We start from the raw sequence: 68,069 nt of genomic DNA on the forward strand, positions 1-68,069 counted from the left end.
GAGCACACATAGAGCTCAGGATAGAGATCTTTTAGAGAAATATCACAAATCCACCTATCATGCCAAAAATGAATACGAGTGCCTTCCCCCACTACAAAAGATAGATGCTTAGAAAAGCTCTCCCACCCTTCATGAATGCTTCTCCATAGGTCACACCCATGAGTCCTCTTGCAGACTTTAGTGCATCACCCCCCTTGAACCTCGCCATATTTAGAAGAGATAACTCTCCGCCAGAGATAAGTAACTTCATGACCAAATCTCCACAACCATTTCCCTAATAGAGCTTGATTAAAAGCAACCACACTTCTTATCCCCAATCCACCCATCTCAATGGGTGAGCATACCCTTTCTCAAGCCACCAAAAGGTACTTGAAACTCCCCTCAAAAGACCCCCACAGAAAATTCCTCTGAATACTTTCCAATCTAGCAGCCACAGCCTTAGGAATAGTAAAGAGAGATAAAAAGTATGTTGGGAGACTAGAGAGGGTACTCTTAATTAGCATGAGTCTACCACCCTTAGATAGATAGAGACGCTTCCACCCAAATAATTTCTTCTTCATTTTCTCCAAAATAGGATTCTAGATTGAAGCTGTCTTAAAAGAAGTTTTAACGGCATCCCCAAATATTTCATAGGCAACCTGCCCACTCTACATTGCAGGATATTAGCCAATGCATCTAGATTATTCACCTCCCCAACAGGGACAATTTCACTTTTCCCAACATCGACCTTCAAGCCAGTAAAAGCCTGGAAACAAGACAACACCAACCTAATGGACATCAACTGTTCCCTAGAGGCATCACAAAATAAGATAGTATCATCAACAAATAGCAAATGGGAGATACGCACACCAACAGTGTTCACAGCTCCCACATGAAAACCCTGAATAAGATTACACTCCTCAGTCTTCTTCAAGAGCCTACTTAAGACCTCCATTATCAAAAGAAACAAAAGCGGGGATAGGGGATCCCCTTGTCTCAACCCCCACGAGAGCTTCCAAAAAAATCTTCAGGGGATCCATTAACCAAGACTGAAAAACGGACCAATGTAACACAAGTCTTAATCCACCCCCTCCATTTCAGCCTAAAACTCATACGACCCAGCAAATAAAACAAGGCCTCCCAGTTCACATGATCATAAGCTTTTTCAATATCAAGCTTGCAAACCACACCCGGTATTCTACTCTTCAACCTGTTGTCCAGGCACTCATTTGCAATAAGCACTGAATCCAGAATTTGCCTTCCGCCAACAAACGAATTTTGAAACTCAGAGATAAGGTTATCCAAAACCACCGTTATAAACATATCGATTCAAAATCAATCAATAGATATGTTATAACTTAAAGCATAATTTCATAAATATTAGATAAATGTAAGTTTCCTTCATGGTTTTATGCTAAAGTCATGTGATCCAGCAGAATGCGAATTTGCTTCCTTCTCATATAATTTCAATCCTCACAATATATAACAACCCAAGGAAAATAGGGGGAAAATATTCCAATCGACACTAGGGGTGTACAAAAAAGTCACTCTAACAGCACGACAACACTTTACTCATGAATAAGTTCGAGTTTTTTCGACAAGAAGGTAAACAAAGTTTGAATATGTAATCTAACTTACTAATAAACTCAAGCTTAACTCATTTTCAAAGGAGGCAAGAGAATGCACAAAGGTTACGTAGTTCGGCCTAATGGCCTACGTCCACAAAAGAAGCCCTTGACAACTACATCTTCACTATAATCTCAATTCTATAATTACAATGGACTTTAAGCCAGAACTATATAGGGATTATGAGCTTGGGTTAGATATATATGGGCTTACAATATAATTGGGCCTCTTGGGCCTACACATAAACCTAATACCTCTAACAAAAATATTATTCAATGCATCACTTTAAACTTTTAATGAGCCAGACTCATTTACAGCCCTACTATTGTGTTGATCGTTTCTTCTTAAATAAAATAAAAAAACTCTTTCTCCATTTCTCTTAAGGGTCTGTTCCTCTATTTCTCTTAAGGGTCCGTTTGGTTGGAGGAGTGGAAAAGTGAGAAGATAGAAAATAGTAAGAGGATGGAAAAGTTGGAAAATAGAAAATATTTTAATTTCCCTCATTTTTGTTTGGTTGAGAGTGAAAAAGTGGAGGGATGAAAAAAGTGAATTTGTATAAATTTACTCATATACCATTATTAAAAAATGATGTCCAATTAAAAAAAAAAAAGTGACAAACAACCAAAAAAAAAAAAAGCAATCACCTAAATTTATTATAAAAAAAAAATCATGTCTAGAAAAAATAATCACATACTAACAAAAAAAAAAAAAAAACACAAAAGAAAGCAAAAAAGAAGAAGAAAAAGAGCAGCATACACTAGACGAAGCCTGCCCACTAAATCAAAAGGAAAAACGAAAAAACAAAAAGAGGTACTGTCCAGGAAAAAAGAAAAAAAAAAAGAAGAAGAAGAAGAAAAAGAGGCAACATCCAGGAGGAAGGGAAAAAAAGAATAAAAAAAGTGAAGAGAAGCAACATACGGATAAAATTCATGTGCTAGTGCGCATGGATATTTTAGCCCATTAAGTAGCTCCATTTTCACTCTTTAGTTTTCTTCACATTTTGAGGTGAAAACTATTTGGCGGGCCTGGGGAGAAAACACCTGAGCCCTACTATTTATTTTCTTTCCTTCCCACCCAACCAAACACACTCCAAAAAAGTTCTTATTCTTATTATCTTTTCAAAGTTTTTCATCCGTCCTATTTCACCTCCAAACAAACACACCCTAAATCTTAACAACCACAATAGTTTTTTTATTATTTTTTATTTGATAATCTCCACCAATATGTTCTATTCTCTTTTCCATTTTGCTTTTTTTGGGTAAATATATTTTCAAATAAATTAGCAGTGTGCACTTGCGAAGCCTTTGCCACGTGCTAACGTCCTTTCCAAATTGAGCCAATGGTTTTTGTTTGCTAAATTAGTTAATGAATATTCTAAGGATTTTGATTCATAAAAACTTTTTATCGAAAAATAAAAAAATAACTAACTTTTTTTTACAACTTTTTATATTTTTAAATAGTGTTAAAATAGTGTTGAAATAAAGCCTGGACCTGTTAATATATATATATATATACACACACACAAGAAAAATAAGAAGATACAGCAACAAGCCAGCAAGAGATGAAGTTACCGATGGTGAGGGATTGAGATCCGGTCCATGCAATTACACGATTTCCTTCACAATTTTTTTTACATTTTTAACTTTTTTAACTTTAACTTTTTTCTCCCACTCAAAAAAAAAAAAAAAACTTTAACTTTTTTCTTATTTTTAATATTTTTTATTTTGTTGAGATTGAAAAATTGTTTTTTCTGACTTTCAACCTCAGCCAGATATTGCATCAGCCATATTGTACCTGATCTCTTTTTTTTGTTGTTGAGAAAGTGATCTCAATCCATTGGGTGATCGTTTTCTTTCCGTTTCCAGGTCTATTTCAAGGGTCCACTACATATACAAATTTCACAAGACTGTTTACAAGTAAATCGGTTTAGCTAAATCAGATACTCCTAGAATGAAACAAATTACCAAACATACATACTTGCATGTAGTTTCCAATTATAAACGTAGTTTACAACATTTTTACAATAAAAATTATTTAAATTAAAAACAAAAACAACTAATCACTTATAATTAATTAAAGAAATAGTGTGACGTAATATGTAGCACTTCATTTTTTTTTGTTTATAGCATAAAAGACAAAAGATACTACCTTCACGATATTTTAACAACTAATTTCCTATCATTTGATGCTAAATACAGTAGAGAGAGAGAAAGAGAAAGAAAAAAAAAACACCTGTTCGATGAGGTTTCGCCGGGTGAGGAAGTCGAAGGCGGAGACGAGTGCGTAGGCGCCGGCGAGTATGGCGGCGGCTGCTCCAGCGTCGCGCAAGATGGAATATGCTGTGGAGGCGGTGGAGGCGGCGCGTGGGGTGCACGGGGAAGAGTACGGCGCACGACGGAGGATATGGAGAGGTGGGGTTGGAAGAGGAGGCGGTTTGGGAGTGAGTGAAGCAGAGGAGACAGGGAGGTTTGTGGGGCGGCGTAAGAGATTGAAATTTAATCGGAAAGAGAGAGAGGGTCTGGTGGAAACTAAGAGACTCATGATTTAGAGAGAGAGAGAGTGAAAATTCAATGGAGTTGAAAGTGAGTGAGGTTGTTTGATAAAACTGTGAGCTGTTTTTGTTGGTGTTGGGTACCGATGGTCATTACTCTCAGATGCTCTGTTTGTCAGATTGAACAGACATCGAAGTGAGTGAATTATATCACTCACAAGTCTTATATCTTGGGTAAATTATATCAATGTTCTTTAGGCTTAAAAAATGAGTAAAGGTTTAATACTGATTACTTTTTTCCTATTAATAATCGTTCACTATATTAATGATTTGTAAAAGAATTTATAAAATAGTTTAATACTCATATATTTTCTTTTACAAATTACCCTCTTTTTTCACTCCTTCCAAATTAAAGTACTAAATAATTTAGATTCCAATATATATATATATGCTTGTGTCTCAAGTTTTGTTTTTGTTTGGTTAGGAGAGTAGGAAATGTTGAGGGGTGAAAATATAGAGGAACAAAAGTGGATTTAGATTTCTCTCATATATATGTTTGGTGAATAGGATGAAAATGTTGAGAAATAGATTTTTTTTTTTTTAGAAGAAAAATGAAAAGATAAAAAATTTAATTCTTATAAATTTACTTTCATACTCTTTTTTGATAAAAAAAAAATTAACAATAAGTTTGAAAAAAAAAAAAAACCTGAAATTTGGAAATGTGGAGGGAAGAAAGGGGTACATGAATAATTTACCATCCAAACCCTTCTCCACCCCCTAATTTCTCCCCAGTTTAAAGGGACATGATTTTGGTGGGTCTGAGGATAAAATACTCGAACTAACCATTTTTCTCTCTTATTTTCCTCTCTTAACCAAACATTTCCCCTACCACTTCCCCATTTTTTATCCCTCAATTTTTACTCCAATCAAATGCATTGTAAGGGTGAGAGTGTCATTCATCAACAAATCTTAAGAAAAAGAGGATGCCATGTTGTTCATAGTATGGATAAGAATCTTTAATGAGACGTTATATACTTAATTGTCACATTTATACAAACCTCAAGGAATGAGTATCATTTTATAAATCGTCTGGAGGAGTTTAAGTTTATAAAACCTCAAAGGAGAGTGGTGTAATTTATCCTTAAAATTAATATGAGATTGATATTTAGAGCATTCACATAAGTTTATCTATTATTTGATGTGTTATAGTGCTTGTAAACTAATTTTTCTTTTTCCTATTTTTACTACCATTTTGGGACCAAATTACTTGTAATGTCTTAATCAATGATCCCAATAATATGACTTAGAGCATTTGCAGCAATGGAGCTAAATAGCTATATAGTTTAGTTTAAGTTTTGTATATATATAATTTGGAGTTAAAATAAAATATTATTGTTACGCTATCATGATGATTGAAAAATTGTATTAGTAAAAAAAAAAAAATGTATAAGTATAATTTGGGCGGTGGTGGAAGAGTCGGCAACGGTGGCAGCCGCGGTGGTGGAAGAATCGGTGGTGGTGGTAGTGGTGGCGGTGGCTGCAGCGGTAGTAGTGGTGGTAGCGATTGCGGTGGCGGTGGTGGAAGAGTTAGTGGCAGTGGCAGTTGCGATGGTGGAAGAATCGGCGGTGGCGGCGGTGACGGTGGTGGCAGCGGTAGTGGTGGCGGTAGTGATTGCGGTGGCAGTGGAAGAGTCGATGGTAGCGGTTGCGGGTAGTTGTGATGGTTGTTTATTGTAATGGATATATTATTTTATTGTAGTGGATATATTATTTTATTATGATGTTTATATTATTTTATTGTGTTGAAAGCTAAAATAGATCCACTGCTGCAGCATGTTTTGTAAAGTGAATAGGTAAAATAGATAAAGTAACTTTTTGTGGAGCTAAAAAGCTAAATTTTTAGCTCCACTGCTGTGGATGCTCTTAGGTGGCCTAATTAGAAGTCGCCACTTCAATTGAAAATATAACTAAGATCCACCTTAACCAAATAACCCAAACTCTCTCTCTCTCTCTCTCTCTCGCTTTCAACTTGACTTAATCTTTAGTCCTTCCGCGAAGCCCATGTCACTAGTTTGGATCGAAAGTGAAGTGGACCATTTTCTTCTAGATTTACAACTCTTCTCGGTTTATTTCACTGTAAAATATTTCATAGAAGATATTTTCAGCATTTTATTGTTTTTGTTTGTGTAAAATTTGGTTAAACTTAAAATTTTTTTACAAAAAAACAAATAGTGGCTCTCTCCCTCCATTTGGTGGTTGGATCACCAATCCGGTGGCTAGTGTTGATGGTTCGGTCTGGTAATTATTGCTAATTATACAATTACCGAAGCTGCCAGTCCGGTCACCAAACCTCTAGCACCAATGGCTGAGCCATTGATTTTGGTGGGAAAATTTTATATATCATAATAAACATCAAAATAGCCAAATCATCAACTGTCCTAGCACAAAAATTTTTTGTTATTCCAAAAGTAATAAGGGTAAAAACTAAAAAGAAGAAGAAAAGAAAAGTGTAGGGCCGTGAAGATTTGAAGAGGACCGCTAATGTGACATGGCAAAGAAAGCTAGAGAACAATGAATGAAGAGTGAAGTTGAAAGAGTGCACAAGTCATGGCTCAATAATTCCAAACAAAAATGGTACTTTCTTTATTTGAGCTTTCTCTTTCGATTTTTTAGAGAGTTTTAACTTATGGGGTCTGTTCCTGACGGGAATTGAACCTCAAATCTCTTATTCAACTATCAAAATTTTTACCAGTTGAGCTAATTGGAACCCACAACTTTCTCTCTTTGAAAATAACCAAATATATATATATATACACACACACATACACAATTAAATTATATATTTGAATAAAAAATGTTATATTACTTTAAATCTTTGGTATACTTACATATTTATATTTAAATTGAATATTTAAATCTTTAATTTCTATATAATATATAATTCTTAAAATGAATGGTAAATTCTATCTTTGATAAAAAAAAAGAAAAAGAAATGAATGGTAAATTACAAAGTACACCCCTGAAGATTGGAGTTGCTTCGGTTTTATATCTTAAAGCTTGAGAAATTTGATTTTGCACCATAAAATTTGATTTTGTTAGCAAAATCTCACTCTTAGTTAGTTTAGGCTGTTAAGTGATATGTTGGCATGTTGACATTTTTTTTTTTTTTTTTGTGTGGGCCAAGTCAACCCTACAAAACGAAGCATTTTCACTTAAAACAAAGAGAAGAGCTGGTTGGCAGCTCCCAAAATTGTATCATTCCACCAAACTGAAAACATAAAACGTAGCAGAAACTTACGACACTGTTTCACAGCAATTCAATTCCCATATCAAAACCCCACGAATTTGCTTTCAAACCTTTACCTGCATATGAACCCATTGTAAATCCATCTAGCTCCTCGGCTCGTGAACCCATCCAGCTCCTTGGCTTGTGAATCCAACCCTCAGACCAATTCATACAATTTCTTTTACGATTCAATGTACATTACAACTCTAATTAAATTCAAGCACATGATTGTTTCGAGTTATTTGACCAATAAATATATATATATATATATATATATATATATATATATGTGTGGCATAAACAATGTTACCTTTTTTTTTTTTTTTTTGCTGTAAAAACAATGTTATCTTTTACTTATATAATAAGGATAATTAAATAATTAAATTTATGTTCCAATGTATTTAAATTTTATTAGAAAACATAATAAACTGCACCTCTACTAAATTGTAAAAGTAGTAACTTTTATCCTTATCCGAAAAAAAAAAAAAAAAAAAAAAAAGCGATCCAACAGGAGCAAGCTATGTTCAATGAAGAAGACTAGTTTGTTTAGGTCACCGTTTTCATCACACACTCTCTCTCAGTGGAGACCAAATGAGACAACCTCTTCCACAACCACCGAGTCTCCGATGGAGGAACAACCATCTTCCGCACAACATCGTACTCAACATCCTAGCAAAGCTACCAGTGAAATCAATTTAAGATTCAGGTTCGTTTGTAAATCTTGGAACTCCTCAATTATCACTCCCTATTTCATCTCTACCCACCTTAGTAATATCAACAACAACAACAAAGGTAATGATAATGGTTATGTCATACACATAGGGTCGAATCCTTCTTCTTCGTCTTCTACTAGATGAGTCTGTACTGTGGCTTTGGATCGCACGTTCGAAAGGGTTTCTGAGTTTGAAATTTCCTTTGATTTACATCCTTGGTTTAACGGTTTACTGGGTTCATGCAATGGCTTATTGTGTTTTGTTGATTCCGATGGTGTTTTATATGTGTGTAAACCCATCATTAGAAAATTCAAGAAGTTGCTTCATACTTGTCTAGGAAACTTAGACTATGTTACACTCGGATTTGCTTGTCATTCTGAGAATAATGACTACGAGGTTGTGAAGATTTCAAATACTCCTTCGTTTGCACTGGAGATTGAGGTGTACTCTTTTAAGTTCGGATTCATGGAGAAGAGTTAAATTCTTGTTGAGAGACTTCAATGTAGGGTTCTATCCCATTGATTAGTGGAGCTTTGCATTGGATGGCACATATCACTGAAGGAGAAGAGGATCACAGAAGTGACTTGATTATGGCATTTGATGTCAATAGTGAGAATTTCAGTAAGCTAGCACTGCCTGATGGTTGTATCAAGGCAAACATTAGTGTGTGGTTTCTTGCATCGTTCAAAGGGAAACTAGCTTTCATTACATTTGAAAGAGTTAATGAACAACCTGGATTTCAAGGCCTATACTCCATATGGGTGACGAAGGATTATGGTGTGGTTGAGTCTTGGAATAAACTCTTTGTTGTACCATTTGAAAGAGTAGCTTATTGCCTTGCCTTTACTGAGTATGGTTCACTTGTGGTTTTCGACATTAAGGAACAAGTAGAAAGGCTTAGACTTAAGCATGCGTTAGTTGACACTGAAAGTCTACAAGAGAAGGATCTTGATATCCAAGATCCTTCATTTGTAGTTACTTTTATGGAGAGCCTTATCTTACTTGATGGAGCAAATGTTGCATCTTTCTAAGCAGATGGTGGCATGCATATAAGAAGTGAAGTCATTAGTGGTATGGACAAAGTGAAACCCATGTCATTCCTTTTCTTCTAGTTTAGTATTAGGCATGATAGTATTGCTAAAAACTTCATTTTTATCCCTGCTTTACATTAACTTTTTGTGGCTCTATTACATATCAGTGTTTTATATTTGTATGTGGATGGTTGTTGTGCACATACCCAAGTCTAGCAATGTTAACAAAAAAACAATACTTGGCCTACAAGATCCTTTGTTGCTAGTGTATTCCTCTGGTAGTGTGACAAAGACCCAGATTACAGCTCTCATGAGTTCAAATTAAAAGAAGAAATGAAAAAAAGAACAGACAAATAAATGAAGCTCTAAAACTGAGAATGTTGAAAAGGAGTAGCCAAGTGCTTATCTAGTGCAACTGTTACCATTCCAATATTATGTCCTTATTTCCTTTGTACCAGGTACACGGTCTTTGATGGTTTTTATATTACGTTAACCTTAATATTGATGAGAAGAAGCTAATTTATATGACAAAGAATCTATTCCAAGATATGTGATCTTGCTATATCATCTTAACTCTTGCCTTTGAGAGCTGTATCTTGGTAAGGAATGTTATTGTCAGTTGATGTGGATCAAGATGTTTAGGTGCTTAAATGTTGCGTTGTTGTTAGTACTATTGTTTTCTTTATGATAAAAAAACATGTTGTGGTTTATAATAACTAACTGGAGACTCACGCGATGCGTAGGAATATAAATATTACGTAATTTAATGTAATATATAAAAAGTAATCATTTTTTCAAGTATTGTCTATTTAAAAAAAGAAAAAGATTTTTACAAGTATTTTTTTTAATCTTCTATCTCTACAAATATATCATTTTATTATTATTATTTTTTAAAGTTTGATTAATTATTTTTTAAGGTGAACCATATTCTTCTAACTTCTATTGTAGTGTATTATATTTGCTTAATATACATCTAAACTTTATAAGTTTCAAATTTATTATTCAAATTTCTCATCTCTAATGGATTAAGGAAATTATCATAATAATCAAAACTCATTACAAAATTACAATGTTATCTTAGCCAAAATTAAAATGAAGCTAAAGGAATAAATAATAGGCTTTATAATAATTTATTACTCAAACAATTGGTAGGCATATTCAAATTCCTGTTTCCAAAAAAACTAAGTATTAACCCAAACTAAAATTCAACCAAAGCTATAAAAGAGAAAGAGAGAAGGCTTTCTTATGGGATATTAAAAAAAAAAAACACAATATCAAAACACATATTAAAAAAAAAACCATCAACCTTTATTATAGTTATAAGAAAGAACAAAAATTCACCGAAATAAAGTAGGAGAGAGAGAGAGAGAGAGAGAGAGAGAGAGAGAGAGAGAGAGTGTGTGTGTGTGTATACTCACAATTTTGTGTGGAAAAAATATGGATTGAATGAGAAAATGATATCAAATTTATACAAAATAAAATGAGTTGAAGAAGAGTCAAAATATAAAAAAGAAGAAGGAAATATAACGGTAAAGTAGTGGGAAGATAAAGAGGTAAAAAGGAAAGGGAAAAATTGGAAAAAGTTTAATAGTAGGTGTGGGGGGTAAAAAGACCCTGATGGAGATGTGGGCCTTTGGGCCATGCTAGTGAAGGCCGACCTGCTCTTGGGTTTAGAACTTGTTAATACTACGGGTCGACCCATACGCCGAGGATCCAGCCGAGGGCGAATTTCCCTTCGGACGGACACCGGAGAACCCGGGACTTCATGATAAAGGTTAGGGAATGACACGGTCAAGACCAATGGTTAAAGGGGGTAAACCCTTGAATGTCCTAGAAGCACCGATGTTAGAGAAATACCGAAGATAAAGGTTGTCACCTCCACATTAAAGACCCTGCACCTACCACCCTGGCCGCATTAATGGGGAAGTGACACCTGAACAGTGGAAGGGAAACTTTTGGTTACTATTCAAAGGCACTGAGAAAAGAAATATCTAGGCTAAGGGGGGGTGGGGGCAACACGTGTACAAAGTATCAAAAAGAAGAGTATTTAAGGAGCAACCTAGAACAGAAATATGGGGATCCCTTCTTTGTAATCTAAAAAAGAAAAAGAAAAAAAAGAAAGAGATAATATAAGAACTGTTATCGGCTTACGTCCGAGCAGGTTGATTTACAGTATTCCTTGTTGTTTTTAAGTGCTTACAATCTTTGGCTTGTCATTTAATCCTCAAACACTTCTAACCTGGGTTTCAAGCCCACACTCTACAAATTATATTGTTTAAGGCTCATTGGGCCTGAGCCCGTAACTGTTCTTGGGGCCATGTGTAATTGTACACTTACAATTGGCGCCGTCTGTGGGGAATCTAGTCTAGAAGAGGCAGGGATACTATGGCAGGCTTAGGTGCTCACCATGCAGAGTCACAGGGATCACAGCCGGAAGATCATTTCGAACGTCTTGAACATCGAAGGGATCGTGAGGGGAGTGTCCATACAGAATATCCAGGTGCTAGCCATATTCAGGAGGGGGGTAGCACCACCCACGACGAGGGTTCTAAATCCATGCAGAAGGAAATCAACCGTTTAAAGAGAAAGCTACGCCGCGCCAAGCGTAGGTTTTCACCGTCCTCAACTAATTCTTCCTCAGAGGAGGATGGGGGAGCTGGCTACAGCTCAAGGTCGCGCTCTCCCACCAGTGCAACATCCTCCGGTGAGGAGGACGACCAGCCAACTCGCAGACGTAAGAAGCCTCATTTTAGGGGCTTAGGCAACGATGCTATGAGTAGGGCGTTGCACTAGCTCTCCAAATCTCCATTTGCACGGAGGATTGAGAAAGGAAGGCTTCCCAGAAGGTTTACCCAGCCCACTTTCACCATCTATAATGGCCGGACTGATCCGGTGGAGCATGTGAGTCACTTTAACTAGAGGATGGCGGTGCACTCTCACAACGAGACCCTGATGTGTAAAGTTTTCCCCTCTATCCTGGGACCTGTTGCTATGAGGTGGTTCAACGGCCTTAAGTCGGGGTCTATAAGTTCGTTTGGGGAGCTTACTAGGGCATTCGCTTCACGGTTCATTACGTGTAGCAGAGTACCTCGGCCATTGGATTCGCTGTTATCCATGACCATGAGGGAAGGGGAGACGTTGAAAGCATACTTCGATCGTTACTGGGAGATGTTTAATGAAATAGATGGCGACTTTGATGAGGTGGCGCTTCATACCTTTAAGGTAGGCCTCCCTATTGATCACGACCTGAGAAAGTCTTTGACTAAAAAGCCTGTTCGCAGTGTACGTCGCCTCATGGACCGTATTGACGAGTATAAGAGAGTGGAGGAAGACCAACAGCAAGGAAAGGGACAGGAGAAGGTTATCCCGCAGGAGAGAAGGGATTTCAGGTCGGACAGATACCACAATAACAGGCCGAGGAGAGATTACGTTGGACAGTCCGCCTCGGCAGCACCTCAGGCCGTGAACACTGTATTCCGGGAACCAGTACATCAGCTGCTGGAGAAAGTTCGTAAGGAACCCTTCTTTAAATGGCCTAATAAGATGGCAGGAGACCCTGCGAAGAGGAATCATAACCTCTTTTGCCAGTACCACCGGGATGTGGGCCACACTACCGAGAACTGTCGGACCCTGTGGAACCATCTGGAGCAGCTCGTCAGTGAGGGAAAGTTAAAGCAGCACTTGTGTCAGCCCACTGGGCAGGTCAGTCAAGTTGGCTCAAACAACCAGAGGAACAATACATCTCGGCCAGCATTGGGAACAATTAATGTTATCTTCGTTGCACCTGGTAGGACCGGCTCAGGTCCCACTAGGGTGATGGCGGTTTCCCATCCTCAGGCCGAGGGTGTGGGTCGCAGGCCAAAGAGATTGAAGGGCACTTTGCCCGTCTTAGATTTCTCCGAGGAGGATAAGGTAGGGACTATCCAGTCCCATGACGATGCTCTTGTGGTCACCCTCAGAATAGGGAACTATGATGTGAAAAGGGTGATGATAGATCAGGGCAGCGGTGCAGATATCATGTACCCTGATCTATTTAAGGGGTTAAGGTTAAAGTTGGAAGACCTTACTCCTTATGATTCGCCGCTTATAAGCTTTGAAGGGAGAGCCGTTGTGCCGAAGGGACAGATCCGTTTGCCCGTTCAATCCGGCTCAGAAACGGTTGAAGTGGACTTCATCGTGGTTGATGCGTACTCTCCATATACAGCCATCCTTGCCAGGCCTTGGCTGTATGCGCTTGGAGCCGTCTCCTCTACCTTACATGTTAAAGTTAAATTCCCCTCGGGGGAATGTGTTGAGAAAATCCTCGGCAGCCAATCGGTAGCCAGGCAGTGCATATCGGCTGCAGTACTGCATCAGACAGAAGCCGAGTCTTCGGCTTTGATCACCAAAGACTTATAGCAGTTAACGGCTCCTGATTCATCTGGAATGGTGACAGGAGATGAGACACATTGCAAGGAGTTAGAGAAGTTTCCAGTAGCCGATGACCCAGAGAGATTCTTCCAAGTCGGTGTACTTTTGCCACACTAAGAGAAGATGGAATTGTTAGAATTCTTGAAGGACAATGTTGATGTTTTTGCGTGGGATCCTTATGAAGCTCCAGGCGTGGATCCGGGCTTCATTTGTCATCACTTAAATGTCAACCCGGCTATTATTCCGAGAAGGCAGCCACCTCGGCGCTCTTCCAGAGAACATTCCGAGACTGTGAAGGAAGAGGTGCTTAAACTCAAGAAGGCTGGGGCTATCAAAGAAGTTTTCTACCCCGAGTGGTTGGCCCATACAGTTGTCGTTAAAAAGAAAAATGGAACGTGGAGGGTATGTGTGGACTTTACTGATCTGAACAAGGCCTGTCCTAAAGATTCGTTCCCAATGCCACGTATTGATCAACTAGTGGATGCCACTGTCAGACATCCTCGGATGAGTTTTTTGGACGCCTTCCAGGGTTATCACTAGATTCCCTTGGCATTAGAGGATCAGGAGAAGACTGCCTTCATTACACCGACGGAGAATTATCATTATAAGGTCATGCCATTCGGCTTGAAGAATGCTGGGGCTACCTATCAAAGGATGATGACCAGAATGTTCGAACAGCAAATGGGGAAAACCATCGAAGTATATGTTGACGATATAGTGGTGAAAAGTAAAACAATACCCTCACACGTGAAAGATTTGGCCGACACTTTTCAGATACTGAGAAAGTACAAGTTGCACCTCAACGCCTCAAAGTGTTCTTTCGGCGTGGGGTCTGGAAAGTTCTTGGGATACATGATTACTCATAGAGGCATAGAGGTAAACCCGGTGCAGGTCAAGGCTATTCAGGACTTGCAGCCTCCTCGCAACCCAAAAGAAATTCAAAAGTTAACGGGAATGATTGCCGCCTTGAATAGGTTCATATCTCGGTCAGCTGACCGGTGTCGTCCTTTCTTCCAACTGTTGAATAAATGGAAAGGGTTTCAATGGACCGAGGACTGCGAGTTAGCTTTTCAACAGCTCAAGCAATATCTTTCTCGGCCACCCATTTTGTCTTATCCGGAGGCACATGAGATTTTGTTTGCTTATCTGGCAGTGGCCGTCCACGCGGTCAGCCTGGTCCTGATAAGAGATGATAACGGGGTGCAAAGACCGGTATATTACGTTAGTAAGTCTTTGGGTGATGCCGAGGTGCGCTATCAACCCTTAGAGAAAGCGCTCCTGGCCGTGGTTCATGCCACGCGAAAGCTTCTCCATTATTTTCAGTCCCACACGGTGGTTGTTCTGACCCAATTGCCCCTTAAGGCAGTGCTGCGTAGCGCCGATTACTCAGGAAGGATAGCAAAGTGGGGGACCATCCTGGGGGCTTTTGATGTTAAATACAAGCCTCGCACCTCGGTGAAGGGCCAGGTCCTCGCTGACTTGGTGGCGGAATTTGCCGAGCCATTACTGGAAGAAACTCTAAAAGAAGCACACATGGATGAAAAATCAGTTGGTGTGATTACAGCTGCAATGCCTCCGATTTGGAAAGTATATGTGGATGGGGCGGCTAATCAGAGAGGATCTGGTGTTGGACTTGTTCTAACGTCCCCTGAGGGAATTGTCTTCGAAAAATCTTTGAAATTGGCGTTCTCGGCTACTAACAATGAGGCCGAATACGAAGCGGTCTTGGTAGGCATGAAAATGGTGCACAGAATGGGTGGAAAGGAAATCCATATCTTCTCGGACTCTCAACTGGTGGTCGGCCAGGTCACGGAAACCATGGAGGCCAGAGATCCAAGGATGCAGGAATATTCGGCCCAGATCAAGCGCCAGCAAACTGAATTTGACTCCTTCGCCTTAACCCATATCTCTCGGAGCGGAAACACCCATGCAGACTCCTTAGCCACGCTGGCAACGTCCTCGGCTCAAGGTTTACCTAGGGTTATCCTCGTTGAGGATTTACTAGAACCTTCTCTTGTCATTACTAACGCGCCTCGCATCCATCTAATAAGGCCTGGACCTAGTTGGATCGACCCGGTCATATCTTTTCTTAGGAATGATGTCCTTCCTGAGGACAAATCTGAAGCAGATAAGATACGCCGAAAGGCGCCACGTTTCTGGCTGTCTGAGGACCAGAAACTATACAAACGATCCTTTTCAGGACCGTACTTGTTGTGTGTACACCCTGATTCAACAGAAGGGCTTCTAGAAGAATTGCATGAAGGGATTTGTGGCAGCCACACTGGGGGAAGATCCTTAGCCCACAGAGCTCTGACTCAGGGTTATTGGTGGCCCAATATGCAAAGAGAGGCCCAAGACTATGCTAGGAAATGTGATTAGTGTCAGAGGTTTGCTCCTAATATTCATCAACCTGGAGGAGTTCTTAACCCCCTTTCCAGTCCTTGGCCCTTCGCACAGTGGGGACTAGACATAGTTGGGCCATTTCCGAGGGCAACAGGTAATAAAAGATGGCTTCTCGTGGGAACAGACTATTTCACTAAATGGGTTGAGGCCGAGCCCTTAGCAAATATTAGAGATGTTGACTCCAAGAAGTTTGTCTGGAAAAACATCGTTGCTAGATTCGGTATACCACACACACTCATCTCAGACAATGGCATTCAGTTCGACAGTAAGGCTTTTAGGAAGTATTATGGTGACATGGGTATCATAAATAGATATTCCACCCCAGCTTATCCTCGAGGAAATGGGTAAGCTGAGGCCGTTAACAAAGTCATTGTCAGTGGGCTGAAGAAAAGGTTGGATGATGCGAAAGGCAGATGGGTAGAAGAGCTCCCTCATGTTCTGTGGACGTATCGGACCACACCGCGCAGGTCCACTGGAGAAACGCCATTCTCTATGACCTATAGAGCCGAGGCGGTGATACCTCTGGAATCTGGTTTTCCCACCCTAAAGACGAGCTCTTTTAATCCAGAGAATAACGCGGGACTCCTAGAGAAAGGCCTAGATTTGCTTGAGGAACGGCGCGAGGCAGCAATGGTCCAAATGGCTTATTATCAACAGAAGCTAAAACGGGGATATGACGCCCACGTGAGGCTAAGGCCACTTGCACCTGGAGATCTCGTACTAAGAAAAGTTGTGGGCACCTCTAAGAACCCAGCTTGGGGTAAGCTAGGACCCAACTGGGAAGGCCCCTATCGCATTGTTTCAGTAGCAGGCATAGGGTCATATCGGCTAGCTGACCTAGATGAAAGAATTGTACCACGCCCATGGAATGTAAATAATCTTAGAAGATATTATTATTAATAAAGTGTGCTTTTGCCAGTGAACATTTTAAAGTTATGAGTACCTCTGACGGATGCAGTTACTGTTCTTAAGAATCAAACAGAAACTTGGTTAAGTGCAGTCTTCGGACCACAAACCTTGTGGAAATTGATGTCTTGTCATTTGTTAAACAGAACCTTAGTTATGCCGGGTCTTCGGACCTCCTACTTTGGGGAAATTAACATTTGAAGTTACTGTTCTCAATAATCAAACAGAAACTTGGTTAAGTACAGTCTTCAAACCACAAACCTTGTGGAAATTGATGTCTTGTCATTTGTTAAACAGAACCTTAGTTATGCCGGGTCTTCGGACCTCCTACTTTGGGAAAATTAACATTTGAAGTTACTGTTCTTAAGAATCAAACAGAAACTTGGTTAAGTGCAGTCTTCGGACCACAAACCTTGTGGAAATTGATGTCTTGTCATTTGTTAAACAGAACCTTAGTTATGCCGGGTCTTCGGACCTCCTACTTTGGGGAAATTAACATTTGAAGTTACTGTTCTCAATAATCAAACAGAAACTTGGTTAAGTGCAGTCTTCGAACCACAAACCTTGTGGAAATTGATGTCTTGTCATTTGTTAAAAAGAACCTTAGTTATGCCGGGTCTTCGGACCTCCTACTTTGGGGAAATTAACATTTGAAGTTACTGTTCTTAAGAATCAAACAGAAACTTGGTTAAGTGCAGTCTTCGGACCACAAACCTTGTGGAAATTGATGTCTTGTCATTTGTTAAACAGAACCTTAGTTATGCCGGGTCTTCGGACCTCCTACTTTGGGGAAATTAACATTTGAAGTTACTGTTCTTAAGAATCAAACAGAAACTTGGTTAAGTGCAGTCTTCGAACCACAAACCTTGTGGAAATTGATGTCTTGTCATTTGTTAAACAGAACCTTAGTTATGCCGGGTCTTCGGACCTCCTACTTTGGGGAAATTAACATTTGAAGTTACTGTTCTTAAGAATCAAACAGAAACTTGGTTAAGTGCAGTCTTCGGACCACAAACCTTGTGGAAATTGATGTCTTGTCATTTGTTAAACAGAACCTTAGTTATGCCGGGTCCTTGAACCTCCTACTTTGGACAAATTGACATTTAAACTTATTGATCTTAAGAACCAATGGGAAATTATTTAAGTCTTGTTCTCGGACTGCAAACTTGATTAAAGTTAATTTCTTATTGCGTTTGGAAATTAGCGCCTTACTGATTGTTAGATCGGATCTTAAGTTCTATATCTTTAAGCGTTAAGCAAATTTATATAAGGAATGATCCTCGGATCTTACATCCTACTAAAAACAATGCTACACATTATAAGATTTTAATCGTTGCATGAGGTCTCTCTTTTTTTAACCAAGGCATTGTTCAAACATATTAGCCATATCACTTTTTATTAAGTTTTTAATAACCCGCGAGTGTCTGCTTGGAGGTTATGATTGTGCAGAATTCGAAGTTAGACTTGTTTGCCCTGCCCCTTTTTGACCATGTACTAATGGCAATTTTTATGACGAATGTAAAAAGAATAAAGTAAAATGGGTGCGACATAAATAAGAATCAAACAAAATAGTTCTTCATTAATCACTTAAATGTACATTACATATTTAATCCAGATTTAGAAAAAGAAAAGTCCTAAAGCTAGGTCCTAAGCTTTTGGAGGGGGGTCTTGCTGAGAGGTGCTGGTGGCCTCGGTCTTTCTCAACTCCAGCTCAAAAGGAGTCATGACCTGCTTCCCTTTGTCTACTGTCTTTGTTGGAAGGACGTTGGGTTCCACTTTCTGGCTCAAGTCCTTCTTTTCATCCCCTCCTCCTTCCTTCTCTTTGTTGGAACCTGAAGGTTCTGTAGGATCTGGAATTAGCTGTGGGACCATCGAAGGCAGAGCAGGGAGATTTGACTCAGGGGTAGGATTAGCAGCAGGAGCCTCTTCAATCTCCTGTATCTCCAGGGGAAGCCAAACGTTCTCGGACTTCCTCAGATCCGAAGATAGAGGAACTCCAGTTACGTTTAGGGCTTCCCCCCAGACTTTCTGACAGTACTCCCGGCACAAAGCCGCGAAGGCCTCTGTCAGCTGCTCCTCGGTGGTTGCTACCCCTTCCTCGTAGCTCGTCTGCTTGGCAGCCTATAAAGAGCGTTGGAATGAGCTGGCTTCTTCCTTCATCTGCGCAAGTTCCCTTTCCAAATCTGAGCGTTCCCTTTGGGCTCGGGAGAGCTCATCATCTTTTTCGCAAAGGAGCTTGCGCTGCCCTTCTATCTGGGTCTTCATGGTCTTCAGATTCGACTCCACCCCATTCTTTTCTCTCTTCAGATCAGCCACCTCCGAGACAAGCTTCTCGTTCTCAGCGAGGGCTGTGCCCAAGGACTTCTCAGTCTCCATCCTAATCTCCATCTCGGTTCTGGCCTTCTTCCGAGTGTCTTCTATGAACTTCTCGGCTACAAAAACCTCCTGAATGGCCTGTAACAAAGTATGATGGAATCAGGAATACTAAAAAAACTTATGAGTATTCTTAAAAATGGAATCTTCCTAAAAGGATTAAACTTACCAGCGCTAGGTCCCTTTTTAAAGAAAGGAATAGTTGTGGCTGGCTCATTTTTTCCAAGGTCTCCATATCCTTGGGCAGCAGAAGAGGGCGTTCCAACACTTCGGCCAAGTGGTGGGCATGGCCTTATTGAACCGCCCTTATACTGGATTGGCAGGAGATGGGAGCACCATCCAATCTTAAGTCAAGGGACCAGGTGACCGGTGCTCGGCGCACTTCGGCCTCATCCCTGATCTCCCCGCTTTCAACTGAGCGGGCCCTACCCTTGCCTTTATCCAGCTTCTGCTGCTGAACCGTTGGGGGTTGTTGTCGTGGTTTCTTGGGGTCCTTGCTGATCGTCCCCTCGGCCTCCCCCTTTCTCTTCTTTTTGGGATCCTCGGCTGGAAGTTTTGGCTCGGCTGGAGGAGGAGGAGGTGGCAAAATTGGAAGAACTTGGGACGCCCTCGTCTTTTTCCCGGCGACCTTTGCACCTCTCTTGGTTAGGAGATCCTGCATCCTATCCATGTCTTCCTCGGATTCGTCTTCCGGTCGGGCAACTACGAACCCTGCAATTCCAGAGGCCTCGGTGGCTTCTTCCTCCTCGTCAGAAAGAACGACGAACTGAGTCCCTCGAGGTCTTTCGATGTCTTCAAGTTGGAATTGATCTATCTCTTCGTCTAGTGTATGCGAAGAAGACATCTGCTCTTCTGGAACAACAGTTGCCTGAGAGTGCACGGCAAGGGGGATTGCTGCAATCGGCTGTCCGTATAAAACGGTGTTAGGGGCGTCAGGGAGATCGTGGTCGTCCAAAAAGTGGGGCCGGGCTACGTTTATCTTCTTTCGCCTTCGGTCACCGGCTACTATGGCGTTTTCTATCTCCTGGAAGTCCGAGGAGATGGGAGTGTACCCTAGAATCAGATGAGCCGCTCTGAGTTGTAGGTCCTCGCTGACAAACACCTCGGAACGTAATACTCGGTTAAGATCTGCAACGTTGCAGTGGCTTAAGCGTGGGCGCACGTGTCGCTTATCTGCAAAGAAAGACGTGAAAGTGAACAACATGGTTAGATTCACACAGCCAGTGATAAAGTTAAACAAATGTAAATACATGTTAGTGTGCATGTTCGTGAGTATTAAAGGAAGTTGTGAGATGGGAAGGCTAATCCTAAGGTGTCGCACCTGGATCTCCCCACTCAACTGGGCAGTGGAGGCCGTCGTGCCAGTTCCCAGAGACGATCAGGTAGTCATCCTTCATGCCTTTGTTGGATTTGGGCAGACAGGAGATTAGCCTAACGACGCTGGAACGGGATTTAAGGTAGTAACCTACTTTGGAGAGTTTATGGGACTCGTACAGAAATACGACATCGTGCCAGGTGAGGTTTAGACCCATTTGCTCGTTTAGAGCATCGACGCTACCCAAAACTCTAAAAACGTTTGGGAGGCAGTGATCGGGACACAACCGGTGGTTGCGGAGGTACTCCCTAGTTACAGGCCTCATTGGGAGGGTCATCCCACCTTCTATAAAGGCTATCATTGGGATGATAACCTCTCCCTCCTTTCTAGAACCGGCCACGGCTTCTGCCGGGCAATATTTCAAGCCTACATCGCTGGGAATGTGATACTTGGCTCTAAAGCCTTCCATTCCAGCGGCGGTATCAACTAGACACTTAAACCTACCCATCAGAAAAGAACGAAAGGCTAAACTCTAAAGGGGAGAATATCTACGAGGACAGCCGAGGACTATATCCGAGGAGAAAAAGAAGAGAGAGAGCAAGAACTTACAAAGTTAAAGGTGTGCAAATTTCCACGGTTTTCTGCAGGTAAAGTGTGATTGCTGATGTTTTGATGGGATTAGCCCCTGGGAAATTAAATGAAGGCGCAGGTTCCCGAAGCGTCACGATGTGCGGAAAAGCGGCCTCGAAATTATATTTGTCCCGCCCAAATTTTCGTGGAGTAATGAGGACCGTTGGATACCCATCTCGTCGTTGAACGTGGAAGACAAAGTGTGGCTTACAGTCATAAATGCGCGCGTTTTTGAAAATAAAACCGCCAAGTGGCATCTTCTGGGACGCGAAACGATTTCCGCACGTGTAATCACTCACAAAGTGTATAGAGTAGGTTCTCGTCAGATCAAAACCCTATTTTTCTTCTCGGACGTTGAAAATTAGTGTTTTGAGGGGCTATTGTGGGGGGTAAAAAGACCCTGATGGAGATGTGGGCCTTTGGGCCATGCTAGTGAAGGCCGACCTGCTCTTGGGTTTAGAACTTGTTAATACTACGGGTCGGCCCATACGCCGAGGATCCGAGGATCCAGCCGAGGGCGAATTTCCCTTCGGAAGGACACCGGAGAACCCGGGACTTCATGATAAAGGTTAGGGAATGACACGGTCAAGACCAATGGTTAAAGGGGGTAAACCCTTGAATGTCCTAGAAGCACCGATGTTAGAGAAATACCGAAGATAAAGGCTGTCACCTCTACATTAAAGACCCTGCACCTACCACCCTGGCCGCATTAATGGGGAAGTGACACCTGAACAGTGGAAGGGAAACTTCTGGTTACTATTCAAAGGCACTGAGAAAAGAAATATCTAGGCTAAGGGGGAGTGGGGGCAACACGTGTACAAAGTATCAAAAAGAAGAGTATTTAAGGAGCAACCTAGAACAGAAATATGGGAATCCCTTCTTTGTAATCTAAAAAAGAAAAAGAAAAAAGAGAAAGAGATAATATAAGAACTGTTCTCGGCTTACGTCTGAGCAGGTTGATTTACAGTATTCCTTGTTGTTTTTAAGTGCTTACGATCTTTGGCTTGTCATTTAATCCTCAAACACTTCTAACCTGGGTTTCAAGCCCACACTCTACAAATCATATTGTTTAAGGCTCATTGGGCCTGAGCCCGTAACTGTTCTTGGGGCCAGGTGCAATTGTGCACTTACAGTAGGTGTGTGAACTAAGAGAAATAAGAAGATTTTTTTTTTTTTTTTTGGAAAATAGGGGGAAGAAAAATTTAAATAGAGAAAAAGAGAAAAGAAAAAATAAATGAATAACGTAGCTATTCATGCTGCTCAATAAGAGTGTAGCAACAATAAATGTTACGCTTCAGCCTTTAGTAAACATGTTTGGTTAATGAGGGAGAACTTAAAGTCGTATAAAATTGTTAGGTTATGAGGTTCATTTTCTTTTCTCCTGAGCATTGATTGGACTTTAGGGACCCAATTTATTTATGAGAAAATTTGTTTGATGAAGCATCCATATTCCATATACTGATTTTGTTGTATGTCATCCCAAGATTAATTTTGGAACTTATTTGACTTCTTGCATGGACATCAACTAGTCATCTATATATTTGGATACATTTTGGAGGTGGTTTGCTTATACTTTCAAGTTTCAACATCTTGAAAATGACAAATATTCTCTAATTCTCAAACTCTCTTTCTATAGCAGATACCCACTTTTTTATAATACTAGAGTACTTTATTGTAATTTTCCCTTTTAAGTCTATGGAATAAAAGTACTTTCTTTGAACAAAGAAAAGCATAAATTCATTCCTGAACCTCTATTAGAGCAATAGAATTCTCCCTATAACTTTGTGCATTACCCATTGACCTTCCAACTCGATATCATGATTTCCATAACCAGCATTCTACATCCTGCAAACACATATTTCTCCAGTCATAATAAGATAACTGTTTTATGTTGGGAATTTTGTTAATTTGGATGCGAGCCTGCCTAAGTACACTCACTCATTCACAAATCACAATTCTCTATCACTTTTTCTTCATTCTCTACCCATAATTTGTGGAGCTACATACGCTGATCCTCCAAATCAGGACCACCCATTTCTCTAGTGACGTCATGGTCGACATCTTGAAGAGGCTGCCATTGAAAACATAGATGAGGGTTCAGGTATGTAAAAACCTTGCACACAAACTCAACAATAGTAGTGGCTTTCTCTTTTACATTGATTCCTGCTAAAGCCAATGCCACTCTGATACCATGATAAAATATAGTCTTTCAAAAGCTTAATTTATTTCAATTAAATCATGTAACTGTTATTTTAATAAGATTGAAGTTGAAATAATCAAATATCAATTTCTTGGCTCAGAGAGATTAAGCAATATTCAAACTTAAAATTTCATCATAGCCAAATTTGGTAAGATTGCCAAATTGGCTTTTTATTTGGTTGCATTGGAGAATATTCATGATTCATCATAGCTAAAGATTTGCTGAACATAGCAAAGTTGGGGGAGCTAGAGTTAATGCCTTCCTTTTCTTAATTGTTAGATTCAGTGAAGGTTCATCTTGGAGGGGAGGTTGACATGGTTTGGAATTTAATGGAACATAGAAAGTTTGAAGTCTACTCATGTTGTAGGTTAGCAGAGCACCTACTGTAGTTATGTTTCCACTTTCCAGAGAGTCCGCAAGTGTCCTCTAATGTTTCTGTGTGCAAGACTTCAGCTTTAGGAAAGATTTTAAGTAGTTATTATGTACTGCTGTTGTATGTTCAAGGGCAGTGGAATGAAAATGTTGAGAAGCTACTGTTGAAGTGTTTAGTTATAGCTTGGATATGCTGCAACTGTTTCCTTGTTTCAGTTTATCATCCGCCTAAGTAGGTTGTTGAGATATAGGATGGCGGGGATGGAAGGTGCAGAAGGCACAACAATAATGGAATTTATAATGGTCATACCACTCTGCCTAAATCGTATATTTGATGAAAATTTTCAGATTTTTTTTTTAAAAAAATTTTTAGAAAAAAGAAGAAATCTCCAAACAATTTTGAGCTCTGACCTGAGTTGACTTATTTTTTTATGGGGGAAAGGGGATTGATAAGAAACAAAAATTCATCCCAAATTGGGAGTTCTACAAGGACTAACAGAAGCCATTCTGCACGTAAGGCTGAAAGAGAAACACAACCCCAAATAGATTTATCATCAAAAACTATCAAAATGCTAGCTGAAAGCCACCCCAATTCAACAAAAAGCTCTCAAAAATCATTTGGCAGAAGATGAACCTGAAGGAAGTCTTTCACTCTGTGCTTTATCAGCCTTTTCCAAATAATCTTGATGGGACTGATGTTTAGATCCAAAAAATGGGATAGCAATTTTATTAGATATAGCAGATAAATGACAGCAGCACTACCCACACCCCCCAGCTGGGCGGGAACACAAGAAATGGAATAATAAATCAACATGCAGGTAGAGCACCCACCAACCAATGGTCCAATCCTCAAGGATCACTAAAACCAAACCAAGTCCAGCTCACCTCTAACCTCCATTTGTCAAAGATACTTTCACATGGTACAACAAGATAATTTAGGCCAGTAAGTGTTGTAACTAACAGTGAGAAACACTAACATGACAACAGTCTCATTAATTTTCATCCTATAACCTCCATTTGTCAAAGATACTTTCACATGGTACAACAAAATAATTTGGGCCATGATGAAGCCGAAAAATCACCAGTAAGCTGCAAGCACTTCCCCAAATCGATGCGATACCTGCCAAAAGAAATAAAAGACCTAAAAGAGAGCACCGGTGTGGTGTCGGCCAAAAACCCTCCGAAGGTCAAGTTAGAATCTCTTCTTTTTTTAACCCTAGAGTGCCAGAGTTGAGTCAATAATGCGTACCTTGATACTAGGGTTTCTGGGGTATTTATATTGGCGTAGAATTTCCTTTCCTTTTAGAATACAACTTCCTTCTTGAGCTCTTTTCCATATAGGAGTCTTCTTATTATGGTCAAACGTGTAACGCAAGAACTTCAGGTGTACACGCTTGTGTGGAGATAAAACAAAGCCGAGTCAAACATATCGTGTGACACACAACTAAGAATTTATAACCAATCAATATCGGACGGATACTCAATGATCGACACCGTCCTATATGCATTCCTACGGTATTAATCCGTCTACTTCCACTCCGTCCATCTAGGACGGAGGAAAGATCCGTCTCTTGTTTTTTATCCTCTTCAGGCCAATAAGTGTTGTAACTAACAGTAAGAAACACTAACATGACAACAGTCTCATTAATTTTCATATAAGCAATGCAGGTTATAATGCATGAATGAGCTGCACTACACGAAACACTAAAAAAGAGACCACCATTACAAGTTTCCAATACTTCTGAACTACAATTAGCCAACTGAAATGGGTCCCAGATATATTCCGAGCCTGTCATTTACTCCTGCCATAGAATAGCGCTTCAATAATTTCAATAGGAAGAACATATATAATGCAGTCATGGAAGATAAAATTGCTGCTACATAAATTGTCCATTCAAGATTTTATTTTATGAGATCTATGTATAAAATCCAATTGAAGTAAAAGTCACGTGATTCTAAAAGTACAAGTTGGGTTTTTATTTAATAAAATATGGTCAATTTTGTATTAAAGGATAAAACTGTAAAAATGAAGGGCTTTTTGATGATTTGATTGGGTCTAAAATTCTATAGGACATCCTAGGTATCTTAGATTTTATTTTCTTTGAATCCAAGTTAGTCTTTAATTAGTTATTATTACCTTATTAGGTTTTTCAGTTAACTAGTCAAATTAGGAATCCTAACACTGCAAGAAAGAGTTATTATACATATTTATGTTCAATGTATTCGAAAAAAAAAAAAATAGATGTAGCTGATTAATAAAAATATTTAGTGAGTATTGAGACACATTGGCCTAATTGTTCTTTTTTCACCCTCCCATTTTCTTCCCTCTTTCCTTTATTCTTTCTTGTGGTATTATTCACAGATAATGTTCATACAGCCCTTGAACGCTATAAATTTCTCGATTTTCCTTTTTTCTTAGAACCCCAATTCAAGTACTTCCTCTTATTGATCAATAATCTTAAAAACCCATGTTGTTCTTTATCATATAGCCAAAAAAAAAAATTCATCAGACCCTCTCAAATTTTGAGCTCTAACCTTTTTTTGACAATTCTAAACCCTAGATCCACAAAACCTCCTAAACCTTAACAACCTCAAATTCCCAATTTTTCCTTCATTAGTATAAAGGATTGATTTTTCTTCTTAGCAATTATCAAAGAGGTAAACGGAATCGCATAACACAATTCATAATGATTTAAAAATGTGAGCAACACATAACAACCATAGTCCAAAGTACAAATTCAACTAGTAATTGTTAATTGTATAGACTAAAAGATGGTTTATGGCAATCTACAAACACTGGACCAAAACATTGCAATTTGAAAGGAGGAAATCTGTGATAATGACAATTTGCAACCACAGGGAAGGCAATGCTTGCTTATATAGTAATGTTATTATTATTATTTTTTTGGCTCAAGAAAAATGGGTAAGGGAAGCAACCAGTTTGTAGAAGATCTTGCCTAGGCGTGATCATTGCAGCACCTACTTGCTGAGGAACCAAAGCCTAAGAAGCCTAGTTAGGGGAATGGGGGAATTGGAGGACACATGAGCTCCCTCGGGGGGGGGGGGGGGGGGGGGGTGGTGTTGTTCAGGCATAGCTTAATGCCTTAACGTCAACCCCACAAAGATTCAAAACTCAAGATGTTGACACCGACCAAACAACATTGAAGACTTTACCATTGGACCACTTACCCTTGGTGGTCAATAATGTTATTACCTGGACAATGGACTGCTAGCATCCTCTAAGGCTGGTATCTTCCATAAAGAAAGCTACTCTACCTATACTTGGACCATTGGTGATTTACTGATTGTGAGCTACAACTATCCCATTAAATGACCATGTAGCCACCACTGGACCATTTTTAAGGTATTAAGGGGAGATTCACCTCTGTATAACGAACAAGAAATGCTCCTTGGACAGATGGAGATCCAATTCCTATGATATTAGACCGGCACTATAGCCATCAAAGAGTGGCTAAGATTAATTTTAGAGCTCATGAACTATAACTGAACATTTTTCATAAATTTCTTAAAGAGGATTGCTAAATTCAAAAAGCTTTTAAAGGATGTTCAAAAAGCTCGTTAACGAATGTCATGAATTGAAACTCTCTAAAAAAATATATATTCTTGAATATGATTCATCTTCGTCTTTTTTTTATTATTATTTATAAAATCGGACTAAAATAGCTTCTAAAAGAGAAAATAAAATTCTAAAATCAAATAAGATTTGACCTCATTATTTTCAACACACATATAATGTTTTGGCACTTCACGCACATTTTGGACTAGGCTAGAATGATATTGGGTTTGATGCGCGTTTAGGATTGGGCTAATTGAAAATAGCTCCAGTCTTTTAAATCCAATTAATTTACATGTATTGCAACAATATTGATTTTTTTTTTTGAGGAATATTGAAATATAATATTATATCATGAATAAATACTGTAACTAAAATTAATCATCTAATATAGTTAAATTTTTTAACCTATAAATATTATAGCAAAAGAGGGTAAAATATTATAGTTCTTGGGGTTCAACCCAATTTTTGAAACCGATCGACAGAGGTGAGTTTATTTATGAAGTTTTTTTTTTTTATAGATAAAAGTACAGGATTTATTTTCCCAGTTTTGAGCACAAGAAAGAAAAAAAAAATGTAGTTTCCCCCTTGTTAATTTGTCAATTCATGTTTGGAGCACTATAAACCTCCTGTCATAATGGAGTTTGGTCCATATTCTCTAGGACGTGCCTCTTTGTCCCTTTTTTTTTTAAGATGATTTTGGCCCAAGTCATGTATGTTATATGGGTTGGTTTATTCCCTTCTTTGATTAATGAATTTTGACTTACAAAAACAAAACAAAACAAAAGAGAGAGAGAGAGAGAGAGAGAGAGAGAGAGAGGGTAAGTTTATTATTGGCCTATGATAAGGCTAATAGATTTTGTAACAGACTTGTTAACTGCTAATCTAAGTTCTAATCCTTTCCTGCCCCCCAAAAAAAAAAAAAAAAAAAAAAAAAGAAAGAGACTAAGGGTGAATTTGGCATTAGTTTTAAGTTTTAACTTTTATGTACAACTTTAGCTTTTCCCATCTTTTCTAAAATTTTTCAAGGTACAAGTATAATTTAGTACACTTTTAATAAAAAGATTTCAGTAAAAAATTAGATAAGTTGTTCCCAAACGGATCCTAAATTGCACCAATCTCTCTTAAGATTTATTGAAAGACACTCTCTCATTTAAGGTTTTTATAAATGAAACAGTAATCTATATACTTTCATGCATTAACTTAGCTAACCAAATATTATATTTTTAAATTAAAAAAAATTCTTACTTATTTTTACACACTTCAAGGAGAAAGTGTCACTTCGTCCATATTTGTTGGATAGGATTTATTTTTTTTAAGTTGTAAAATATTATGTTATGAAAATTTGGCATGGACTTATCTGTTGTAATTGTAGAAACCTCAAGGAGAGAGTTAATTATACAAACATTTAGGAGGGGTGCCATTTTGATATATCTCAAGAGAGGTTGGGCTCACTATGTATGAGGCATTTTGGGCATCTATTTAAGATGTCTAAATTTAAGGAAAATTGTCTTATAAAGTGCCTTTATATAGTCATTTCATCACAACACACGAGCTTCACATACTGTGAGTCACTATATATTCTATAAGATATTACCCTGAAATTTGAAGGGCGAAGATACATGGTCTTAATAGCCTTTGATCTCTAGATCAAATATTTAGTTATCATGATATCTTAGCAAAACTAGAAACAATATTTTTATTCTAAATACATAGCCCATGTATCAACATAAAAATAATGTTGTTGAGATATAGGGATAAGCTAAGCATAGCAAAATTTATTTGCTCGGCAACAAATCAGGACCTAACATGGGTTGAACGCACGACATTCAAATCACGTATCAACTGTTACAAACCATATAACTCTGTCAATATAACTCATGTATGAAAATGGACCAAAAGAAAATAGAGTGTCCTTAGGAATTTGTTTATTTGTGTGTATTTTTTTTTTTTTGTTGTATTTCCTTAGGATATTTATTAATGGACCATTTAAAGAAAGTTTTAGTACCATGTTCATGAGAAATATTGTAAAAAAAATCAATTTTTTTTTTCTTACCATAAAATTTTCTAAAAATATTTCCAAAACCAATACCTTTAATGTATTCGTTTATCAACTGTTACAAACCATATAACTCTATCAATATAACTCATGTATGAAAATGGACCAAAAGAAAATAGAGCGTCCTTAGGAATTTATTTATTTGTCTGTATTTTTTTTTTTTTTTTTGTATTTCCTTAGGATATTTATTAATGGACCATTTTAAGAAAGTTTTAGTACCATGTTCATGAGAAATATTGTCAAAAAAATCAGTTTTTTTTTTTCCTACCATAAAATTTTCTAAAAATATTTCCAAAACCAATACCTTTAATGTATTTGTTAACTTTTTCCCAAAAAGTAATAAGCACTACAACCTTAAAAGGAGGTGAACATGAAGTAAAAATATATATACCTTTTGAGTATAACCCATTTATCCACTAAAAGAAAGAAAGAAAGAAATCTGATTTAAACATCGAATCGCTGGTGGCCAATGACCTTACTAATGTTTTAGACTTTCTTCCTTTATTTCTTGCATTAGACTAATTTGGTCTCGATTTCAAGACCTAAATTCTTGTGGTATAAAAACCAAGCTTTACCTTCTTTTCATGAAGGCATTATGAGATGGTCTGAAAAAAAAGAGTTGATGTTGCTTATCCTAATCTTTATGGGGTTGAACAAGAACTCAAAACTGGCTTCGACTATTTTGAGAATGAATTAAACTATAACAAACCAATTGGGCTTAAAGTGACTGAAGTTCCATTGGAGTCAGGCCTGGCTTGCAGTTAGTTTTGCACAAGCTTAGGTTTGGGCTTTAAACTTTGACAAAGATCAGCTACACAGAAGTACTTCGGCTTATTTAAACAAACATTAGGTGAAGCTTGTAGTTTATTGTGACAGGCCAGAATAGCCCAAATTAAATGCCATGGCATGTCCTCTCAATCTCAAAATCCCCTCCCTTTAAAAAAGGTTTTGTACTTATGATCAATTATCTAAGGTTTGAACTTTGAACCATTATAAATGAGCCAAAGATTTATGGGATTAAAGGCTTCGATAAGCTTGTTCCATGTGCCTGTAGCAAAGATATATATGGCTCAGTGTAACGCGTTTTTTTTCAACAACTTTGGGTGCAATCACATTGTGCTTATTACATTATTAATTCATTATAAGAAATAGACTAAGATACTATTTACATTCTCTAAATTTGATGTTACTTCTAAATCAGTCCCTGAACTTTCAAAACCTTACAACTTACATCTTCCACTATGACAGCAATATCAATGTAGTCCTTCTATTAACATCCGTTAAAATATTACGTTAAGTGTTAACGTAAACAAAAATGAAATTTTGGATAGAAAAAAAATATAAAAACGTCAATTTTAGGCAGATTAATTAAGAGTGAAAACGTGACAAACCATGATGAATGGAGCACTTTGACATCGATATTGCAAGTATTGAAAAACAAGGGACTGATTTAAAAGTAACCTTAAACTATTTTGCTTTCTGTACTTGGTTCATCTTTTCTCATTACGTACGAGACAAAAACTGCCTAAAAAACATGATGGTCTAATAAGCAAAAGAGTTAGCCCAGTGGACATCTTGCTTGTCTACTATCAAATTATGGGGGGAAAATGGTCTGGAATACCCCCATTTGTATGAGATGAAGCAATAAGAAACAGGAGTATTCAAGAACACTAAAAAGAAAAGGTACAAATCAAACAGTCATATAGATAAGCTGTACATGAAAATACAAAATTAAAAGGGTTATAAACAAACAGATGAACTCCACATGGTCAAGTCCAAATAGTTTGGAATAAGACTATTTTGTTGAATCATGTTGAAGCAAGGGTCCTTAAATCTGAAATAAAGCAATAGGATTCATATTGAAACTCAAGACAGTGAAGTAATAAACTATGTGATCACGGGTTCATTGGGATCAAGAATAAAAGAGAAGCTTTGTATTTGTTTAATTAATTTCATTATATTAACACGTATTTCACAGAGGCAATGATTTAAAGGGCATTTAAGGATACCCGCAATAGACAAAAAATGAAAAACTAAACATATCAATAATGGGACTAATGGAAGGGGAAGAGAAAAAAAGGGTGCAACAAGCTAATAACCAAACATCGAAAACGCCACTGCCATGCTTACTAAAGGAACAGATATGTTGTCATCTACTACCTCCGTCGTTGGAAGGGACTCCACCACAGTTGCCACCAAAGAAACTAGAGCGACCTTTTGCACTGTTTGGACCCAATCCAAATGTAAATATCCCAGAACTGAATAGTATTGCAGCATCCTACATTATAAAGATAATTTTCATGTCAATGCCAAAATCCATACAAAGCAATCTAAATTTTGATAACCTATTTGGTTGACCACAATGATGGTTTCAAACTCAGCTGATGGAAATCAGGAATCCAAAAATAAACATGGATATGTTACCTGCCCAACTCTTCTGCTGATTATAAGGAATCTTCAAGGACCCAAATCTTCTAACTATGATATTGGCAATACCCATAAGCCACCAAGTTGAAAATTAGTAACTGGAAGGAGTCGGGGGCAGCTGAATTTGGATGATGGAAGAAGTATTACCATCACCACCACACATCATTGCCAGCGAGATCACTCCAACCGGAGACATGCCAAAAGATAAGAGCACATAAAATCAATATCAGAACATAATACAAAGGACCTCTAAGCAACTCCCTGCAAAAATATTGATATTGAAGTGAAATTACTTGTCTCTATTGTCACAAAAAATCCAAATAGCTTTGTAATGATGACTGAAAAAATTACGCTGGTTTTCCTTCTCGAGTGACAGATTTTATGAGCCCTTCATCAGAAGCCAATGAGAGGCCGCGGATGACAAGCCTCAAACAATACACAAGAGGAACTAAACAAGCAAAGTACCGAGCCTCTGTTGTGGTGCTATACTAGGATTAAAATGACCAGCTGAAGTGGTTAAGGAAAACGGCAGTTCAAACCACTAGTATTTTTTTATGAATAAAACCAGTTAGGATTTCATATACAGAGGGAAGCAATACCTGAAAATTGGCCAAGAAACCATGAAAAAAATCCCAGCCAATATATGAACCAGCTTTCTGCTTAAGCTCTGCTCCAATCAGTAGAGATATGAAAATTTGTCAAAAAGAAAGCAAAGTTATGACAAAGAGAGAATATGTATACACTCTTAAAAGCACAGTGCAATGCTTGCTTTCTGCTTGATTAAGGTTTGTTTGTCAATAGAAATACACAAAAACCTATTATGTATCTTCTCTGCTAAATAAATGGCATCATTTTTAACAAGTAATGAATACAGTTTCACCCAAAGCTTCTTTCTCCAAATTTTACTAAAGTAGGCTACCACTACCAATTCCTTAATGCCCCTGAACCTTTTCAGTTTATTGATCTGCACAACATATACCTTTTAACTGCTACAAGGAAATCACCTTACCACAATGACTCTTCCATAATATATGCATTTGGAAGGCACTCTATACTTCGAGTCCAACACTAACTGGACACCAGTTAATAAATCCAACTAAGATACTTCATGTTACAATAGTTGTTGCAAAGTCCTTCAAACTAACTTTAAAACTAAAATGCACAAAACATGGATTCTCGGTTTGCTTAGCAAAATATAGATAACTATCTTCCTTATTTTGGCTAGATGTAAGTATTTTGGCTCTAAAACCTAAACTTTGATGGATTCAAAAAAATTACAACTTGCAAGGTCAATGTTTTTGTATTTCTAACATTATAAGGATCTGGTAGGCAAATTTGGTAAGATTACCAAATTGGCTTTTTATTTGGTTGCATTGGAGAATATTCATCATAGCTAAAGATTTGCTGAACAGAGCAGAGTTGGGGGAGCTAGAATTAATGCCTTCCTTTTCTTAATTGTTAGATTCAGTGAAGGTTCATCTTGGAGGGGAGGTTGACAAGGTTTGGAATTTAATGGAAAATAGAAAGTTTGAAGTCCACTCTTGTTGTAGGTTAGCAAAGCACCTATTGTAGCTATGTTTCCACGGAGTCCACAAGTGTCCTCTAATGTTTCTATGTGCAAGACTTCAGCTTTAGGAAAGATTTTAAGTAGTTATTATGTAATGCTGTTGTATGTTCAAGGGCAGTGGAATGAAAATGTTGAGAAGCTATTGTTGCAGTGTTTAGTTATAGCTTGGTTATGCTGCAAATGTTTCCTTGTTTTGGTTTATCATCCGCCTAAGTAGGTTGTTGAGATATAGGCCAATAAGATAATTTAGGCCTATAAGTGTTGTAACTAACAGTAAGAAACACTAACATGACAATAGTCTCATTAATTTTCTTCCTATAACCTCCATTTGTCAAAGATACTTTCACATGGTACAACAAGATAATTTGGGCCAATAAGTGTTGTAACAGACAGTAAGAAACACTAAGTAACTAACAGTAAGAAACACTAACATGACAATAGTCTCATTAATTTTCATATAAGCAACACAGGTTATAATGCATGAATGAGCTGCACTACATGAAACACTAAAAAAGAGACCACTATTACAAGTTTCCAATACTTTTAAACCACAATTAGCATACTGAAATGGGTCCCAGATATATTCCGAGCCTGACATTTACTCCTACCATAGAATAGTGCTTCAATAATTTTAATAGGAAGAACATATATAATGCAGTCATGGAAGATTAAATTTCTACTACATAAATTGTCCATTCAAGATTTTATTTTATGGGATCTACGTATAAAATTCAATTGAAGTACAAGTCACGTGATTCTAAAAGTACAAGTTGGGTTTTTATTTAATAAAATATGGTCAATTTTGTATTCAAGGATAAAACTGTAAAAATTAAGGGCATTTTGATAATTTGATTGAATCTAAAATTCTATAGGACATCCTAGGTATCTTAGATTTTATTTTCTTTGAATCCAAGTTAGTCTTTAATTAGTTATTACTACCTTATTAGGTTTTTCAGTTAACTAGTCAAATTAGGAATCCTAACACTGCAAGAAAGAGTTATTATACATATTTATGTTCAATGTATACGAAAAAAAAAAATATAGATGTAGCTGATTAATAAAAATATTAGTGAGTATTGAGACACATTGGCCTAATTGTTCCTTTTTCGCCCTCCCATTTTCTTCCCTCTTTCCTTTATTCTTTCTTGTGGTATTGTTCACAAATAATGTTCATACAGCCCTTGAACACTATAAATTTGTCAATTTTCCTTATTTCTTAGAACCCCAATTCAAGTCCTTCCTCTTATTGATCAAAAATCTTAAAAACCCATGTTCTTTATCATATAGCCAAAAAAAAAAAAAACTCATCAAACCCTCTCAAATTTTGAGCCCTAACCTTTTTTTGACAATTCTAAACCCTAGATCCACAGAACCTCCAAAACCTTAACAACCTCAAATTCCCAATTTTTCCTACATTAGTATAAAGAATTGATTTTTCTTCTTAGCAATTATCAAAGAGGTAAATGAAGTCGCATAGCACAATTCATACTAATTTAAAAATATGAGTAACACATAACAACCATAGTCCAAAGTACAAATTCAATTAGAAATTGTTAATTGTATAGATTAAAAGACGGTTTACAGAAATCTACAAACACTGGACCAAAACATTGCAATTTGAAAGGAGGCAATCTGTGATAATGAGAATTTGCAGCCACGGGGAAGGCAATGCTTGCTTATATAGTAATGGTATTAATTTATTTTTTTTGGCTCAAGAAAAATGGGTAAGGGAAGTAACCAGTTTGTAGAAGATCTTGCCTAGGCGCAATCATAGCAGCACCTACTCGCTGAGGAACCAAAGCCTAAGAAGCCTAGTTAGGGCGATGGGGGATTGGAGGACAAGTGAGCTCCCTCAGGGGGGGTTCAGGCATAGCTTAATGCCTTAACCTCAACCCCATAAAGATTCAAAACTCAGGATGTTAACCCCGACCAGACCACATTGGAAGACTTTACCATTGGACCACTCACCTTGGTGGTCAATAATGTTATTACCTGTACAATGGACTGCTAGCATCCTCTAATGCTGGTATCTTCTATAAAGAAAGCTACTCTACCCATACTTGGACCATTGGTGATTTACTGATTGTGGGATATAACTATCCCATAAATGACCATGTAGCCACCACTGGACCATTTTTAAGGTATTACGGGAAGATTCGCCTCTGTATGACGAATAAGAAATGCTCCTTGGACAGATGGAGATCCAATTCCTATGATATTGGACCGGCACTATAGCCATCAAAGAGTGGCTAAGATCAATTTTAGAGCTCATGAACTATAACTGAAGATTTTTCATAAATTTCTCGAAGAGGATTGCTAAATTCAAAGAGTGGCATTGCACTGATTGGAAGAGTGTAAGAGAGCCTTTGAGAGTCTGAAGCAGATGATGATTGATGAACCCTTATTGCGTTAGCCAAATCACACTAAGCCATATGGAGCACGCATGGATGGATCAGACTATGTCATACATAGCACCTGTATAACTTAGCAACCCAGTTGCATATAAGAGCCAAAAGCTCAATGAGACCAAAAGGAATGGTCTAGGAGAAAGAGATTACAATCAAATGCAAACATCTACAGGAACTTTGGGACTTTATATTAGTCTAATCAACAACAATAAATAATCAACATTTGTTTGAGTTCCAAAACAGCCCATTTGGCTTAAATGCTCAATAACAAAGGAATTTAGTAGTGCGTAAGTGAGCATAAGATTCAAATGTATATGAACATCTCACTACTTAGTATGTTAGGAATTCTCAAGTATATGAGATACTAAACATGGGAAGGCATCTCACTGATTGCAGTTACCACTTACCAGCACTCAAGGTTTTTACATTTTACTAGAGAGCAAGTAGCAATTATATGTTGGAATAAAGAAACATCTTCGTCTACAGTGGCAGGCTAAAACATAAGCAAAGAAACAAAGGTAATGAATGCAAATCAGTTTAGCTAACATCGAATTTAAAAAGTGCAGACTAGTATTAGATTGAAATGTGTACTTCCGTTGTTGCATTTTAAAGTTTTTTTTTTTTTTTTTTTTTAAATAATAATAATTTCTTGTTGAGTATAATCTAATGTACCAATCTCCTGGCAACAAAACACTAAACTAGTTTTTATATTTTTAATTCTGTGCATATATTTCCAGCCATAAATATAATTAGGGAAGAGTACTTGTCAAAGATAATTAATCAAATGCGGACAATTTGCACAACAGTTGAGAGTAATAACTAACATAGATAGCATCAATCTTATAACTTTCTTCTTCTTTTTTGTGACACTATTTCTAAGTGGTAACAATATGTGAATCATTAAGTTCATATTGCATCTATAATATTTATCGGGTAAATATCACAATTTTCCCTTAAGTACAGACTCTAAAACCTAATCCAATATAGAGTAGTGAAATTCTCAATCCAATATAAAGCAGTCCTAATTAGATGAAAAATAGGAGAGGTTAGAAGAGTCATGCTTTCCATATATTTCCATAATCCCTAACAATCCAGCAATTTTCACAGCAACCAAACAATGATTTTATTTATTTTTGTTGCCAAATCAAAACGCAGCAGTAGAAAAGAAAGTATAAACCTCGGTTCATGAAGTACCAAGGGATGCCAAAGATGACAGTAAGGACAGCAATGCCAGCCGCGCCATGCTTCTTGTCCCCGCTGTAGAGGAAGTGATCCATTTTGGACATGAAACCTCCTCCTGCTCCTACATTGGTGCCATTGTTTTTGGCGGCGCTGCTCATTTTCCCTTTTCACTTTCTCACTAGGTTAATCATTGGAAGCTATGTACCCTGCTTTATTAAGCAATTGGACTTGGAAGACCTTCCTATCCTCGTGTTACCTAGGCTAATGGCATGAGAAAGTATCTGTTTTAACACAATAGGTATGCCAAGTTAACAAGCCAACTAGTAAATACCATGTTGGAGGTTGATAGAACCTATTCTGATAAAGTAAAATAAACTACCCTATTCACATGCACTATGTGTGGATTTAGAGGCTCTTATATATATATATATATATATATATATATATATATATATATATATATATTGTAACTGCAAGTAGGTATAGTTTAAGTATATTCCCTAATTTATAAAATTTGAAACTGAATTTTAAATTTCCCAAAAACCATTATATCCTTAATTTGTCTTGTTGCTAACTCACTTTTAATCAATTGAATAATAGGGTATTTTTGGAAGTAAAGAAAAGCGGACACTAAAGATTTATGTTCCAATTGTATATACAAGCATGCCTTTCCTTCTGAATTTTCTCATTTATCAAGGAATAGAAGGGAACTTCGTGTACATAGGCTATATACACAATCTCACCTAAAATATGTGTACATAAACCATGTTGGCATAAAAAAACATGGTGACCTGACCTCTGAAGCTCAAAAATTGCAGGTGAGGTTTATCACTTTTAAATTTTCACCACAAATTCTTCTTTATCTAAAAAATAGAAAAGCAAGAGCCCTTCACTAAATCTAAATGCCTAGTTTGATAATTTGATTGCTAAACCGATGAAATGAGCTCTAGCTCAAATAGCACTTCCCCCCAAATTCCATAATCCTTGGGAACTTAATCAGATACTCCCAACTGAACCTAGGCTATATCGCATATATACTATGCAGGAAATGGATATCAACTCGGAAGAAATAAAAACTTTATTAGACTAAACACCAAATAGGAACAGTTGAGAATCAGACTAATACTTCAACAGAGCTGCTAAATCCAAAACTTAAAAACAAAATCAATATCAAAATCACAGAGAGAAAGAGTACCTTGGCTTGAAGAGAGAGTGACACAGTGGGAGTTAGGGTTTCCAAAAGCCACAGTATATATTATGTATATGTGTGGAGCCTGGTCTCTTTCTCTTCCGTTGCACGCGATTGTGTTGGCAAGTGACTTGCGTCAAACAAAGCTACGTGGCATATATGTAACCGTTCGACTTCAGCTTTAAAAACAAGGGTCATTCTACGGTACCCACTCATATCTGGACCATTAATTCTAAATGTTTTAAGCTTGTCTGTTTAACTGAGTTTTAGTGGCTTACCGATTACTGATAGAACAAGTTATAGTATAAAAGCTGAAAAAAAAAATGTTGCATTCTCTCTCTCGTTTTTCAGTTCAGAGGCGATGTTAGCGAAGACGATGCTCAAGACTGCTTCCATGATGTTCAAGATTGGCAAGTTGTGAACTCTAACTTGTTTTAGTTTGAAATTTCAAACTTCATTGTCTTCTTTCTTTCCTTTCATTTGCGGTTTTTTGTTCGTGTATTTGAATGTATTTGGAACCCTAAACTCCCTAATATATGGTTTTGGTGTTTGGATATCATTGATTTTAGATCCTTCGGATTCACTACTGGAACACAATATTTCAGCATTATGTTGCAAATAAACTGGCCGTCTGGCACCTCCTCCCCTTCCCACATGATATCACCAATTGCAAATAAACTTTCTATCATTTCATAAAAGCATCAAACTAATTCCATTTTCCCCTACTTTCATTTCACAACTGTTCAGAACCCTTTTTTTGTGTGACACGCGACAATCGTCCATTTTGCAAATAAATATTGGGTCTTTCGCATATAAAGTCCAAGTTGGATGGTCACATCTGATTTGGACAACTAGCAGTCTGTGATAGGTTAGCTTTGAATAATGGTTGAAACATAGTAGAGCTAGCTGTAGTGAGAAAGAAGCTATATGAAGTTATGAACCAAGTATATATTAGTATTCTTGAGTATCACACCTAAAGGTCAGGCTGCATGCAATTCTTCTAAAAAATTCCAAAAACCAGAAATATTATATTAGAGCCCCTTACATAGACAATCATAAGAGGTTACTTAAATGGCTAGTAAACTGCTAGGTAAATAAGCTATTCACTAAGGTGGCGTTTGGATAGCGTCTAAAGAGAGCGTTTTGCGTTTGGCGTTTGTATATCCGTGGGACCCACTGCTACAGTTGCTTCCAATTAAACGCAAGACTGAGCTGAAAACGCGTAGCGTTTTTTTCCTTCAACGCACCGTGCGTTCTTCGTGTTCTTCATCGAAACCCAAAACTTCAAACCCAAAACCAAAAGCAGCAAACCCAGCAAACCCAAAACTTCATCGAAACCCAGCAAACCCGTTCAACGATCAAACCCAAAACTTCATCGAAACCCAGCTTTGTGATTCTCAAACCCAGAACATGATGAACCCAGCAAACCCGTTCTTAGTGTTCTTCACCGATCAAACCCAGAACTTCATCGAACCCAGCAAACCATTCTCAAACCCAAAACATAATCAACCCAGCAAACCCATTCTTCGTGTTCTTCACCGATCAAACCCAGCAAACCCATTCTCAAACCCAGAACATGATGAACCCAGCAAACCCATTCTTCGTGTTCGTCACCGATCAAACCCAGAATTTCATCAAACCCAGCAAATCCATCAAAACAGAAGATCAAAATAGTGAAACCAAAACCATATGAATAAAAATCATGTGAAAAAAAAAAATCAAACCCATGTGAAAAAAAAAAAAAAATCAAACCCATCAAACCGGTCAAACCCAGCAAACACAACCGATCAAATGGATCTACCCAGAAAACCCATCAAATCCACCGCCAATCAAACGCATCCACCACCACCGAGGGACCCGATCTTCGCCGGCGTCAGACTGGGTTGCTTTCCTTGTGGATTTACATTTTGAGCTCTTCGCTGGCGTTAGACCGATGTAGTTCTTCCTCTCTTCCTTTCTCTGGCGGGCGTGGAACTCTATTCTCGAAGACGCAGGCGTTAGGTAGTGTGGGTGAGGACTGAGAAGTTAATAGAAGGAAAAAAAAAAAAAAAAAAGTAAAGACGCGTTTTCAGCTGAGCTACAGTGCTCGGACCAAAAATAATCAACCCGCGTTTTTCAATTATTTGCTACAGTATTTTCAGTTTTCAGTTTTCAGCAAAATAAGCTGTATCCAAACGGACCCTAAGTAACTAGTCTTCCTAACATTACAAAATGCCAAATCTGTTCCTCATAATAACAAACTGTTTTTATTGATAAGTTACACACACACCTCGTGGATCTTGAACCCAATACCCTCCATCCCATAATTAAAGGAGGAGGAAGTGTCATTTGAGCTAAAACTCATTAACTTTTCAAAATAACAACCATAGCATATTGAATATTCTCCAACCACTAGTCAAGCTCCAATGTCAGCACTTTTTCTGTTACATGCCAAATAAAAAACAGCTTTTCATGTTTCTTTTTCTTTTTTGTAGGGGTCCTGTTGCTGCTCCATTAAAGCATCTACCACATTCATTAAAGATATTGACACTGTATTTCATGATCAACAAACTATCAAGTTGCTTTTGTACCAGAATGAAATCTAAATTTCCTATCTTCAAGTTGATGGAGAAAGAAGCAACTTCCTTAAGTTGAGAAGCTATTCAAGCTACACTGGTCTAAATAGGTTCCTATGAAAGTAGGCTATGTTCAGCTTAGAAATATGAGTAAGGCATTCACTGCACCTTATCATAGAGAATAACATATAACGTTTAAGCATAATATATAGTTTATTGAATTACATTTTAACATGCAACAGCTAGACTTTTTTTCATAATAAGAAATTTTTTATTGAAAATAAAAGGATTACTTCATGCAAAAAGGACACAAAGCAGCAAACAAAGTACAAAGAAAACTCAATACTATGTACATAAGAGAAGATGATCTATAAACATTGGAAGGGAATCACTAGATGTGAGTCTCAAAAACAATAATTCGAGTAGCCAATGGACATATAACTACAAAAATGTCACACTTTACAGGATAACACTTAGCAACTGCCAATCAACCAAAATTTGAAAAACAATATTGGTGAAATTAGGTTTAAAGCAATAAAATGAGTGCACGACGAAATTGCAACAAAAGATAAAACTGTTAAAGGAACAAATAGTCTTATCAACATAAATGGAAAGATATATCAGCTTGTAAAAATTATAGAATTTATATGAAGCCAATACACGTCACTTACATATTGAGTTGTGATGAGTAAAAATATGAAAGTTGCCCCTGATATTGATCTTGATAAACTAAAAAACCTTCACACAAACTTCTGAAGCAATTCTTGAATATTTTTATCAGCATGACTAGATGATAGCAAGTCAACCAACATGGTTGCAGTGGTCGCATCTGCGGAGAACACCTTGTTAACCATGATCTTAACAAGTTCCATAGCCTTTGACGTCTCATTGTGTTGCAGTAAACCTTGGAAGATTGTGTTGTATGTGCAATTATCAGGTGAACAATTTTCCCCATCCATTTTCTCAATAAGCTCACTTGCTTGGGCACATAAATGAAAAGAAATACCATCTCATAAAATGTATAGAATTTTACTCAAAGCAAATATACCACTCACATAATGACTAGTGATAGGTTGAAATATAAAAGTTTTCTTTGATATTGAGAAACTAAATAACCTTCACCCAGACTTTGGAAGCAGCTCTTGAATATTTTCATCTACTTGATTAGACAACAGCAAGTCAATAAACATGGCAGCAGTTGTTGCGTTTGCTGAAAATCCCTTGTCAACCATCATCTTGAGATATTTCACTGCCTTTGATGTCTCACTATGTTGCAATAACCCTTGAATTATTGTGTTATACGTGCGCTCGTTAGGTGAACAACCGTTGCTATCCATTTTCTCAAGCAGCTCATTCGCTTCTTCAACCAGTCCATTCTTGCAAAATCCTTTGATCATTATATTGTAAGTCTGAACATTCGGTTGCAACTCTTTTGCAGGAAGACCACTAAAGATTTCTCTTGCAGTTGTAAGTTCCCCAACATTGCAGAAACCATCAATCAAGATGTTGTAAAACACAATATTATGGTCCAACTTTTTTTCTTCCATCTCCTGAAACAATGCCATTGCCTCAGCAGTTCGTCTATTTTTACAAAATCCATCTAACAAGATGGCATAGGTTTGGGGATTTGGATGTTGGCCACAAGCTCGCATCTTATGGAATAGCTCCAGTGCAGCCTGGGGTCTCTCCACTTTGAAAAACCCATCGATAAGAGTGCTGTAAGTCACAACATTTGGAATCACTCCCTTGTTGGACATTTCATGAAAGATACAAATTGCCTCATCAATTTTTTTATTTTTGCAATATCCATTTATCAATATGGTAAAGCTAAACACATATGGTGAACAACCCTTCTCAACCATCATATTAAACGTCTTAACTGCCTCATCCATTTGGTTTTGCAAACAATAACCACCAATCAAAGAATTGTAAGTGAATTTGTCAGGCTCAATGCCTCTTTGAATCATCACTTCAAAAATTTCTTTTGCCTCAGTCAACATCCCTTTCTTGCAAAGTGTGTCCGCCAATATGTTGAAGGTTTGCACATTTGGCATGATCTTCCTTTGAACCATCTCATTCAACAAGGTAGCAGCCTCCCTCCACCGACCAAAATTGCATAGTCCTTGAACTAAGGAACTGTAAGTGACAACATTTGGCTGAATGCCTTTACTCATCATTTCTGATAAAAGGTTCAAAGCCTCAGTTACCAATTTGTCCTTACATAAACTGTCAATGACCATGTTATAAAGCACCACATTTTGTTCAAAATTCCTTTTTTCAAGCATCCTGAGCAACTTAATAGCCACACCAGTTTGGCCATTCTTACACAGACCGTTTACTATCGTCCCACAAGTAATTGCATTAGGTTGGTACCCTTTGTTCTCCATTTCTTCTACCAACCTCACAGCTCCAGAAATATTACCTCTAAGACAAAGCCCCTTGACAAGAGTGGTTAGAGTTATATGGTTTGGTTGATATCCAAGTTTCAAAATTGTTGCTATGATAGAGAAACCAAAATCGACCCAGTTCAGATGGCAGTAGCAATTAATCAAAACAGTGAGAGTATAAACATTGGGAGAGATTCCGAATGATTCCATTCGTTTGATTAGAGTAACGACTACAGAGTAATGCTTCATTCTTGCAATGGCACCCAACAATTGAGTAAACTCGACAATGGAAGGCAAAGGGTGCATGTGAAGCATTGTATCAAACAGGCCTAAAGCATGATCAAGATTCTTAAAGGTTCCAGATTTGCAGTGATCTCTCACTGATTTCAACAACTGATTCTGGTTCTGATACGGGGTTTTCGCATTTTCTCTAATAGTAGAACAATAATGATAAGAAGTAAACCACGAAATGGAAGGCTTGCTCTAATAATCAAACGATTGCATATAAGAAGAAGAGAGGATGTTGTTTTACCCATTTCACAAAGACGACAGTCTCAGCTACCAACTCGGGTCGGATTTGGTTTCGGCTTAGCTTCGGAACTTCAAAAATCGAAAGGAGAAGAAGTCATGGAGGTGGAGTGGCAGATCGGAGAGCGCAGCAGTGAGTACGACTGGACGAGTTCGAAGGTATGAGTAAGGAAAGCGAATGATTTGTGTATATCTGAATTAATTGGAAACTCAGTTCAGAGTCCTTTTTGACCCCCAAAAAAAAAAAACAATAAAAAATTGTAAGGTTATACATATTTTATTTTACTGCACTTTTTCTTTTTTTTTTTAGGGTTATTTTACTGCTCTTGTTCTATCTAAATTTTTTTGAAAATTTTGTTCACGCTGGGAAAAAAAATGAAGAGTATAATATTTTTTTAAAAAAAAATTCAATAACCCAATAAAGGAAAAAAAGTGTAATGTTATAGGCTAGACCCACATGCCATATAAAGTGATGTTATAATTGAGACCACTTATTTCTTAATCTATAAAGTTACATTATTGAGTACGTATTGTTTCATTATCATTATACCACAAAATGCAAATTACTCCGTTAATCTCTTACTATTAAAACATGGATTCACTAATATTTTACTAATGAACATATGTAATAATAAATTGAATCCATCTCACTACTATTGGGCATATATTACTTTGACATGAACCATTATTGGATATGTAATATTTGGACATAAACCATAGCTGAATATATATATTATTTGGATATGAACCACAGTTGAATATAAACTATTTGACATATATTATTTGGACATAGACTATTGCTGAACATACTTTATTATGTTGAACATGAACCATGACTTGTAGCTGGATATGAACTATTTTGGATTCATCTCACTAGATATATGACATTTAATTAATTACTTTCTAATATTGGATATCACTTAATATACATAATAATGATGTTCAACTAATCATTTAATTAAATCTATTCCACTAAACATATTATTTATTTATTTAAACCATTATCACGATTCTTAGACTTTGGGTTTTATCTATTTTGTAAGCTTAAAAATGCACTGAAAGTTATTGGTCTATGTGACCCAATGTCGAGTTTTGGGTTGAACTCCCTAAAACAAATTTGGACCTAACAAAGTAACCCCTCTAGTGGAAGGCACATGGTTACGCGCAAAAATCGCCCCTAACAAGTTGTCAAACTTTTTGACAGTTTTTTCAATTTTCAATAAAAATCTTCCTAAAATAGAATGTTATATATATACTGTCCAGTATTCTATGACATTAGACTAACTGCGATCATGACACGTATCAAAAAATGGACAAGTATCATGATCGCAATGGGTCTAGTATACTAGAGGCATTGGACAAAAGTTGCACTCATATATATATATATATATATATATATATATATATATATATATATATATATATATATCTATGGAAAAAATAGTTAATCATCTTATTTTTTGCTTGGCCTCCCAAAAGACAAATTCCTAGCCCCGCTACTTATAAGTCTAAAAGGGCCATGTCCCCCTTAAAATAATAAATATCTTTAATTATATATATTAGATTTGGAAGTTTGGATCCAAAATTTATATCAAACAAAAAATATAGAACAGAAAACTAGCTTGTTTGAAATTGAAAGTTACCTCAAAGAACCGAAAATCTAAAATAACTACCTAACTTATATTGGATTTGGCATGACACTTTGATTGCGTAGTGTTTAGGACCCAAATCTATTAGTTTGGACATCGGGATTAGGGTGCTATTATGTTATTTAGCTACACACACCTAAATGATTGTTTGGGATCTTGGATGCTCTCTCTCTCTCTCTTTGATTTTTTTTTACTTGTTAATACTTGTTATTTTTTAGCTATTAGATATTTAATACCACCGCACACCCTTGGTATGATGGTCACTTCACAAGTATAAGTGCTTGTGGGTAGGGGTGGCAATTCGTGTTTATGGGTCGGGTTCGTGTCGTGTCAACTCATACGTATCCGACTATATGGTTCAACACTAACCCGACATGTTTATTAAACAGGTCAAGATTTCTCAACCCTAACACGACCCATTTATTAAACGGGTCAATCGTGTCGACCTGTTTATCTGATTTTATCAAAATGAAGAAAAACATTTATAGAAAAACAAACAAATAAATATTTTAAATATAAAATTCAGAATTAATAAGTAATTATATCACAAATAATCATTTGAAACTAAAGCATATCTCAATATCATAAATAATCAATCACAATACATCAAAGAAAATAAACTACAACAATTAATAAGTTTATATACCTATAGTTTGAATGGTATATTGGTAAAATTTCATTTAATTGAACGGGTTATACGGGTCAAACGGGTTCCATAAGTTGAACCCTAACCCAACCCGTTTATCAAACGGGTTCATCGTGTCAACCCGAACATGACACGAACTCATTAAGCTTAAACCCATAACTTGCTAATTTCATGTCGTGTCGTGTCAGGTTCTCGGGTCGTGTCCAATTTTGCCACCCTTACTTGTGGGGTACGAGGGACAAAGGCTAGAGTAAAATTCTACCATGTATAAAATAAAAAAATAAAAAAAAAGCTATTAGACATTTAATAAGATAATAAATATGACTTTCAACTTTTTATAGTCCACACTCCACAATAAGTCCTTGATACATCCCTTTATCTAGCTTGAGGTGACAACCAACTAGTATGCGTATTGCCTAGTTTTAGGTTGATCAAGATGCTAAATCGACACAAAACTCTTCAGTCAACTTGAGGAGACAACTATCTCAAAAAAAAAAAAAAAAAACTTGAGGAGACAATTAGTTGTAGCCTGTAGGCCGCTTATTAGCAAGTTTTATGGCAATTCGGTTCTAGGGAGACTTTTTGTCAAAACTTCTCCCAAATACTACATAAATAATTAAATACACGTTCACTCAGCCAGACCAAGTATGCCTTGCATTTTTTTTTTATTATGCATTGTATTCGTCTTTCACCAATCATCTTCTTCATTGATTTTTTGATTTAACCATTGGAATCTTCTTAGCCACTCCCATTCGGATGGTATTGGTTGGTCTAAGGTATTCTTTTTTACTAGTTGACCATTTTAGTTAGTAATTTTAAGTCTTTGTTGCGGTTTTCCATTGTATAACCAAATTTCATCCCCACATGTATGTTTGATTTTTCCTTAAAGGTTAATAGAAACTGGCCTCATTACACACGCTTTGTACATGTGATAGAGGCTTTTTTTGTAGAAAAAAAAACCTATGTTTTTATTTTGTATATATAATTTTTATTTTAAAAATCTAATTTATAAGCGGATAAAAAAAATTTGAAAATCAACAATATAATAACCATATTTTTTACGCAATGTTTTAGTGAAAATTAGAGATGTATTTCTACCGGATTGTACTTTAGAGTTCGTTTGGTTGGGAGGATAAAAAAGTGAGAGGATAGAAAATAGAGGGAAGATGGAAAAATGGAAGGATAGAAAAGTTTTTAGTTTTTCATTTGTGTTTGGTTGAGAGGGTGGAAAAGTGGAGGGATGAAAAACTTTTTAGTTTGGTTGAAAATAAAGTTTGTATAGATTTACCATCATGTCCCTCTTAAATAAAACAAAAGGTAAAACATTATAGTTTTAAAAAAAAAATTGTGTATAGATAGAAGTGGACATTACTAAAAATAGTATAAGAAATCGTCTAAAAGTGTTTTCTTAAAAAAATAATAAAAATAAAAATTAAGAAAAAAAAGAAGGAAAAGAAGAAGAATCCACCACCTAACAAAACCAAAGAAAGAAAAAAAGAAAAAAAAAACCAAATTCACTCTAATTTTCTCTCCAATTTTGAGAGATTGTATTTTAAAGGGGAGGAGAGAAAACTTGTGAGCCTCATCACTTTTCTCTCCTCCTTTCCCTCTCAACCAAACACCCTTCCCACTCATTTTCTCTCTTATTTTTCACTTTTTTTTTTCATCCTCCCTAAAATCCACCAAACCAGACATTCCCTGAGTTTTGTCTCTACTTAAACATAAGAGTATAGTGGCATTTTTGAAAAAAAAAAAATGAAGATCCCAAATAAGAAAAGCCCTTTAAATAGTAGTATAGAACATCTGTGGGGAGTAAAAAGATCCAAGTGGGCATATGGGCCTTTGGACTGTAGCAAGGAGGGCCGACCTGCTCTTGGGCTAAGAATTTGTTAGTACTGCGAATCGGCCCATACGCCGAGGGTCCGAGGACACATCCAAGGGTAAGTTTCTCCTCGGATAGACCTAGGAGAACTAGGAGCTTCACTATGAAGGTCAAGACAATATTCCAGAAAGACTGTTGGTTAAAAGGGGAAAACTCTGAACCTTCGAGGTATACCGGTGTTAGAAAAATACCAAAAGCAAAAGCTGCCACCTCCACATTAAAGACTCTGCACCTACCTTCCTGGCCGCATTAATGGGGAAGTGACCCCTGAACAGTAGAACTGAAACTTCTGGTCACTATTCAAAGGCACTAAGAAAAGAAATATCTAGGAGGGAGGGGGTTGGAGCAACACGTAGATAAAGCATCAGGAAAAGAAGTATTTAAAGGGGATAAACGCCAAAAAAAAGGGGCGGTCTGGAACGAAGAAAGAAATTAAGAATTGTAACTTTTAAGAAAGAAAGAGAAATAATACAGAAGTAATCCTCGACTTACGTCCGAGGAGGCCTATTTGCAATTATCATTTGTTATTTACATGTGTTTGTAACTCTTAGCATGTTATCAAGTTCTCAGTACCTCTAACCTAGATTTCAAGCCCACATTCTACAAATTTGATTGTTTAAGGCTCATTGGGCCTGAGCCCGTAGTTGTCTTTGGGGTCCAGGTGCAATTGTGCCCCTACAACATCTATCCCTAAAATTCTGGTCCCCATCTCACATTTGAAAAGAATTTAATATTGTTTCAATCCCTTTCCCCTAAATTCTTAAAAAAAGGAATGACTACTATTTTTTTTCTCTTCTTTCTTCCAGTCATTCTCAAATAGAATTACAGGATATAATATGATAATTCGAAAATCATTAAATAAATTTATTGTTTGAAGTCGTTGTTCATAGCAAATGAGAACTTTTTTTTTGTTTTGAGAAGGCAAATGAGAACTCTTGAATCTTAGCTAGAAAAATATAGCGTTTTTCCCGGTTGGTAATGGGTGAATAGGTATTACTATTAAAAAAAAAAAGTGTGCTATCAAGAAAATAAAATAGTTTTCTTTTCATTATCACATACTTTTTTTTTTCTCATTTTATATTTTTCTAAGAAAGCAACAAAGAAAGTCAAACACCAAATCCGCACTTCACAAGTTGATGATGTGAAGTTTCGTGGTAAAGAATAAAATAAATAGATTCTTCTAAAAAAAAAAATAGAGGAATAGATAAAAAAAAAGGTTTGTGTACAAAAAAGTTTAAATAATACTAGTTTCAAGTAAAATTCAATTACTAAAAATGGTAAATACAAAAATTATCCTAAGGTCGAACTAATATCAGGCACTACTCAGATTTTAAAAAAATACTATCTAATTTGCTCTCTATACACAAATCACACTTAATACTGTTTGATCTTTTTTTTTTATCCAACTATTTTTTCGACTTCATTTTTCTTCTCTAGATATTATCTATCTACTATTTAGTATTTACTGCCTGGACACTCTCCCATGCATATAATTTCCATAAAGACATATTTTAGATACAAACTTGGTTAAAACTTCAACTGCGCTTAAAATCTTTTTACTTAATGGAAATTTTGACAAATTCATTATTGAATTACATTTTCTTCTTATATCTTTCATGCTTGCAAATTTCCAGAAGATAAAAAATTAATAGATATGTCATCATTCAATTATTTAAATTTCAAATTTTTGTAGTTTAAAATTTTATAAAAAATATGTTGATGAATCGAATAGTAAATAATATTCGATTGACATGAAATTTGATGTGTGTTAAAAACACAAATAACATACAATCCAATGATTAGATTTTCAAAATATATAGCTATATAAATGTTTTCAGTGGGAGTTGTAGCCCTAGACCATAATCAAGTCTATAGCCAAATTTTGTCATTTCCATAATACAATCACTGTGTGATTGCATTGTGATAATTAAATTGACCAAAAAAATAATGTTTAGAAAAATGAACAATATTAAGTGTGGTTTGTGATTAAGGGGAAAAATAGATATTTCTGAAAAGCATGGGTAATGCTTGACATCAACCCAAATCTCGAGGATGGTTTTTATATTTGACCAATGATTTTAAAGAAATTTATTATCAAAATAAAATTCCAATAATAAATCTAATATAATTTTTGTGGTAAGGAATAAAATAAAGATAAGAGCAAAAAAATAAAAAAAAGTTATAGTTCAAAAAAGTCCAACTCTTATATTATTTATAAATTTCTTATTACTCTTTTTAAATTTTTTTTTTTTTTTGATAAGCTCATACTACGACTTAAATAACATTTTAATATGGGTTTGAGTAGTACTGCATTTGGGTTTTATTTTCAACCCCACCTCTTCACTTAGAATTCAATGATCAATCATTATAAATCCTATTGTCTCAAAAAAAAAAAAAAATCATTATAAATCCTATCATTACAAGTGGGAAATAATTAAAAAAAGAAGAAGAATTTCTATCATAGAAAATGTTTTTATTTTATTTTAAATTTATTTATAAAATTTAAAAAAAGTAATGATAGAGCAAACCTCCACAGAAGAAGCTACGTCATAATACACTTCCCGCGGCATCCTCGGGGAATATCTCTTCTTCTAACCGCAACACGCCTCGACGGAGTTGACATTCTTGGTTTGCCAATTGCGACGGTGTTTCTTTAGTAGGCCCCACCAACCCATTATATACCCCCCCAAAAATCACACACACACACACACAGTCTTTCATCAAAAAGATAGAGGATAAAACTGTTTTTGAAAAACACAGAAATTTGTGTTAGTATTTTTTTTTTTCAGATGGAAGAAGAAAGCGGGTCGAGTCAGGGTCCGGTGGCGTGCGGGTCGTGGATCCGGAGACCCGAGAAAGTGAATCTGGCTGTGTTGGCGAGGTCCAGGAAGAAGCGTGGCGATTCTGATTCTTCTTCTCCTTCTCCTTCTGTGCTTCAGATCTTCTCCTTCGATCCCAAGACCGCTTCTCTCTCTTCCTCTCCTCTGGTCTCTCTCTCTCTCTCTACAAAACGCCGTCGTTTTTGGAGTTTGTTATTTTTGAAAACGGTTTTTCAACGACTTTTTACTGTTTTCATTTACCGTTAGCAACTGTTTTTGCATTGAATTTCTCACCGACCAAACAAATAATAACGTTTTATGGATTTTTTTTTTATCTAACTGGGTTTTTTTTTTTTTTTTTTGTGTGTGTGTGGTACTGTTGGGGTTTGGGGGGTTTAGACCACGTATGTTCTTGAAGAAGTAGATGGTGATCCAGTTTCGATTACGGTGCACCCAAGCGGTGATGAGATTGTGTGCTCTACCACAAAGGGTGGCTGCAAGTGAGTTTCTTTTTCATCAAAATTTCCCACATTTTCTCATACCATTTACTTGGTTTTTATGAAAATTTTTTTTTATATAGTATTTTTTTTTGATATAATCCTTTGTACTTTGGCATGAGTGTCAATTTGATCATTGGCAAATGAAACAAGTTATGTCAATTTGATTATTGGACACTAAATTGTTCAAATGGAAAGTTAAGAACTAAATTGGCACTCGCTTTAAAGTTGAACAATGATGTTTGTAAAAATTACAGTTATTTTAGAGCCAATTTGATCATTGGACACTAATTGTTCAAAAATCAAAAACCTAAGAACCAGTTTGCTCATTGGATATTAGGTTTGTGACAAATTAAACAAGTTATGTCACTTGGTCAAATTGACACTAATTGTTCAAATCGAATGTCTAACCAAACTGGCACTCGCTTTAAAGTTGAAGAATGATATTTATCAAAATTACAGTTATTTTAGAGCCAATTTGATCATTGGACACTAATTGTTCAAATCAAATGTCTTAAGAACCGGTTTGATCATTGGATATTAGGTTTCACTCTTAAACTGTGAGTTTATTGCATTGGGAGTTAGAAAAAATTATATTATTTTGACCTTTGCAGAAGACACCCTCAGCAAAGGTTGCAATAGGTCTCATGGACTCTGCCGGTTATACCAGTCTCCATACAAGACAATGTCTACTCACTTTTGATTCTACTCTATATCAAGTTTTTTTTTTTTGGTCAGAATCTTTTGAGCTTTTGTTATATGGTATGCATCATTCAGAACTCGTGCTACTGTATCCGTCTGTGTGTTTGTGTGTCTGTTTACTGATTGGTCAACAACTCATGCACCCAATTGGACATGAACCCATGATCTCACCTACTGGGCCATTCTAATTGGGGGTGGAAGTGCCATTTAACCCTGAGATCAGTGGCATGGCCTCTCTTAATCAAGCACTGCTGGTGGCTTCACCTCTGGATTATATTTAATGGGGGTTTGGAAGCTATTTGATCAGTCTGAACTTTTTAAAATAGATAGTAATATGTTAATGGAGTTTAGTAATGTTAGAACAATGGTTAAGTGCATAAACTATTTAAGATTTTATTTTTATAATTTGAATTCTGATGAATTTGGTTATAATTTTGAGGGTTTTATGGAATCTAATTAGATGTTTTTATTTTATTTTATTATATGTATATATATATATGTAATCCCTAAACCTTATTAAACTAGTGCTCTTGTAATCGTGAAGGAAATTAGAATTTGATTACGAATCTTATGAGTTGAGAATGTGTTTTGTTTGGTGGTGACACCAAACCTTAGGTGGTGATGCTTAAGGTTTCTGTTCTGTAATGTTATGTTATGTTATTTTATATATTGCTGTTTCCTACACGTCCTACACCATTAGGCCTAGGCCTAGAGCCGGTCCTACATTGGGCCCATCATGTTCAACAGTCATCGTTGATGTAGATAGCCTTTTATTATTTTGGTTTATGGCTGTCTTACCTAGTAATAGGTAGTGGGTTGTATTTTTAGAGCAAACTGGATGCTGGCATTTCCTGGTATCAACAAATTCGGGTTTTAAGGTAGTCTGGAAGGGTCGGATGCTGTCAGAAGGTTGAGAAAAGTCTGGGGTTTAAGGGTTTCTCAAGGTATGAGAAAAGGGTTATGGTTTGGAGCTTAAAGGGAAGAATATGGTAGCTGTTTGAGGCTGTGTAATTAATGCTACAAATAGTGAAGTGAACTGTAAGTAGGAAAAAGAGAAGGAGAAGGGAATGAAAGAGAGAAAGCTTCCCAGTAGGGCACACATGCCTTCCATAAATTTAAAAAAAAAAAAAATTATATATACTCTATATCTGCACTTCTCTTAGTAAGACTACAACTCTACTTTGAATTGTAACCAAACTCCTAATTGGATTGGACCAAAGTCTACACAAAAGCCTATAAACTGATAAGACTCGCCTATTGATAATTTCAAATTTAAGTTTCATGCCAAGAAATTATGGAATTGCAAAAATATGCTTGACTAGTTAACTACCATAGGCACTTGTTCTTGGACCAAAAAGGCTGTTGGTTTTGCCTTAATCTTAGGCTTCCAAAGAGGATGTTTCTTCTCTAGCCATGCAACAGTTGCGCTTCAGTTGTTCTATTGTAGGCTTAGTTGTTTTTGTTCAAGCTCTTGTGCTTCTGCAAGTCTTACCTAATGAACTCTAATTCTATGGTTACTGCTTGCCAGAATATGGGGAAGCCAGAAGATAATTTCATCTTTGCTGGTGCTCTCTGCCGGATCCTTGGCATTTTGTTTTATGAGAACATTTTCCCATTAATCTGCAGAACATCATTTTGTGCTCAAGATATTTTCCCATTAAGCATTGCTAGCTATCCATACATTTAAAAGGGTCTAGAACTATAATAAGGTAATTTCTTTTTTAATTTGCAGATTGTTTGAGTTGGTCAGTCATGATTCACAGACAAGGCTATTGTCCAAGGAACTTCCTCCTCTCCAAGGTGTTGGTCCACTGAAATGCATAGCTTTTAGCGTTGATGGATCTAGATTTGCCACTGGTGGGGAGGTAACCAATAACATATAATTTAATCAATCATTATCGTATGCCTTCTGGCACTGCATGTTTGAACTGTCTTTATATCAAACCACTTTGATGATATATTTCTTAATCAAATATAGGATGGACGTCTCAGGATTTTGGAGTGGCCAAGCCTGCGCATTATTTTAGATGAACCAAAAGCACATAAATCTGTGCGGGATATGGATTTTAGGTAACTTTAGGTCATATGTTTATGTATTGTCTCTTAAAATTCATTAAACATGTTTTTTTATGGTTATTTTATTTCTAAAGTAATGCATTTTATTCAAGAAGAGAAGAAACATCCTGGACACTAAAGAATGACAGTATATGGAACTACAATCTCTAAGAGAGTAAATTAAATTTAAAATAGAATGTATCTCACTAGTCACTACTTCCTAGAACTCTAGATTACCTAAATAAGAATCTCAAAAACAATGACTTTAGTTCAATGATCAAGACCTCCACTCAATTAAAAGTGCAATTGTTTCTCTCCCTCGATACTACCCACATTAAGCAAAAAGGGGCAATTTTCCAAAAAAAAAATCTTTTGTGCTCAACAAACCAATTCCTTCACCAAAAGAGAATATCTTCTACTTTTATAGGCTTTACACTTTGAACCCTAATTATAGAACCCCACAATTCATGAGCAACTGCACAATGCAACAGCAAATAATCCACAGTTTTTCCATTGCTCTTACACGTGCAGCACCAGTCTACAATAATGATGCGTCTATGAATAAGGTTGTCCCCCATTAAGATCTTCCCCCATGCTGTTGTCCACATAAAGAATGCAACTCTTGTTGGAGCTTTAGTACACTGGATACTTTTCCAAGGGAATGCAATATCTACAGAGCCTCTTAAATTTTTATAATAAGATCTGACATGAAACTTTCCATTAATATTCAAACTCCATCTCATTTGATCTGGACCCTCACCTCATTCAATCTGCCTGCAGCTTCCCATCACTAGAGTCACAAATGATGTTTTACAAATTTGAGCCCCATCATTTTGAGTCTCCAAGTAAGAGTTAATTGAGGCATCCATTTCTACTGCAATATCATACAATTCTGGGAATAGTTCTTTCAATGGTTAATTCCTACACCATGTGCCATGCCAAAACTTCAGTATTCTGCAATCCCTACCACGAATTTAACATAACTCGTAAATCTATCCCAATCTTCCCTAATGCTCCAAAGGTTCATGCATGCATGCTTATTTTTCTAACTACCCCATTAGTTGATTGATCCTATTTCTCCCTATTTCATACCAACAACTTGCCTCCATGACTGATTGCCTTCCTACCCAAAACACCATAGCCGCTTACCTAGTATGGAACTGATTGTATGTGCCCAATTTTTGCACCCTTAAACCCCCATATTTGATAGAACATATTGTGTTGCAATCCACAACACGAAATTTAAACTTTTTTTTTCCATGACTTTCCACTAATGTTTATTTATCTTAGTTGATGAGTGCCAAGACACTAAAAACAATTTTATGCAGGAAAAACATAAATAATAAGTACACTTTTGGTTTAGTTTAGTTAATACGATATGGACTGTTTCCCTCTTGGTATTTTGATGAACTAGCTTTTTATGAGATTTGAATTTTGAAAGGAAGTTATTCGTTAGTTTAGGAAGATTTCAGGGAAATGTATTTTTTTTGTCCTTATTCTTTATTTTAGGTGAGAGAGAAAGACCGCCACTTTTGTTTTAAAAAAGTGCTTTCTTCATATATTGCTACAGATGCAATTTGAGAGCCCTTCAACAAATTTATTCTTGGAATGATAGTGTGGTTGTATTGGAGAGTGAGAAGAGTTCAAACTATTGTCTTGTAGTACTCTTATAGAGAATCATTTAATGTTATTGGAGAACCATCAGATTGTCAACTGAATATCCTTTACTTATATATACACACACACACACCATCAGATTGCCAACTGAATATCCTTTACTTGTATATATAAAGTGTAAATAAAACAGTATTGCCTTTACTTCCCCCCCCCCAAATTGTTGGCTGAAAAGAATTTTTTGAAAGAGAGTTGGAGATATTGCAGAGCTAAGTACTGAATTTTTGGCTTTCTCTGTTTATCATACTCTAGCCTAGACTCGGAGTTTTTAGCTTCAACATCTACTGATGGTGCAGCAAGAATATGGAAGACAGAAGATGGTGCTCCTTTGACTACTTTGACTCGCAACTCGGTATGGTTTATCTAATATAAAAGTCTGTGGTGGTATTATGCTGATATCCCTTATATCTTGATGTCTCATTCTCATGTGGTGTCTGTTTCCTCCAGGATGAAAAGATTGAATTATGTCGGTTTTCTAAGGATGGAACAAAACCATTCCTTTTTTGCACTGTTCAGAAAGGTCATTAATTATCAATCTCATCTTCAAAGTGAATAAATTGTTTCATCATTATTTTCAGCAACTTATTTGTATCAAATGAACAGGTAATAAGGCCGTAACTGGAGTTTGGGACATAAGTACATGGAATAAAATTGGGTATAAGAGGCTGCTTAGAAAACCTGCTTCTATAATGTCCATAAGCCTGGATGGGAAATATCTTGCTCTGTAAGCACTTAATTTTGTACTTTGGCTTCTATTATTTGATAGCTAGGATTATTTTACTATTAATTTCAGGAAAAGGAAACTTGCTTTTACTGATGTATGAGCTTGCATTTTCAACATTGCTGTAATTATTTACTTTCATCTCTACTATTTCATAAAGGTAGAGGAAGACCAAAAATAATGTTAGTAGAAGTAATAAAAAAGTACATGTTAATTAGGGAAAGTAATAGAGAATATGACTTCAGATAGAATAAAATAAAGGAAAAGAATGCACGTGGCCATCCCTAATTAATTTGTTGAGGATCCATAGCCTTCCCCAAAAATTTGGGACTAAGGCTTTGTTGTTGTACTATTTCATAAAGGAAACTCTTCCTGTGCATGGATGCTACATTGAATTATTTGACCACCCTTAATATCTTTCTTAACAAAAACTAGTAAATTCATGCAATTAAAAGTTTTACCACTGCATATTTGGAAATAACTCACCACATGTTTCTTTCGTCAGATGATGCCCCACTAACACTTACATGAAAAACTTTTTTAAATAGCTTATGGAGCAATAGAAGAGAGAGGAATGTTCTTTACATGTAAAAAGAGGAAATATAAGTTCAATTTGTTGTTTCTTCAGTGGAAAATGGTGCTATGATGACTTCGTTAAGTAGATTTTGTTTTCAGAATTTTGCAATTTTTTTTTTGGAGTAATATGTTAATTTTTATTCCTTTAGGGGGAGCAAAGATGGAGACATATGTGTAGTTGACGTAAAGAAAATGGAGATCTCCCACACAAGTAAGAGGCTACACCTGGGTGCTGGCATTGAGACACTAGAGTTTTGTCCCAGTGAAAGGTCAGCTCCACCAATAACAATTTCTTATCTATTGATGGAGAAACCTATTATTTCTTTGGTATTACTTTTTTGATAAGTATTTCTTTGGACTTGAAAAAAAAAAAAAAAAAAAATTCTTTTTCTTCTCCCTCTCTTGTAGTGTCTCCAAGGTCTATTTTGCTTTATTTCTAAGATTTTAACTTTTAGACGCAACTTCAAAGGACTTAGTCTGGTATCCCCTTTTCTTGAAATTCAGATCAGCTTCATAAATTTTGCTCTTCCCATCTTTGTAAAATGCTTGTTTTTACAAAGTTTGTAATGCTTCCTGTGTCCCTGCCTACTCTATGCATCTTTATGGTTACTACATCCAGATAATTGATCCTGACATCTATTTTAATGATATCTTTTATTCTTTAGTTTTTAAATGCTAAAGTTTTAAGTCACTTGTCACAAGTCTAGGTATGTTTATTTCTTTTTCAAAATATCAGTCGTAGAATGTAATTTGTAAGAAAACAAAATTAAGAGACTTGATTGCAAAATGTTTTCTGAAGAGATACTCTTGAAAATCTACCTTGGTATAAGCCTATTGTCGTCCGTCTAGATCTTATATGGTTTCCCGTTCTGGTTTTGGCTTCTCAATTATATGTGGGTGGGATGCATTCCTGCAGGGTTGTGCTTACTACTACTACTGAATGGGGAGCTGTGGTGACCAAGCTAAATGTTCCTGCAGATTGGAAAGGTCTCTCTCTCTCTCTCTCTCTCTCTCTCTCTCTCTCTCTCTCTCTCTCTCTCTCTCTATATATATATATATATATATATATAATGTGTGTGTGTTTTTATTTGGCCCTTTTAACCAGAATTTCTGTCAAACATGCAGAGTGGCAGATCTATATGTTGCTGCTAGGAATGTTTTTGGCATCAGCTGTTGTATTTTACATCTTCTTTGAGAACTCTGATTCGTTTTGGAAGTTCCCAAAACAAGCAGCTAAGCCTAAGATTGGAACCATATTAGGAGATCCACAATCCTCTGATGATCCAAATGTTTGGGGTCCATTGGATATGTGAGCGCTCTGCATGAGCCATTCTCCAGGAGTCATACGAAGTAGCATCAGAAACACAATGCAGAATAAGTTTTTTCTATCTTCAAGACCTTTTAGATTTAAGACTGAAAGTCTTGTAGCATACTAACATGCAAGTCAAAATTATTTAGGTTGGAAAAAAACAGGAAGAAAGAATGTGTAGTTTACTGCATATTTTTTCGCTTATTTAATTTTTTCTTGTATTCTTTGAAATTTAATTTTTGAGCATATTAGTAGAAATTTGTATGGTTTAAGGTTAAGAGGATCATATATATACTTTTTTTGAAAATGTAAGTGTTATTGTGGAAGGCAGAATTTGATATTTGTGGCGGGAGTTATGACCTTCAAACTTCCAAGCTTGCATTAGTGTTGGGGTCAGCACTAAAGTCATATATGCACATCACCATTACCTTGTTTCAACTTGTAAGATAGAGTTTGAATGCTAAAAGAATCAAGATTCACAATGTTATTAGCTCAATCCTAGTGATATATATTTATGAGAGAGAGAGAGAGAGAGAGAGAGAGTTATTAGCTCAATCCTAGCGATATCCTAGCAAGGTTTGAGCACACACGGAAATACTAAACTAAGTGCATACCCGACGGAGGCATTATGCCCCATGTTGTGTCGACGGGCATATATTTGTTATCACCTGGACGACACATCCACTCGTCCCCTTCCATGAAAAAATACTTACTCTTCTAGTCCCTATTAGAGTTGGGTGTATCACGCACAAGCCTCAACAACGGGCTCCTAGCCACGAAACTATACATACTCTTTGACTTTGTAATCTCAGTGGGACGGTAACAGTGAAAGAATTCTTCCACCGTCAGCCTTTATGCACCGTCAAACATGGCACCATACAAGACCTCCACGCCTATGAAAACCCTCCAGGCGTTTGGGGAGATTTGTGCGACGGATGAACCAAGATAATGAAGGAGTCGACGGTGGAGAGAGCTTAGAGGAAATCTAAGCCCTGCCCTTAGCACTTGCTCATAAACCCCAACACCTTTAACACCCTTAATAGTAACATTTCTCGGATTTATAAGGGAGACGGAGACGGATGTTGTCAAGAATTTGGTACTTGGCCCTAATAGTTTTGAAATGAGATTCTTTGACCGAGGACCTAAAGTCATTGACTGTCCACAGGGGTAGCATTACAAACTCCCTAAAGCCGTCAGGACCAATTACAGATTGGACGGGGGGATCAACGCCATCTAGGCCATCACTTGAAGCCTCCTTTAAACTATCCGACTCCAAACCTTCATCATCTAAGGAAGGAGAAGTAGTGGACGAATTCCTTTCTTCACTTGAAGCGTCAGGGTCTTTTTGACCTGACGGGAATCCTTCATCATAGCCCGCCCCATCGCGGACAAACGAATGATTACTCGACGCACTAGACATTACCTACATGTGACGGTAAAACCTAAAACACTGACAGATCTATAGAAAGTGTAGGAATTCGAAAAAGAAAAAGTTCAGTGAAAGAAGTACATACCGGATTGAAATCAAGCAGTATGAGACAACGGATAGATTAGCAGGATGGTACAAGCGCGCAAAGTAAACGATGGTGGCGCTCCGATTGCAAAATTTCTATAAGAAGTTGAGAATGAAGGAAGAGAAGGCAAGCTTTTATAGAGCAAAGGGCACAGAATACGAAGTGATGCCTCGCTTAGGGTGAACAGCTAATAGATGAAAGCCACGTGTTCCTTATCATAAATAACCCTAGCCAGCCTGTCATGATAGGTTACCATGAAAAAGGAAGACTGTCACTCCATGGGTCCGTCTAGTTTGTAGTGACGGACTCAAGGAGTGAGGGGGCAACTGAAGAGGATAAAATAAGAGATGGATCGCTTCTTGAAACATGACGGTGCGGTATTGACATGTGGATGGTCGACGAGTCGATGTTACAATGACACATAGTGGACGGTTGTAACATCTGGCCTTCATTTGTGTTGATTAGGCTTTAAGGATTCCTAACTGGAATCAACTTACATCTCACGATAAGTCTGATATGGCTTTGCTTGATCTCCACGCAAACGTGAATAAGGAGAGTTCTTGCGTCACACGTTTAACCATAATCAAAAGACTCCTATAAGGAAAAGAACTCTATAAGGTATGCAGAATCGAAGAGTTGCTATCTTAAAAGGAAAGGGCTTTCTGGCCAAGGCATGGATGTTAACTCTACACTAATATAAATACCCCAAAACCTTCATAAATCAAGGTACGCATTATTGACTCAACTCTGGCACTTTAGGGTTGTGAAAATTTCTAACTTGACTTTCGGAGAGTTTTTGGCCGACACCACACCGGTGCTCTCTGTTAGGTCTTTGCTTTTCGTTTTGTAGGTGTTGTTTCGATTTGGGAGTGCATGTAGCTTATTAGTGATTTTTCGGCATCATCAAATAGGTTTTTCAAATATAAATGGAATGAGTTTGAGATGTACTGGAATTCTTAAAATTTATATATAGAATTTGATACGTAAAATATTTAAGAAATATTATATTCACAACATTGTCACGATAAATCCTAGGTGACATGTTATTACTTATATTGTTATTAGTAGGTAAGAAAGTATTCAGTGGTGGGTTTATATTAATACCAATAATATCATGTCACCTATAATTTGTTGTGAAAATTTTGTAAATGTAACATTTCTCAAATGTGAATGGGTGTTTGGTTAAAGAGATTTTAAGAAAATTAAAGAAAAAAATAAATAAAGGAAAAGAATTTGTAAAGAAAAGAAAGTTATTTTTTAAAAGTTGACATGGCAGTTTTTTTTTGCCACCTAAGCGTTGATGTGGCCACTAAAATTTAGTCAAGTCTGTATTTCATTTAATAATTTAATATTAGATACGCCAACCATGCAAATCTTTTGCCATGTAGGCATTTTCTGTTAGAGAGTTAATAGTAGGGATCAAATTGACCGCAACTTGAAAATAATAGGGACTAAATTGACTCTTACTAAAATGTAGGGACCAGATTGAATGTGATCTCAAAATGTATAAAATGATGTTTTCGCCATGAAATAAACTGCTGGGTTTAGTACATGTTATTTTTTAGGAAAAAAATGTATTAAAAGTGAGATATATTTAAATGAAAAATGCTATAAACAAAGGGTATGCTAATTTTTAGGAAAAAAGTTTCTCTAATAGTTTTTGAATTTTTTTGAATTACAATTTCAACCCAATTTTTTTTTTTTTTAAGAATAAGGATTATTTAGAAGTATTTTTGACATTTTTTAAAGCCATGCCTAAAATCTTCTTAATATATAAAGAAGAGATAATACAAATTTAAATCTGGTCTTCATTATTTCATCAAAAAAAAAAAAAAAATCTTGTCCACATTACACTAGTCTACATTCTGCGGTTTGGCTATGCGCTACACTAAAAAGCAGAATCTTATTTTTGGTATCAACTTCACAATTGATCCATGACTACCGTTATGAGTGAACTTCTATGCAAACTTACGCAAATCTTCGTAGTACTTGTTAAACCACTGTTTTATTATCTTGGCTTGTTTTAGTCGCTGGTCGATCAACCAATCTGGGTCGTCTTTACTTGAAACCAATATATCAAGGCAGTGAGAACCTGCAGAAATCAACTTCATATTAGTAAAGTTGTTCTTCAATAGAGGCCAGCAAATTAAAGATAATTATTTTGATATTTTTTGGGGTCACAAAAATCCAATGGAACTAATATGACAATGACAATCTCATGTCCGAACACATTATTCCTTTCACATTTTAAATATGGACATCGCGTTTGAAATTGTGAATGTAATGTGTTCGGAGTACTGTATATTATGAATTTACCATTTTTTGTTGGCAAGGCAACTAGGGTGTCTGATATGTCTTCCAATATCCTGAAATAAGAACACATTAAATCATTCTGACTAAATAAAAAAATCAATATTTTTTCCCCCCAAAAAAAAATCTAGATTATATATTTTTTGAAAAGTTACCCTGCACTACTGTAAGGGTCACGGAGGCCATTGGAGAAGATGATGTTGCTACCAAACTTGTGGAGAACCCTTTTTATATGCTGCAATTTTACATTGAGAAAAAAAAAAAAAATTTCTTGTACATCATTTTTAAATCACTTACACAGAGAGAGAGAGAGAGAGAGAGAGAGAGAGAGAGAGAGAATAGCCATACTTCACCACCATAATAAGTTGTGATCCAATGGGGCGCAGGTTCGACTCCAAATGTGTCCACGCAGTAGTCCTTATAATCTTTGTAGTCATATGATATTTCAGGAAACATGGTTTCATTTGGGCCACATCCAATTATCGTTACCTCTTCATTACATGTCTACAAAGGCCAAGGAGAGAGGTGTAATCAAAATAAAGTTTTGTAATTGTTGAAGCTGTGTGAATTCCATAATTTAATTTTGTAAATTAAAATGACTATATAATTAAGAAAAAGAAAATTGATAAAGATTTCATGTGCATTACCTGCCAGTCCCAACCATCCAGTGTTTCTGATGAAAAGAATTCACCTAAATCATAGCACTTTTCACTTTCCCCGTAATAAGCAACAACTCCTGAGAAAATTCGGCCAAGAATGTCGGTTCCATTAGCTCCTCCGTCAATACCTCTGCAGACAGTGTCCACTGGATAGTCTGGAGGACTATCATATTGAGCCGCGACTGAATACAGACTGTTCAAGTAATCCTTTAACTCGGATGCCTCCTTCAATGGCCTAATGGGGAAAAAAATGTCATAGGACAAAGAAAGAGCTATGTAGTTGACAACTATGTGTAAGATGAATATACCAACATAATTGTATAATATGAATGTACCAACATACATAATTGTACATTATGAATGTACCAACATACATAATTGTATGTGATGAATGTATTATGGATAATGCAGGAGGCTAATTGGAGCTGCTATATAATTGTATAAGATGAACGTACCAACATTTTCCTCGGAAAGACAAAAATATAGTCCAATGAGTCACTATACATTGTAATTTAAAGTTTACAAAGAAATGGGATATGGAGACAATGAAGAACTCAGTATTATTACTTGCAAGTTTTGAATTTCTTGCTGAGTTCGGAAAGACCATGGGGTTTTGCTGCAACTCTATCAATCTCAGACCATGAACTCTTTATGGTTTCATAGCAGCTCCAACTAGCCTCCTGCATTATCCATAATACAAAGTCAGCTTCAAATTTTCAATTGTTACAAGTGAGGGAGGGGAGATTGGAACCATAGTTCTGTTTATAAAAGAGACCAGACTATGTCACTGAGCTATAAGCTTCGTGACACAAAGTTAACCCCTTACTATATATAAGGTATGGTTCAAAGTAAATAGAGTATAAACTATTGATTTTAACCTGAAAGTCCTGGGTAACAACAACATAATATGAATTTGGTGGCACAAGGTCATCGAAGTAAAGAATGGGTGCTGAAGAGGCTAATGCCCCCATTGCAATATGTGGATACTTCAGGCGGAAGTACGTTGCAAGTTCTGTTGAGAAAAAAAAAAAAAAGTGTAAAACATTAGGAAGTGAGATTAATATATGAAGTTTATAGTTTGAGTCGGATTTAATTTCTAATATTCATAAGACTTACCTCCACTATAAGATCCTCCAGCAACTAAAACTGGAGAGGAGTCAGCTGATAAATTTTTCTTCAAGCTTACAATTAATTCTGCATAATCTGCTAGAGCTTGATTTGAGTTAAAGTAGCCGCGAATGGTAGCATTTTTCAATGCTCCTTCTCTTGTAAATCCATGTGGGATTGATTGTCCATAGAAGCGATGCTGCACGAAAAATAGAACAACTTTAGAATATATTTCTTTCATGATGCCACCAGTGAATTTGTTCCAATAAAGGTTAAACAAAAAGGAAAACCATTTGAAGGTCAATAAATGAACAACGTTAAATCTCTATATAATTAATTAATTACCAACAGTAGTGGAATCATATATTTAATGTAGTGAATCAAGTGACTGAACCAAGTAAAGATAGAAATTCAATCTCTATGCTATATAGGCTTGTAGCAATCTTGTTATTCCCATATCGAGTAAACATTGATCAGTAATTAACTTTTAAAAACATAATTTACTCTAAGTCCAGATTATCCGAGCTTGTTAAATATTTTAGCAATTATATTAACGCTTGTAACAGTATAGTCTCTTGTTCTGGAATAAGAAATTTGTGTTTGAGTTCCATCAACAGACAATTATTATATATTCATATCTTATAGTATGTATCAAAACAATATATTACAATTGGATATTCTAAGAGTCCTTCTAGCAATCTTATTATTCTTGAAGCAATTTTAATTTCTCATAAATTATACAAATATGTATAACTACCATATATATATATATTCAATCCATAGCAGAACATTTTCTTATTCGGTATGCAAACAATGAGGTTATTTATTTATTTTCAATTCAAAATGTAGATATAAAAAGGCAATTTTTTGTTGTTGTTGTGATGTGGCCATAATTTTCTTTGTTTTAGAGACATTAAGAAGCAAATCAAAGAGGTTATTTATTTATTTTAAAGAAAGTTTATACACACACAAAACCATATATATATATATATATATCAAGTTTACCCAATTAATAATTAACAATATGTTTATACTCACCTCTGCATACACCTCCAAACCACCAAACCTGCGAGCATTATCCATCATGAATCCTGTAGAACCAACATCCTCGTCTGAAGAAGACTCCCCTCCGAGATATACGAATATGGGAGCAGCCTTTTTCGCGCCACGCCAATGCTTAAAATTCACGAAATATCTTTGCCGGAATGTGGTATAGCTTTCGGGCTGATAATTAAAGTGATCGAGCGGTTGGTCATAATAGAAAGTTTGATAATCATTATTTGAGCTAGTTGCAGTTAGAGATTGGCTGTGACTATTTCGTGCCCTATTGTTGTATCCTCGTCGCACACCAAGCCTTGCTCTCCCTGGTGGTAAAGCACAAGTGAACGAAATGAAGAGTAAAAGAATAAACAAACATGGAAGCCATAGAGTTGCCTGGAATGATCCTGGAGCTCTAATGGCCATGATATGCAGGAGAAATGCACACAGTTCTTGAATGGGAGATACGGTATCATTATTTAAATGGAAAAGAACTACTTTAATACAACTAAATTTGATCCCAACAAAATTGCAGTTTTTTTTTTTGTATTCAAAGTATCTTATCTGTAATGATTCTTGACTTTGTCATGTTCTTGCAGTATTTATCTCTTTTACATTTACAAACAAAATGTAACGAAGGATTTCTATATTTGACTCTAAAAGAAGTGCAGGCATTTTGCTTCGGTGTACTTAAAAAAAAAAGTAATTTAGAAAATTATTTATTCTATATTGTGAATATGGCTTTCATTATATTAGTTGTCATGTCAATTTATAAATTATTTATAGTAAAATTTGTAACAATTTTGGAATTTCTCTTTATAATAGCAATTGCTTTTGATATATATATATATGCAATAGGACTTTAATTTATAAATCTAAAGCTTTGGCAAAAAAGAATAAAAAAGAAAAAGAAAACACAACCTAAAGGAGTATTGTATTATGAATTGTATTATATCACCACCTTGAAAATAAAAGAAAAACCAATAACATTTCACTCAAAATAAATTTTTTTAATGTTTCCAACTTAAATGTTCAAGGGTTTAAATTTACTTTCATGGCTTGAAATGTATATATATTCTAATATTTTTATTTATTTATATATTCTTTTTATCTCTCTTAAAATTTACATGCTTAGTATTTGCGGCAGTAATTTTTTTTATCACTACATATTTGTTTTTATATCTACTATAAAAGGTACTTCTACCTCTACACTTCTACGCACCTCTCTAAACCACTCTCCCTTTACACCTCCTTACACCTCTACCCCTCAACACCACTACATCTCTATACCCCTCTTTACACCTCTCTACCTCTACACCCCTACACCTCAACACCTTTCTACCTCTACACCTCAACACCTCAACACCTTTCTACCTCTACACCTCAACACCTCTCTACCCCTCTACCTCTACACCTCTCTATAGCTCTCTACCTCTCTTTAGCTCTCTATACCCCCCCCCCCCCCCCCCCCCACACACACACACACACACACACACACACACACACACACAGGTACTGCTAATAGTGGAGAACAAAAACAAAAATGCAACTGTAAAACAAATTTGTCATCAAAATTTCTAAGCTTGTTGGTTATATAGAGATAAAGAGAGAACATGTTTATATCTAAAAAAAGGGGACAAGGAGGATGAAAGGTTGGAGAAGATGATGAAATATTATACAAGTAGATAATTGATGTAAATGTTGTTGTAATTGCTAAAATAATGGTTTGATATAAAAGTACAAGGAAAATACACACACACACACACGTTTGTGTAAAAAAAAAAATCAAAAGCTAAAATTTAGGAGAATATTGTATACATTTTATTACTATTTGTGTACAATTTTAATTTTATATGTCGAGAAAGTGAAAAAAATAAATAAATAAAATGACTACTTCTAGGCTTCTTTCTAATTGTAATGTATTTAATTATGGTTTAAAAATAAGTTGTTTAAAATTCTCAATAATATTTAATAGATAATTAGATTACACATATTTCAACAAATTACTTTTTTTTTAGAACAAAATACTTGAATAATCTTGGGAAGGGGCCGGGAATGGTTAGGAAAATAAGCAGAATAACAAATAATAAATTGGTATTCTTCCATATACTCTACAATATATATGGGTTGTTTACACTTGTAAAAAAAAAAAAAAAAACCCCCTAAATATAACAAAACTTCTCCTTAATTACGCCGTCGTTGTCTCACTTTCGTCGGATTCTCTCTGCTCCGATTTAGCTTCCAATTAATATTGACCCGGCAATCATTATAATTTATATCCATTATGCTTATTATTTGTTTTATATCTAAATTAGTGGCTTTTTACAGCTTACACCTTTCTATTCTACTATTTATGTTGTATTTTTAAATGGTTTACCGTTTACCAGTTGGTTGAGTTTTTGTTTTTGTTTTTTTTTTTTCGAGAATGAGTTTTTGTTTTCTTGATAATGATTTTTGTAATTCAATTGTGTTATTTTTTTAGAAGAAAATTATATTATTAATATATGTTTGTTTATTATATATTTATATTAGTAGCATGTGTGATTAGTTTTAAAGCGAGTAATTTAGGGTTTGTTTAACATGTGAGTTTTAACACAATAACTCACATGTTAAACAACATTACATACATTTTCACATACATTTTCACATACTTTTTCACCCATAGGTATATAAAAAACACTCAAACAACATAATTCAAACTACTCTACCAAACACTTCCTTAATGGGAGAAACCAATCCATAGATGCATAATTTAGTACCATGAAAGAACATAAACCATAACTTTGTTGAGTTAAAGTTAATTTATACAATAATTTATTTATTTATTAAATTTTTTTTAAATATTTAGCTTGGTCTTCCTAGAATAAATTCCTGGATCCATCACTTCCTAGACGACAAGTTGTTTGTTTTAAACTAGGTCTACCATTGGTACTAGACAAGACATTATTCCCAAACATTTTTTTTAATTTTTTTTTTATATAGAAACATTTATTACATTGGTAATTTGATATTGTGATGCGAACCTCAATCGACACGCTTTGAGACCCAACAAACAATATTGGAATATGCGCCCAAGAAAGCTAAAATTCAGAATTTTGATAGAAACTCTGATATAATCGAAACGCGAACCAAATGTATAAATATAAGACCTTGACCCAATGATTATAATGAATCACGAACCGAAGATATAAAGTTTTGAACGCCACAAGGAAGAATCTCTGATAAGTTCACAATTCACGAAGAACTAAAAGAAGAGCAAAGCCTCACTTTTCTAATTTTTATTCAATAATATATGAAAAA

General features: G+C 36.2%; 3 protein-coding genes and 1 pseudogene across 3 annotated transcripts in view; 1 reads left to right on the forward strand and 3 right to left on the reverse strand.

Moving 5' to 3' along the window:
- The window catches only part of LOC142615005 (putative phytol kinase 1, chloroplastic), a 7,943-nt gene extending 3,649 nt beyond the window's left edge, over window positions 1-4,294 (reverse strand). The window contains exon 1 of the mRNA XM_075787658.1: window positions 3,838-4,294. Coding sequence (XP_075643773.1) covers window positions 3,838-4,146 — 309 coding nt within the window. The 5' untranslated portion in view covers window positions 4,147-4,294. The remainder of the gene's footprint in view (window positions 1-3,837) is intronic.
- Window positions 4,295-31,274: 26,980 nt separating this feature from the next.
- Window positions 31,275-43,790, reverse strand: LOC142615663 (uncharacterized; annotated as a pseudogene).
- Window positions 43,791-50,344: 6,554 nt separating this feature from the next.
- LOC142618044 (SEC12-like protein 1) lies at window positions 50,345-58,483 on the forward strand. Its single transcript, XM_075791022.1, has 11 exons — window positions 50,345-50,444; window positions 50,578-50,775; window positions 51,007-51,107; window positions 53,539-53,671; window positions 53,785-53,876; window positions 55,788-55,887; window positions 55,983-56,055; window positions 56,139-56,259; window positions 56,982-57,101; window positions 57,749-57,819; window positions 57,958-58,483. The coding sequence occupies exons 2-11, from the start codon at window positions 50,578-50,580 to the stop codon at window positions 58,143-58,145; spliced, it is 1,197 nt and encodes a 398-aa protein (XP_075647137.1). The 5' UTR covers window positions 50,345-50,444; the 3' UTR covers window positions 58,146-58,483.
- Window positions 58,484-61,450: 2,967 nt separating this feature from the next.
- On the reverse strand, window positions 61,451-65,195 carry LOC142615664 (uncharacterized). Its single transcript, XM_075788408.1, has 9 exons — window positions 64,770-65,195; window positions 63,741-63,930; window positions 63,503-63,636; window positions 63,192-63,304; window positions 62,613-62,859; window positions 62,314-62,469; window positions 62,121-62,200; window positions 61,972-62,021; window positions 61,451-61,747 (listed from the first exon to the last, which is right to left on the reverse strand). The coding sequence occupies exons 1-9, from the start codon at window positions 65,193-65,195 to the stop codon at window positions 61,614-61,616; spliced, it is 1,530 nt and encodes a 509-aa protein (XP_075644523.1). The 3' UTR covers window positions 61,451-61,613.
- Between the last annotated feature and the right edge of the window lie 2,874 nt (window positions 65,196-68,069).

This window comes from Castanea sativa, chromosome 11 (genome assembly GCF_040712315.1).
Source record: "Castanea sativa cultivar Marrone di Chiusa Pesio chromosome 11, ASM4071231v1".
NCBI lineage: Eukaryota > Viridiplantae > Streptophyta > Magnoliopsida > Fagales > Fagaceae > Castanea > Castanea sativa.

What these genes read in the sequence shown, in the direction of transcription:
- LOC142615664 (XM_075788408.1), bottom strand. Translation starts at nt 65,195, where the DNA reads ATGGCCATTAGAGCTCCAGGATCATTCCAGGCAACTCTATGGCTTCCA. An exon ending in TGGATGGTTGGGACTGGCAG is followed by an intron (nt 62,470 to 62,612) that starts GTAATGCACATG and finishes TGGCCTTTGTAG; the next exon opens with ACATGTAATGAAGAGGTAAC. An exon ending in TGCCTTGCCAACAAAAAATG is followed by an intron (nt 61,748 to 61,971) that starts GTAAATTCATAA and finishes TGATTTCTGCAG; the next exon opens with GTTCTCACTGCCTTGATATA.
- LOC142618044 (XM_075791022.1), top strand. Translation starts at nt 50,578, where the DNA reads ATGGAAGAAGAAAGCGGGTCGAGTCAGGGTCCGGTGGCGTGCGGGTCG. An exon ending in ACCACAAAGGGTGGCTGCAA is followed by an intron (nt 51,108 to 53,538) that starts GTGAGTTTCTTT and finishes TTTAATTTGCAG; the next exon opens with ATTGTTTGAGTTGGTCAGTC. An exon ending in GAGTTTTGTCCCAGTGAAAG is followed by an intron (nt 57,102 to 57,748) that starts GTCAGCTCCACC and finishes GCATTCCTGCAG; the next exon opens with GGTTGTGCTTACTACTACTA.